The 52,568-nt window shown below is 36.8% G+C and overlaps 3 protein-coding genes across 3 annotated transcripts; 2 read left to right on the top strand and 1 right to left on the bottom strand.

Moving 5' to 3' along the window:
* The first annotated feature begins 3,683 nt into the window (after nt 1-3,683).
* Nucleotides 3,684-19,559, top strand: LOC110458528 (ran-specific GTPase-activating protein-like). The gene is made up of 6 exons (XM_021510259.1): nt 3,684-3,795; nt 5,212-5,321; nt 5,782-5,939; nt 12,481-12,609; nt 12,932-12,997; nt 15,490-19,559. Exons 1-6 carry the CDS (start codon nt 3,781-3,783, stop codon nt 15,726-15,728), a joined length of 717 nt encoding a protein of 238 aa, XP_021365934.1. The 5' UTR covers nt 3,684-3,780; the 3' UTR covers nt 15,729-19,559.
* Nucleotides 19,560-22,853: 3,294 nt separating this feature from the next.
* LOC110458535 lies at nt 22,854-26,489 on the bottom strand. Its single transcript, XM_021510266.1, has 2 exons — nt 26,318-26,489; nt 22,854-26,143 (listed from the first exon to the last, which is right to left on the bottom strand). Exons 1-2 carry the CDS (start codon nt 26,487-26,489, stop codon nt 22,854-22,856), a joined length of 3,462 nt encoding a protein of 1,153 aa, XP_021365941.1.
* A 3,757-nt stretch (nt 26,490-30,246) lies between these two features.
* Nucleotides 30,247-41,304, top strand: LOC110458589. The gene is made up of 2 exons (XM_021510358.1): nt 30,247-30,322; nt 35,234-41,304. Exon 2 carries the CDS (start codon nt 35,243-35,245, stop codon nt 37,877-37,879), a length of 2,637 nt encoding a protein of 878 aa, XP_021366033.1. The 5' UTR covers nt 30,247-30,322; nt 35,234-35,242; the 3' UTR covers nt 37,880-41,304.
* The last annotated feature ends 11,264 nt before the right edge of the window (nt 41,305-52,568 follow it).

Below are 52,568 nucleotides of genomic sequence, written 5' to 3'. Positions count from 1 at the left end.
TCACTTTTACAGGTAGTTACATATTATACACCTCACTTTTACACGTAGTTACATAATATACCCATCACCTTTACAGGTAGTTACATAATATACACATCTCCTTTACAGGTAGTTACATAATAAACACCTCACTTTTACAGGTAGTTACATAATATACACATCACCTTTGCAGGTAGTTACATAATATACACATCTCCTTTACAGGTAGTTACATAATAAACACCTCACTTTTACAGGTAGTTACATAATATACACCTCACTTTTACAGGTAGTTACATAATATACACATCACCTTTATAGGTAGTTACATAATATACACATCTCCTTTACAGGTAGTTACATAATAAACACCTCACTTTTACAGGTAGTTACATAATATACACCTCACATTTACATGTAGTTACATAATATATACATCACCTTTACAGGTAATTACTTAATATACACATTACCTTTACAGGAAGTTACATAATATACACATCACCTTTACAGGTAGTTACATAATATACACATCTCCTTTACAGGTAGTTACATAATATACACCTCACTTTTACAGGTAGTTACATAATATACATCTCACTTTTACAGGTAGTTACATAATATACACATCACCTTTACACGTAGTTACATATTATACACCTCACTTTTACACGTAGTTATATAGTATACACATCTCCTTTACAGGTAGTTACATAATATACACATTACCTTTACAGGAAGTTACATAATATACACCTCACTTTTACAGGTAGTTACATAATATACACATCATCTTTACAGGTAGTTACATAATATACACATTACCTTTACAGGAAGTTACATAATATACACATCACTTTTACAGGTAGTTACATAATATACACCTCACTTTTACAGATAGTTACATAATAAACACATCACTTTTACATGTAGTTACATATTATACACCTCACTTTTACAGGAAGTTACATAATATACACATCACCTTTACAGGTAATTACATATTTTACACCTCACTTTTACAGGTAGTTACATAATATACACATTACCTTTACATGTAGTTACATTATATACACCTCACTTTTACAGGTAGTTACATAATATACACCTCACCTTTACATGTAGTTACATATTATACACCTCACTTTTACAGGAAGTTACATAATATACACATCACCTTTACAGGTAATTACATATTTTACACATTACCTTTACAGGAAGTTACATAATATACACATCAATAACAGTTATTTAAGTAGGAGGACACCCGCACTCTTGTGTATCAATGGCCCCGATCGGGTCATTTTTTGCACAGGGACCTGATAATTTGTTACAGCTTTATTTGGACCTTAACTACGGTGTTCAGGGTAATTTTACATTTTTAGGAGTTTAGATCGATTTTCGTTAAAATTGCAACCCTCAATTATCATATATACGAGGATACAGAGATCATGTCCGCGGAAGGAGAATACATTTTACGCGCATATATAGTAGGTTTTTAAAAGAAATTTTTTCCATCTTTCCAACGGTATTAAGCATTTCCCCGTTGATCAACTAGAAATGTTGTTTTTGATGCAAGAAAGTTTGGTGGTGTCTATGATCATGGGGGTGTCATTTTTACCATAAATCCATTTACACCTCTAAAACATGTATAAATTACTCTGAACACCTTAGTTTAGGTCAACAAAATATCAGGTCCCGATGATTTTATGTATGTAGGACTTACACAATTATATTAACGAATCAGATTGTTTTAAAAAGATACATAAATTCATACAACCTTATTTTAGTGAACCTTTGTGGCTATCGCAAGTAAGAAAAATATCAAACATATTTCAATGATATTTTTCTCATCCGTGCTAATAAGGTAAAGCGGCATAACTCTACCTCGCTTATCCAAATTTTCTGTGTATTTAACGGTAGGCTTATTTTCTCTTTTGATTTTGGTTTTCAGAAAGTGAAATTTTACATGCCCATGGAATAATCTAGGCTTTAGAGGAATCTACCCTTTTTCAGATTGGGGGAAATCAAAACTTTGAAATAAGACTCTAGCGTCATGAAGGTAAAAGATAAACGTTTTGTCCGACATACACGTGTGCAGTATATTTCAATTGATAAACAATTATAAGCTTATTTTTTTTGTTAAAAGTATATGAAGAAAATGTATATATGCAGTATTATGTATTTTAACTGTTGATCTTTAAAGAAAACATATAGGGGAAATATTTTTTAAGAAAAAGTTAAACCACTATTTTCTTGTTGAAATGGGTGAATTTTGAAGCACATAGGGGGGNAAGTCTAGATTGACCACATCATGCCTAATTGTGTTTTATTTCTAAACTATTGAAAATGAATGCTGTTATGCTTGTTACAAGACTGGTAATATTGTTGAAATTTTACCGCGTATAAGTATAACAAGAAGTACATGTATATGTTTAAACCCACTAACAGAGCATGTGTATTTGGCTCCTATCACATATCAAGTGACTCGCTCTGTCACATGGCTCCTATCACATATCAAGTGACTCGCTCTGTCACATGGCTCCTATCATATATCACGTGACTCGCTCTGTCACATGGCTCCTATCACATATCAAGTGACTCGCTCTGTCACATGGCTCCTATCACATATCAAGTGACTCGCTCTGTCACATGGCTCCTATCACATATCACGTGACTCGCTCTGTCACAACGGGTAATACAAACAAAAACGGTACACGTGCTAAAAAGAATATCAAACATATATTCCCCCATACTAACTGTTATTAATATATTTGCAAAAAAAAACCAGCTTAATATTATCCCGAATTAGACATTATTCGCTTCCTGTGGTACTTATTGTGAACAGAGACGTAAATGCACTTAATGTGGTTTTATACGTCTCTGTTAATAATAAGCTAGTCGTCTCGAAGGAGCCTATTTACCACAGCACGCTATCTTGTTGCATAGTCGCGTTTAAAATACGTCTCTCAAAAGTGTAAGGTTGCCGAAATGTAGACATGCAGATTCCTGTGTATGACCCTACATCGGGTGTACTCTGACTCTATATACATTTTTGTTTAATTAAGATAGATTTGTGGGTTCTAAAAAAAAACTCTACTTATGTTAGTCACACTAGAAAAAAATGCATTACGTCCCAATTTATGCAAATTACCCCCATAAATTCATCCAACATGACGCATTTAATGTCACGAGACATTAACTTTTCATTGTACTCATCATAGTGTAGGGGTCCACTACACATCACTGTACTCATATATGATAAAACATTAAATTAAGACCCCAAAAATAGTAAAACATATTTTGTAAAGAGTTATCTCATTATTTAAACAATAACTGGTTGTCTGGATGTAATTATTGTTGATATAATTACAAGTGGCCTCTGGCAAATCCCATAAAACCCGCTTTCTAAAAACTAATCAAGCTTTGGACAACCGGACTAAGATGCTTCCTTTCAGAGAAACCGATCGGGTTATTCCGCTTAACCTGACGGAAATATCCGAGTGTTTTTCGGTCACTAAAGAATGAGGTAAACTAAAAGAAAGCGTATCGTGCTATGATTCCAGCAAATATCTACAAATCAGTTGATCTATTACCGTAGATTTGGTATATTGATTTGATAAATATGTATATTACGGCGTTTTTACTCCGTGTACAAATTCGAAGTATAACCAGAGTAATTTTGTGACCTGTCGGAAGTACATGTATGACTAAGGTAACTTGGAAGTAGAAAATCAGCGGGAACAGGCTGTAGGTGGATATTTTGTAAACAACAAATTCAATCCACAATCATCTTTTGTCATGGCAGATTCAAAGGTTCGTAATTAAAGACAATATGAAAATCATAAACACTTGAAAATGAAAATGTCTTTTTAATTTCCTGACATGCTGAGATAGGATCGTTATTTACATTGTTTTTTTCGCATGTCGTGCTTTGGGACAAATCGGACATTTAAATATAACATTTATACAGATCGTCCCACATATGATTGAATGAAGTTAACAAATTCAGACAAAAACGACCGTAACAACCGTAGTCTGAAAACTTAACGACTCGGGCAATACTGAGTTATAGAACTAAATGTAGAGGATTTGACACGAATTGACCAACATAAAAAGGCAAAAGGTCCTTCCCCGGCCGCATCTCGGTTCCCACAATCGCTCATATGTTGTTATTATGAATCTGAGATTCTAATATACTGTGGTGGCGGGGATTTAGAATCTGGGTTGTGGTTTTCGAGGGCGAACACATTTGAAAAGGGGGGGGGGGGTTAGTTTTAGTTGTGCATAGGTTTACACTCGTGTAAATGTTGTAAATGTTTTCCGGTCAGTGTGTACGCGGAGTGAAATATATATTGATACACTAACAATATCGTTTGTGGCAGGTTTTAGTTGTGCATTGGATTAAGCTCCCCTCGAGCTAGAGGGAATTTCCCTTTAGCTCAGTGGTAGAGCGTCTTGACTAGGAACCTGGAGATCGAAAGTTTGATCCCCGGTGGAAGCACACTATTCTCTTTCCTGTTACAAATGGTGTCCGTGCATGTGGCCCTCCGGGTCCCTGTGGTGACGGGGATTTAGAACCTTGGTTGTGGTGTTCGAGTGCGAACACATTTTAAAAGGGGGGAGTAGTGTGGCAGGTTTTAGTTGTGCATAGGATTAAGCTCGCTTCTAGCTAATGGGAATTTCCCTTCAGCTCAGTGGTAGAGCGTCCGACTAGGATCCTGGAGATAAGGGTTCGTTCCTCGGTGGAAGCACACTATTCTCTTTCCTGTTACACGTTCCAGTAAATGCTTTCTGGTCAGTGTGTACCGCGGGGTGAAATACACTCACAAGATCATTCAAGTAAATGCTTTCCGGTTGGTGTACCGAAGGGTGAATGGTTTCCGGTAGGTGTACAGCGGGGTGGTTTGTTTTCAGAATGCCATTCATTTGATTCTTAATTGCAAGATTTGCAGTCAGTGGCCATGGGCCAGGGATGATTTTTTTTTTTGGTTACTTGACATTTCTGTCAGTATTAATTTATTTTGAGTTATGAACGATTTTGATGCTTAAAAAGCCAACAGAAGACCTGCATGATCATCTGTCATAAAACTAACGGCAAGTTCTTCTTTCCATTAAAGTGTTTCATTCTTGGTTGAATTTTATCGCACTGTTTGCGCATATCGAGGTAAAAGGCATCAGCCCATATAAATTGAGTAATGTGAAGTAAGCATGTTTTATTGAATTCATCAGGAGGAGCATGATGAAGTGGAAAATCCAGAAATTCACTTTGAACCACTGGTACAGCTGGATAAAGTAGATATCAAGTCTATGGAAGAGGATGAAGATGAAGTATTTAAAATGTAAGGTGAAAGGTATCCTTGCACAGGTTTATACTTATTTATAAGGGTGTTTATTTTGAATTGAGTGTGGTATGTCGATATGTTACAATGAGAATATCATTAAATAATTTAATTTTGGCTATTCCCCCAAAAAATTATCCTGGTTATTCCTTAAAAAGATAAAGTTTGTTCAAATGTGAATTTGTGTCAAACAGCAAAACTAATATGACATCATACATTTTGTTAAGTGCGTTTAATGTCCGATTTACAGATACGGTTGTTTATTCATGACATCAGTGACATTAACTATTTTTCATGCTCATCATAAGGTAAGATTTTTGGAATTCCTTTGTGATCAAGTAAACTTGAAACTTCAGGATTGAAAAAAACCTTAATATTCAATATCAAATTTAGAACTCTCAGAAATATCTCTGAAGAAACGAATGTTTGAATACTATTGTAAAATTATTGTGTCTTTCAGTCGAGCCAAACTGTTCCGGTTTGATAATACAGTGGAACCTGCAGAGTGGAAAGAACGAGGAACGGGAGATGTCAAGTTACTCAAACATAAGCAAACTGGTCTTATACGAATATTAATGAGGCGAGACAAAACTTTGAAAATCTGTGCCAATCATTATTGTAAGTCTAACATTGATTCTTTGTGATCAGACCACAATAATTATAAAATGCCCATCATGAGAGATTTTAAGATGCATCTTTAAAGTATTGATTATATTTTTTTTCTGTAATACAACAAATCATTATGTACACACCGGCCAAACTAGTTCTATTTTTAGAACAGGGTTCGAATTTAACCAGATTTTATACTTGCATTTTTTCTTACTTGCTAAATGAGAAAACAACTTGCAATTTGCATTTTTCCGACTTTATTAGACATGTTAACTTAGAATTTAATTCTAAAACAACACAGTATTAACTGACATTTTAAATTATGGTCGTTGGGATGTATACATGATGCAAACCTTGCTGTGAAAGGATGCTGGCCTGCTCAGGCTATTCTAAGATATAGCATAGAAACTGCTACTCCAACAATGTTAGAGGTTTTACACGACGAAAAACTTTTGACAGGCGCCGCGTAACCTCTAACTGCCCATAGCTGATTTTCCCGATGCTGACTTTTTCACATCACATTTTCAAAGTTCGGATTAAGAAAAGAGTATATCGTGTTTACATACATTTAAATGATCAAAAGGGTCCAATAAATATTCCTTTCCATAAATCCATGATTATATGAGAAAAATTTCATGTCAAAGACATAAATAATGAGTTTTTTCTCATTCGAAGCGAAGCAGACAGCATTTGCCATGATTTTTCCGGTTAATACAAAAATGGATTACATGTAATGTTTCACAAGCGGAATACAAACAAACTCTGTATCATTTCGTTCCGTTTGAAACCCCCCCCTGATATTTTGTATTAATCCAGAAGCCATGTTTTAAATGTAGGTCAAATATGTGCTACAACGACATGGACATGTATTTTGAGTGTTCTATTCCGTAATATACTATATATTTGTGTCTGTGACATATATATGAGTTCTATATTATATAAACCGTGAGTAGACATTGTTGTCATGAACTGTTAACCACGTATGTGAGTTTTTCAAGACGATTTTGTTCCGCCCGGATTTCGGGCGGAAACTGCATCAAAGAATTAGTGCTTCGGAAATGAGAGGATTGAAAAAAGGCCGACTAGCGGCCTCTCATGTTATGGGAGTAAGAAACTGCATCTTAGTTTCTTGCTCCATATGGTAGAGTATTTGGTCTTTTCTGTCTTTGTCCCGACAACCACCATCTTGTCACAGCAGGTTTTGGGTCATACTCTCTAAGGGCAACATTAGCAACTTTGATTCGCATCAAAAATTTTGCGCTATAAATAGTAACTAAAAATAGATTACCGAAAAACATCATGCATGCGGTAAACGTCATCATTATTTGTGCAGGTACTTCCTAACGGACATGCGCACGGGACATGTATTGATTGTAAACTTCCGTTAATGACAAAAGCTGAATCATTCGTTCGGCGAATGACAAGAATGCGCTTAAATGACCGCGAGTTGTCAAAGAAAGAATTTGTAAAGACCGACCATTAGAAATGAGGATTATTCAGCCCAAAATGTTCACTCGCAAAAAAATGCTGGTGTCTGAAATCTACTCGCAGTTTGCAATTTGCACCCCCTTTCGCGAGTATGCGAGCTTAAATTCGAACCCTGTAGAAATATGAACATTCCCTTGATCATTGTATTCTATTGAAATTATTTGTAAGGGAGGCTATTTGTTTTTCAATGTCTCTGCTAGGTGCTCTACCAAATGAGCTAATGAGAAATTCTCTCTAGCCAAGTCAGTAGAAGGTGGCTTAAATTTTACCAGGATGACGTATTTCTGCTGATGTACATATGATGAAGTTTATGTGACGGGCGGACTGAATTTTCTGTTGAGTGTCACATTAAATTATCTGATGTATGCCTGAACTAGGGAATGTAGTTAATGATTTTTGTTCACATTTGATCCACATGGGACTGGTCTTATCAGTTGGAAAAATAGTGACATTTTCAAGAAATTTGACACCATATCCGTAGCAATGTTTGTTTTGACATTCCATATAAAACTATTTAGACGTGATGAAAAAAAATGCATTTTAATAATTATTAATGTTAAAAAAAAATCATAGCTTAGCCTTTTATTTCAGTTTTAAATTGAATATGATAGATTTAACAATGTTGTAGTTCTCATTCAGAAATATTGACAATTTCTGTTTTCTGGTTTTTAACCATGATGCAGATTTGAAATTATGTGACCGAATGAACTGTTGGATCAAATAAGGTGCTGTTGCATTTAACATTGGATTCATGACAAGGTTGTAATCATTTCTGAAAACATTCGCGGCTGGTTTCCTTACTTCTGATGTATTACTTCATTCTGAAGGATTATGTGATGAAAATAATGTGACGGGCGGACTGAATAACCAATGCTGAGTGTCACTTTATTTTTTCTGATAACTATAACCTTCGGATAGCAGATCTTTGTAAGAAAGCGTAAAGGTAATATTTTCAGGCAATTTTCAGCTGAATATTTTTCTGATACAGAAAACTACATTTCCATTTTAAAATTTAGAAACTGCTTTTCCATTATGATGTTTCAGGAAATTAAAAGAAATCAACTAAAACAGTGTTCAACACGTTAACCCCTGAAATTACATCATGAACTATTCCAACCTATGAATTGGAGTTCAAATGTGTCTGCAGGGGTGAATGAGTTAAGACTGAGGTTTTGGGCAGATTTTCATGAATAAAATTGCAAATAATTATAAGAAAGAGTTAAAAATTGTATGCAGGAATTTATGTGATGAAATTAATGTGACGACGGACTGAAAAACCAATGCTGAGTGTCACTTTATGTTTTATCTGATAATTATATAACTATAGCCTTCCGATATAGCAGATCTTTTTAAGAAAACGTATTTGATGAATGAAATGTTAAATTAATACTTTCAGGCAATTTTCAGCTGAATATTATTTTGATACAGGAAACTATATTTCAATATTAAGATTTAGAAATTACTTTTCCATTATAATGGTTTAGGAAATTAAAAAGAATTCAATTGGAACAGTGTTTTAGACTGGGGGTTTGGGCTGGTTTTTATGAACGAACTTGCAAATAATTTAAAGAAAGAGTTTCAAATCATTCAAAGTAATTTATATGATGAAAATAATGTGACGGGCGGACTGAAAAACCAATGCTGAGTGTCACTATATTTTTTCTGATAAACATGTAACTAGAGCCTTCAGATAAAGCAGATCTTTGTAAGAAAGCGTATTTGATGAATGAAATGTAAAAGTAATAATTTTCAGCAGAATATTTTTTCGATACAGGAAGCTACATTTCCATATTAAAATGTAGAAACTGCTTTTCCATTAGAATGGTAGATCTAGGAAATTAAAAAGAATTCAACTGGAACAGTGTTTTAGACTGGGGATGGGTCTGGTTTTCATTTAGGAAATTAAAAAGAATTCAACTGGAACAGGGTCTTAGACTGGGGATGGGTCTGGTTTTCATTTAGGAAATTAAAAAGAATTCAACTGGAACAGGGTTTTGGGCTGGTTTTCATGAACGAACTTGCAAATTGTTTAAAGACAGTGGCTCAAATAGTTCAAAGGAATGTATGTGATGAAAATAATGTGACGGGCGGACTGAAAAACCAATGCTGAGTGTCACTTCATTTTTTCTGATAAACATATTTAACTAGAGCCTTAGCAGATCTTTGTAAGAAAGCGTGTTTGGAACAGTGTTTTAGACTGGGGTTTGGGTCTGGTTTTCATAAATGGACCTGCAATTTTTTTAAAGACAGTGTTTAAAATAGTTCAAAGGAATTTATGTGATGAAAATAATGTGACGGGCGGACTGAAAAACCAATGCTGAGTGTCACTATATTAAGTCTGATAACTGTAGCCTTTGGATCACAGATCTTTTCAAAGGAGCTCGCCTGTATGTAGTTGATTGATCAATTCATTTATTTAAAGTGAATAATTTCTGGCAATGTTGATTTATATCTGGAAAATAAATCTATATTTCTTTTAATGTTAAAAGATCAATCCCCGTTAATGGTAAAGAAAAAACGAAAAATGTAAATGAAAGCTGTTTAAGATTTCGGTGCAGGGCTGGTTTTATAATGAATTTTTAGTAATAAATGTAATCGGCAGTTTAGTTTAAAAAGAGTTAACAGAATGTGTATCATGAAGTTTCTGAGAATGGCAGCCTGATGAAACCATGCTTATTGTTAACTTACTCCTTCCACTAACTTGATATAGAAAATTATTACTCTCTATATGATGAAAACTTGGAATTACCGTTTGATTGCAATGATACAAACTTTTGCGGCAAACTATTCTGAACAAGAGTTGATAATTTTCAAAACTGTAATTTAAGATAATCATATTAAATGCCGTAGTCCAAAGGCGATTGAGCTGTGTTGATGAACACAGCACCTTCTTGTGATTAACAGATTCTGAAAGTGTCCATTTAGATTTAAATTGCTGTTTAGAATTAAGATATGGAAGATAGATACTGCTACGCTTGATGAAGAAAAAATTTAACTTGCTCTTTCCACTGACAGAATACAGAAAATTATTACTCTTTATGATGAAAACTTGGAATTACCGTTTGATTGTGATGATACAAACTTTTGCGGCAAACTATTCTGAACAAGAGTTGATAATTTTCAAAAAACTGTAATTTAAGATAATCATATTGAATGCCGTAGTCCAAAGGAGATTGAGCCATATTGAATGACAGCACCTTCTTGTGATTAACAGATTATAAAAGTGTCAATTTGGATTCAAATTGCTGTTAAGAATTTAGATATAGAAGCTTAAGGTAGATACTGTTACGCTTGAGGTAGAAAAAATTTAACTTGCTCTTTTCACTGACAGAATACAGAAAATAATTACTCTCTATGATGAAAACTTGGAATTACCGTTTGATTGTGATGATACAAACTTTTGCGGCAAACTATTCTGAACAAGAGTTGATAATTTTCAAAACTGTAGTTTAAGATAATCATATTAAATGCCGTAGTCCAAAGGTGATTGAGCTGTGTTGATGAACACAGCACCTTCTTGTGATTAACAGATTCTGAAAGTGTCCATTTAGATTTAAATTTCTGTTTAGAATTAAGATATGGAAGGTAGATACTGTTGAGGTTGATGTAGAAAAAAAACCACTTTCTCTTTCCACTAACAGAATACAGAAAATTATTACTCTTTATGATGAAAACTTGGAATTACCGTTTGATTGCGATGATACAAACTTTTGCGGCAAACTATTCTGAACAAGAGTTGATAATTTTCAAAAAACTGTAATTTAAGATAATCATTATGCATTAGCTATATAGTCCAAAGGAGATTGAGCCATATTGATGGACAGCACCTTCTTGTGATTAACAGATTCTGAAAGTGTCAATTTAGATTCAAATTGCTGTTTAGAATTAAGATATGGAAGGTAGATACTGTTCTGGTTGATGTAGAAAAAAAAACACTTTCCCTTTCCACCAACAGAATACAGAAAATTATTACTCTTTATGATGAAAACTTGGAATTACCGTTTGATCGCGATGATACAAACTTTTGCGGCAAACTATTCTGAATAAGAGTTGATAATTTTCAAAAAACTGTAATTTAAGATAATCATTATGCATTAGCTATATAGTCCAAAGGAGATTGAGCCATATTGATGGACAGCACCTTCTTGTGATTAACAGATTCTGAAAGTGTCAATTTAGATTCAAATTGCTGTTTAGAATTAAGATATGGAAGGTAGATACTGTTGAGGTTGATGTAGAAAAAAAAACACTTTCTCTTTCCACCAACAGAATACAGAAAATTATTACTCATTATGATGAAAACTTGGAATTACCGTTTGATTGCGATGATACAAACTTTTGCGGCAAACTATTCTGAATAAGAGTTGATAATTTTCAAAAAACTGTAATTTAAGATAATCATTATGCAGTAGCTATATAGTCCAAAGGAGATTGAGCCATATTGATGGACAGCACCTTCTTGTGATTAACAGATTCTGAAAGTGTCCATTTAGATTTAAATTGCTGTTAAGAATTGAGATATGGAAGGTAGATACTGTAATGCTTGGTGTAGAAAAAAAATTAAGTTGCTCTTTCCACTGACAAAATACAGAAAATTATTACTCTTTATGATGAAAACTTGGAATTACCGTTTGATTGTGATGATACAAACTTTTGCGGCAAACTATTCTGAACAAGAGTTGATAATTTTCAAAACTTAAATTTAAGAAGTAGTCCAAAGCCATGTTGATGGAAATTAAAACACCTTCTTAAATCTTCAGAATTAAAATGCATGGATGCAAGTTTGTTTAGTTAATATTTCAAAATGTCTAATCTGCTTGGGAGGGAAAAACCCAGAATATCTTGTCCCAGCTTAATAAAGGTCTCCCTAGAGTGGGCACTGATGCTTCTACAGTATTATTGAAATTTTTAGAAAAATATTGAAAGACGCATTGTAAAACTAGCCAGTCTTATTAATAATGTTTCCTATATGTGATAAGACTGAAATATATGCCCCACCTCTCCAACAATGCCTTTTACTACGAACATGAAACTAAACTTGTATCAATTTTGATGTTTCCAGTGTCGCCACACATGCAGTTGAAGCCCAACTGTGGGAGTGACAGAGCATGGGTCTGGAGCACGCCATGCGACTATTCAGACGAGGAGCCAAGACCAGAATTACTAGCCATAAGACTAGCGAATGCTGAAAGTATGACTTAGCTAATTATATGCTCATCTACAATTCATATCACTATTGTCTGTGACAAAGGGTGTTTTTTGTACCAAATAATTTATCAATTTCATTCATTTAGTCTATTCCTGAATAAGTTCTTAGAAACAGAAATATGAAAATTTTCAAAAACAGGAAATCCAAGAGAATCTGGGAACTTTCCAGTACAAAAGAGAATTCTATTGCCCAGGTAATTAATTTATCAATAAATGGTAAAAAAGTTTGCCTAGATTGGTCCCTGACTATCTTCAGCTGTCCGAATTTGAATTTGTGTTGTATAATGCATCTTTGTTCTTTGTAGATGCTCAGAAGTTTAAAGCCAGTTTTGAGGAAAGTCAAGCTATAAATGAAAAATTAGGGAAATCAAGTAAGTACTGATAGTTGTGTATTTCCAACCTAGAGCATTCATTGGAAATGTTTTGGATTTCATTATGTTGTTTGGTTAATTTTGTTTCGTCTGAAGTCTTGCATGTAATATTTTCCACTAAGATCTTTGCCACAAAACAATGAATTAATGTTATCCGTCTTGGAAAGATTAAATGGCTAAAGTGTGTAGGCTCCCTTTGATCAGTGACCCCAGCGCTATCCACCCTCCATCTTTGATAAGCTGTATGGTATTCAGGTGGTTAAGGCGTCCCGACATTCTGCTACCACTATCCCTCCACCGCTGGGTCGCGGCTTCGAGACCTACGTGGAGCAGACCTTGTACTGGCCGTAGGTCGGTGGTTTTTCTCGGGGGACTTACTCCACCACCAAAACCTGACGCATCCTTAAATGACCATAGCTGTTAATTGAGGTAAAACACAAACAAACCAAACCAAATTCAGGTGATGCCCTATTTAGCTTCAAGGACACCACTGTGGCCAGGTTTCATAGTCACAGGCTAACTTGTGTCGGCAGTTTAGCATCCCACATGCAACTATGGGCAGTTAAATGGCGACAACACATGGCCACTTTGCTCCATAAGCCTTGCATTCACACATGCATTAGGGAGATAATGCATATTTGGTGGACTAATGGATTCTTCCCCTACTTGAGGGCATGCCAGAAATCTCACCAGAAGGGCAATATTCTCCATTGCCAGAAATATGGATTACTTCAAGAGGAATCCTGGATCGGTAAAAGGGAGACAATCCTCTGAATGATGGATCGTTGGCCATGGGAGTCCAAAAACACTGCCGATAGGGGCTTGAACTTCGTTAAGTGGAATTAACAAGTTCTTAAAAAGTTTTCAAAAATATTAGTTTCCACAAAGGGTTGACATGTCACTTCGACATGAAAAGCCTTTGCCCATTGTAAGGGCCTTTTGAAACCTTCGACATTATCTGATGTTTACGTGTATTGATGATGGATGTTAAAATTGATATTTAGAAAATGCCCAAATGGAACGTACTTTGATGTTGTCTTGAAAGATGTAAATGGAGTTAGGAAATCATTAATAGAAGAAAAAAGAAATCATTAATAGAAGAAAAAGATGTCTCTGTATGATGAAAACTTGGAATTACCGTTTGATAACAATGAAAACAAACTTTGCGGCAAATATTTCTGACAGAGACCGAGACTTCACCATTAAGTAGATTGATCTTGAGTGATCTTTCGATTATGTTTGGGTTGCTTTTAAAGAAACTTTGATCCTTGAAAAACACGATTATTACTCGTGTACAATTTGTTGAACTGTTTTGTCTCTTTGTGACAATAAATTGGAATTTGAAAACGATCGTAACACAAATCAGAGCAAAATATGCGTTTGACTCTCTCCACTCGAATTTGGAAATCGATGATAACCAAACTAAGAAAGTAAAAAAACTCTAGAAATAGGGATGGCAGGGATAACAAATATCTGGCCAGAGTTCTTGACATTTTTTCTTTGGCTTAACCATCAGTTTCTAACTGAAAAACTGCTCAGCATGTTTCCACATGGGTAACTTGAGATAAGACTTGCACAGATTTATTTTTGCAGACTTGAGTTTTATGCTTCACATCAGCATGCATAAGCCCGACACCCACCACAGTACAATAATTTAAAATACAATCAAATGACAAGATATTGCAATTCTTTAAACCGAAAAGAATAATGTCTCTGTATGATGAAAACTTGGAATTACCGTTTGATAAATAATGATAACAAACTTTGCGGCAATTATTTCTGACAGAGACATGACTATTTAATTACAATTGTAGGATAATGTAGTGAAAAATATAATAAAGATTGATCAAATTTTTGTTTCCAAAACAAAAATCCACAAGATAAAGACTACTATTTGATATTAAAGTTTTCCAATAGCAGACAAGCAGGGAATTAAGCTGTTTGAATCGTAAATCTTGGGGTTCCAATCCAAACAAAACGTGGGAACATGTCTGGACAAGAACAAAAGTTTAAGAACTACTGGCCGTTGGGCAAGTTGGTCTTGAAAAATTACTTTCCAATCAGTTAAATTATCATATATAGTTATATTTAGAAAATTTGATAGAAAATAACTTCAGTAACTATTTTTAATTAGTTTGATATTAAGTATAAAATGAATAAAGTAACCATGAAGTTGATTATTTTAAACAGCTTCATCCGGCAAATCATAGCATATCTATCTGCAACCAAATTACTGTTTCCCTGCATTAATATATTTGAAGACGGGAAGCTACAGGTAACCCATTATTGAAAAAAGTCTATGTTTTACTGCTGGATTAATATGCGACATTAGGTGGTACACTCTCTTGTCTAATATTGGGTAGATAACTAGATGCTGATGTGATTAAATTCTTAACCATTCAAGTTTAGCCTATTTAACTCTTTCTTGCAACATTCTTTTCAAATACACTGTGGATAGCAGATATGTTAATCTTTTTTTTAAATTGATTTAGCTGACGCTGCACCCGAGAGTGACCAGAAAAAATCAAGTCCCAGTGCCAAGCCTGAAAGTAAAGACAGTGAGACTGATACAGTGGCTGAAAAACTTGGAGAATTGAGTGTGAAAACGGACAAAACATCAGAGGATAATACAAAACCGGAGTGTGATCAAAGTGAAACATGTAGTAACAGTGCGGACAAGCCAACAGAAACTGTGACTAATGAAAATACTGAAACAAAGACAGAATCCTAGCCGTACAGGAATTCAACTTGACAAAAGCTTCTGCTTTTGAATTTCGTCTGAGCTTCTCGTGATGTGAAGAGTTGGCATCTTGAAAGTTTTGGCATAAGAGGGTGCTCATGATTAACGCGCATCTTCTGTTTCCTGAAACATCATTTGGCAAAGGAAATGACCTGGCGGAGGAAGAATGTCCAGTAAACTCAATTTCTACATGTATAATTAAATTAAATGTTTCAAGTTTTCTTAACATTAATTTATTATAGTGCCATGAGTGTTTCTGTATTGTCAATGCATCAGAATCGTGTCTGTTACACAAATATGCCGGAGTGACGTTAAGAATTGAACCAAATGCTATAACAGTCCTTTCCAGGTTTTACATGAATACCTCAAATTTGAAGCACTTTTCTAGTCTGCAATTTTTATATTTAGATAAACCACAATCCTTTAGATATCGACTGGATATGTTGTAATGTAATTTGTAACCTTCAGATAATGCAATCATTATTTGATGCAATCTTTAAAGTGTTTTCATCAGTGATTGTAACTAGTGTCCTTTTACTGCACTCAAAAATTCAAAAAAAATGTCAGGAATCCAAATGCTTCATGTGTACCTGGCAAATGGAAAAAGTATAAAGTTGTGAGACTGGGATTGATAATTGAGAATGAAAGCTTTTTTGGCATGTGATTGCATGGATCATGTGAATGTTTAAGATCAGAGGAAAGACTTCCGTAGCCTATGATGGCACCGGTCATGTGAAATGATGAGAGCAGAAATACTGAGGGAATTCTCAATTATTTGAGTTATCCACTTTTTAATGAAGTCTTTCAAGCCATTGTTGAATCATTATAAAAAAAATGTGCATAGCTAATTTTAAGATGCTGTGTTTTCTGTTGTCAAAAGTTCATTTCTATTATAACATATTTGCCATGACAAGGGAGCTTGCTTTTATTGGAAATGTAAATGCTGATTTCCATCCTTCCTCCCCATTCTACTTTTTTCAAGATGTCAACCATTTGGTTCTCTTAGTAAGATGATGTCTACCGCCAAAATGGCTCTATAATTGGTACAGACTAGCGTTGGGAATCACTTGTAAATTCATACTTCATCATCCCTTCCAACAAGTGACTGATGATCGACTAATGATCGATTAAATTAAACTTAAATTCAGTGATTTAAGGTTATATTCCCTTCCAAATCTACATTCACTTTAGTTTCTGGGGAAGCCCGACGTTGGAGAATTTCGCTTATAATGCACAACATTCATACAAAAACAATACGTTTGTTGACGGAACATTATGATTATTGAAAAATTTGCATTTGGAAATGAAATTTCTGATTGGTTGTTGGGTGGAGCAGCTAGCCAATTGGCGTCGTCGTTGTGTGGGACTTAAGGTCAAGTTGTTTTGCCGAAGAACGAACAACTTGCTGTCGGTGGTAATTAACTATCTGAGTTTATTTTTTGTTGATACTGAAATTAGTGTAACCATTATCGATTGTTGAAAACAAGGATCAATTAATCGATTTTCAGAAACTCGCAACCAGACGTCGACTAAATCGATTAATCGGAACAACACTAGTACAGACGAATGAAAACAAAGCTACAATGAAACATATGCTTGCTCAGTGAACAGCACTCTTTCAAAATGCTTGATATATATATAACCTCTTAATTATGGGGAATTTAACTTGATAGATGACCTTCATGCCTCTACTTTAATGAGAAAATTATCAAAACACCAGTGTTGTTTAGAGGGAAAATTTATGGAAATATAAGTGCCCCTCTGATAATTTACCAATGTCCTGCTCCCTTGTTGGGTTAATAATTGAGATATGTATGGTTTTGGTGATGTCGATGTAATTTTCATATTGTGTGCAGCATTAAAAAAAGACTTGCTATTGTAAACAACTCGTTTTTGTTGACCTATTAAACAGTTGATGTGGCTTCTGCTGCTGATTATTGTAAAAACAGGTGTTGCTAGTTGGTTCTTGCCTCATTTAACGGGGCCATGTAATATTTTGCAATTTTTTATTTGGTGTAAATGTTTAACTCCAAAAGGTTGATTAAAGGCAGCTATTTGCACAAAATAAATCCAGCGTATTTTGAAGCCAGATAAGTAAGATACGGTGTCGTTGTAAGCATAACAAGAATTTGAAGCCAAATTGATAACAATCTGTAATTATTTACACAATATAGGAATGTGTTTGAAGCCAAATAGTTAAATTTTATACCATTTAATGTGGTGTAATTAACTGCATGTTGGCAGGCCTGGTGTATTGGAAGAGGATGGGATGGGAAACTTTGGCTATATTGGTTGTTTTAAAACGTGTTTGTTGTGGACACATGATTTCATTACAAGGAATATTCTACAAAGTTTAAAATGGAAGCTACAAGTGTTTCTGTTTGAAAAAAAAGACTTGTTTAGGTAAACATTTTGATAAATAGTAACCCGGTGTGTTAAAAGTAGATTGTTATATTGATTTTCTGTATTAAAGCACTATTCTCATCATTGAGAGTGATAAGTGAATATTTCTTAAATATGGCCAATCTTAAAAAAGTGTGATTGATGCAGGGACACTTGATTTAAGGAGGCTTATAGCAAAGACTTCAAGGTATTTGGAGCTTCTGACTGAAATATTTCTGTCATTATGTTGGATTATATAAACTGAACAAATACAAGGATCATAATTTTCTTTGAAGGACATATTTTTTGTTGCTGTAAGTTTAGGATAGTTTGTCAAAAAAGGGCATTTAGCCATACTGTGGTACATAATTTCCCACATGTGTATGTATAAATATTACTTTCAGTTTCTTGCTGTCGGAAATCTATTGCATTTTTCCACACGATATTATCAACAGAAAATACAAGCTTAATGTCAACTGTTTTCCACAAATATTCAAATGAATGAAAACAATATTATGGATAATGATTCCTTTCTTTTTTGTTTTTGAGTGTGTTTTATATTACAATCATTTGGTGTGAATACAATAAATTGTAATATATATGCAATGTAGTCATTGACGTCTTTGGTTTTTAATACTCAAGTGTCATACACTCGGATGTAGCCCAATAGAGATTGTATACCTAAATTCGTCCTTTTTTTTAATACAAAAACATGTACTGTCCTGTAGGCTTCAATAACTATACAAGAGTTGCTTACTTCGCAACCTGAAACACTAGTATGCTGTATATGGCACTGTTGTATTGATTGTATTTTTGTCCCTTTCTTCAGACTTCATGTTTAATATATCTTCAACAGAAATTGATGTTCTTGCATTCATTATACAATATATGTCACAATTATTTGGTTTATATAGACGTCGTTTATCAGTCCAGATTGTTGTCCTGGTGTCACGTCTTCATGTTAACATGTTCACTATGATGTCATTGTACCTATACCAGGCAAGTCCAAGAGTAATATTTCTAAAGGGAGGTAATAGCCCCCACTGGTTCTACAACAGGGTAATTAAGGTTTGCCCTTCACCAGTCTGCATCACTTTGTCGGAGGTATATCCTTTACTACGACACATATACCAGGTAATTGCCAAATGTTGTTGGATAGTACCCATTGGGATGGAGCAGTGTTTGCATATGTATACTGTTGGGGTGTTGTGCCCCACTATATACAGAGAGGTATGCATTCCTTTTAATCATGTGTCACATTATCTGCATGTATTATGCAAAGTTTAATATGGTTTCTTCTACAACATAATTAAGAAAAGGATGCTTTAATTTTTTAAGATTTTTCGTGAAAAGTGTAATTTGCACCTTTTTGATAGGCAAAGGTGATGTTTTAGCATTACAATCGCTGTAAAACACAAAATAAAATGGAAACGTATATCATGCCAGTCTTTCTTTTCTTTCCGTAATTCATAGATAATTTTCATAATTGTAAGGACTAGAAATATATTAAAATTAGCGAAATTTAACAAATTGGATTCAACCAAATCCATTTTGTAAGATTCCTTTAGAATCGCTAAAAAACATTGCACAATGTTAACAAAGTAAAAAAAAAATATCAGAATAGAATTGTATTGGAACTTAATGTTGCTCCATGATATACCACTTATCTAAATGATTATTGACTACTCAATAACATACAAACTCCAGTCAAAATTCTAATGGAACAATAAACAATTTTGTTAAACTTTGTTGTTTTTTGCAAACCTGGAAGATGAGGCAACAAAAATACTATTGAAACAGTTTTAAGGATCGCATGAGTCAGAGTTAAATTTTCAGCAACTTTTACGTGATTCAACACTTGAAGATCGGTCAATACCAATTTAAATATTTATATGATTGGAATTGTTTTATGTAACGGCCTAAATAAACATTTAAGGATTGAATGGCTATTATTTTATTTTATTTTTCAAGGCTTGTATGTAGAATAATATGTCATTAAAGGAAAATAAGTGAAGGAAAGAAATGTTTCATTTTTATATTGAATTTAAAAGAAGTACAACAGTTTTCTTATATTATTTAACTCACCGGGTCCGAAGGACAATTGCGTCCGTACGTCCATACTTTCTTCAAACGAATTCTTCTTGACCACTGATAGAATTTTTTATAAATTTGACTCTTGAGATCCCTAGGTGGTAGGGATTCAGAATGGTACAAATGGAGGAGCATGTCCAAAAAGTATTATTAGGGCGTATTGGTTTAAGCGACTTCTCTTGAACTAAGCAATGGATATCGACCATATTTGACTAGTAGCATCAGTAGGTGGTGGGGTTCAAAATTAAACAAATGGTGAGGCCAAAAGGGATAGTTCGGCTAAATTGCTTAAAACAACTTCTCTGGAACTAAGCGATGGATATCAACCATACTTGACTGGTAGCATCCCTAGGTGGTGGGGATTCAAAATTGTACCAATAGGGGAGGGCGAGGCAAAAAAGTGTATTTTGGCTGTATTGCTTTTAAGGAAAGCATCCCTAGCTGGTGGGGGACTAACAATTGTACAAATGGCAGGCTAAGGGGTAAGACCAAAAATAGTGCTGCTTGGAAATGGTAGAGATCCCCAGCCTATAACCATATATACAATTGCTGAGTATAAAGAGATGAATGCACATATGATTCCAGTCTGGCCGGATCGGATCCATCTTCGGAGACCTAGTCCCTGTGTCATAACTTTGAAATGATTAGATCAAGAGACGACCCAATCATTATATTAGCATTGACCCTTAGGTCTGGCTAAGGGTCACAACTTGGAAACGGTTGAGATCCCCACCCTATAACCATATATACAGTTGTTGAGTATAAAGAGACGAGAATCGCATATGCTTCCAGGATTGCCCTGGGGTTTGACCTTAGATCTTATTTGGAGCATGTTTTGCCATGATTGCTTAGATATCCAGGTGAGGGATACAGGCCCACTGGGCCACTTGTTTGTGTCCACATTACCTGTTAGTGTATGATTGGGGCAACTGATTTGTAGTATGATCCATCAATTCCTTTATAGAATACAAACTACATGTATATAGTAATACGCATTGTCTTTTGTTTTGAGGATACACCTAACCATTGATAACTGGGCAGTGGCTTTAAAGCAGGTTATATTATATAATTCAGGCTTAGAAGTAATTTGATCTTGATGAATTGGTAGAAGTTGAAATAGTTTTACGATAAAAAATGCATTTGTTGGTAATCACAGCAAATAATCGATGACTATGCGTGAATCTATGTCTGTATTCTTATCAGCTATGTTTAGTCAAACAGAAATTAGAATTGTTTGAATTTTACGTTTAATTAACAGAATGCTAAAAATTATAGCTAATACTGAAAGTTTATTTCGTGCTACAGATGAGTCGTATAAACAAACCAATATTAGTTTGAAAAGCATACATAGGAGGAACGGATTGGTCCACTGGAGGAGGACTCTGAACTTGCGTCAGAGCATCAGAGGCATCACCCAAGGCTGGCCAGTCGTCTCCAACAGAACAATGTTTATGGGCACTTCCAGATAACACCCTGCCAATAAAACCGCCAGTTATATCCTTCCAACACCGGTCCTTTACTACGGAAGTACAGGGTTGTGGTTATTACAGAAAGTACCGTACACTTGTATTACCTTTTGGCAAATTAACGTTCCACTTTTCCAATGAGCAATGCCAATCCTGTGTACAAGTTAGTAAGATATTTTCTATGAATTTAATAAGATAACTTTCAATCGATTGTAAGAGAACGCCTTATTTTTAAGTACTTGTGGATAACTATATTTTAGCAAAACATCAACCTGATCCCTACAGCTACATGTACTTACATTTCAAGTAAACTTGATGACGAACGGCCTTTGATACGTTGTCTCACAACTTCATACACAATATTTCAAGGATATACTTTTTTGGCAGGTCGTCAACAGAAGACTACTGTATGAAGAGAAGATTCTGAGACGGGACATGCACGTTTCTTCCGGTATACCACAAGGACCAGTTTGGACCCCCTTCTCAACAGAGTGGTTCAGATAAGTATCTCTTATCTTCATAGGAATCACAACAAGGTGAGGAAGATTCGAAAATCCTTCAACAAAAGATCTTGAAATTAAATATATGTAAATTGAAGGTCCGACCTGAACGACCATGAAGCGCGTTATCCACTGCACCAAAGAGGACGAGCGTTAATGTACAACCATATCCATTATACCGTTCTCATGCTCAAGTATGGATTCTGTGCTCAAACCAGTTTTCTTGTAACTCGCTTAATTAAGTAAATTAAATCATGTCACACGATCAAAAAGTCAGTTACATAAATATTAAAAACAGCATTCAGCTGGTAGTCTCTTCGCACTTTCCCAAATCATTGCCAAAATAAGATTTTTTAAAATAATTTTCAAACGGAACAAGAAATTAGGCTAGAGCATAAAATCCATGCTCGAGCATGAGAACGGTTTCATGAATACGGACCCAGGTCATCGTGAACTATTGAATTGATCTTGAGATTATTTACTTGTAGATAAAAAGAAGCATGTTTACAACAGTTCTAACACATTTATATGAAACTGGGGTTATATAATATGTACCTATACAGTTGGTGAAATACTGCGAATCCATTGACATCATCAGCCGGGTCCATCAGTCTCTAGACGTTTCAACCCTTGTCCCGGAACGTCCTCGTGATGGTGGGTCGACAGTGGCGATCAACTCACTGCCCGTCAATGGATGGCTTCCAGTCTTTCTCCTCCCGTCTGTTCCACAACCAGCATGATGCGCGCTCGGCAGCCTCTGCTAGCCTGCGCACCGCCGTCTTGCGTGTCTTTCCAACTAATCCCACAGCCTGCAATGTCTTCCAGGCTGAGCGTGCCGGGAACCCTCTGCATCCGACCTCCACAGGAAACAGCCAAGTACGCCACCCTCGCTCCCTACATTGTTCCATGAGCTCCGTATACTTGGCTCTCTTTCTCTCATTGGCCTGGTCGCACCGCTCCTCCCAGGGCACAGTCAGCTCGATGACTATAATCTGCCTGGATTCGGCAGACCATATCACCACATCTGGACGTAGCGTTGTCTGTACGACGTCCGGAAACACCAATTTCTTCCCCAGGTCAACTCTCATCTCCCATGTCTCTGCCCCTTCCAGAATGCCAGTGTTGCCTGATGTTGCTTTCGTCTCCTTCTCCCCTGCTTTTACAAACCGGATGAAGGATGGTTTGTGCTTACGAGGTGGTCTCTTCTTCTTCCTTTCCACCTCGAGAACATCTGTCAATTCCCGAAGCACCTGGTCATGTCTCCACCGGTATCGTCCCTGTGTTAGCGCTGTCTTGCATGCCGAAAGGATATGGCCCATGGTCCCACGTTCTTGACATAGCTGACACTTTGGCTCTTCGACTAGTCCCCACAGATGAAGGTTCGCTGGCGATGGTAAAGTGTTATATACTGACCGCAACAGGAACTGGATCCTCAATGGTTCATAGCGCCACAGGTCTGTCCATGTAAGTTTTCGCTCCGGCAGCTTCCATTTCGTCCATGCTCCTTGAGAGCCCATTTCCACTGCCCTTGCTTTCCTGGTCCCTTCTTCTTCTCTGCGGATTTCTCCCTGTACCAGAGATCTTTTCTCCTTATCATCTGATCCTTCCCACGTCTGAAAATGGGTTGTCCCCAACCCTTGCCGGCCTGAGCAGGTTGCTCCGACGATGTCCCGGTGCTTGAGAGCGCCCTCGGCCTGCTCCACAGACTGGCTTGCAGACCATTTCCTTCCTGTCCTAGTCTGGATTCCTGCATTTCTTATCTTCACGTCCTTTGAATCTCGCAGCGTCATCACTAGTCTGGCCTTTGTTACCTTGAACTCCTCCACCAACGATGACAGTGGGAGTTGCAGTGATGATGTCCGGCTGTAGAGCCCAATGCTGGAGAAACTGGGCGGGACTCCAAGCCACCTCCGCAGGTAGCTGCTGATGGATCTTTCCAGTCCTTCCACTGTTGTCAAAGGGACCTCATATAGCATCAGGGGCCACATGAGTCTCGGCAGCAGTCCATGTTGGAAGATCCATGCCTTGAACTTTCCTGGCAGGCCTGACTTGTCAATCTTCCTCATCCACTCAATTGCCTGCTTCTGCATGCTGCTGATGTTGCTGGTATCTTTCAGTGATGCATCAAACCACTTTCCTAGGCACTTGATTGGGTTGTCCGCAATTGATGGGATCTCTTCTCCTTGTACTTTCAGCTTGAACTGTTGTGTCAGTCGTCCCTTCCTCATTATCATGCACCTTGATTTTCTTGCCTTGAATTTCATCCTCGCCCATGAGACTACCTCCTCCAATGCAGACAGAACCCATCTTGCTTGGACATGTGTGGTGGTAGTCACAGTCAGGTCATCCATAAAACCTCGATTCGATGGTTGGTAGATTCCTGATTCTGTCCTGGGCCCCCTGGTTTCCCGTCCTGCTGCCTTGATGATAAGATTCATCCCCATGACAAATAGAATGACTGATATGGTACATCCTGTCACTATTCCTTTCTCCATGTTTTGCCAGGATGTTGTATCCTCCCCGACAGTAAAGCGCACCTGGATTCCACTGAAGTAGCTTCGTACTATTCCCTGTATATGCTCCGGGATAAAGTAATGTTGTAGGGCTACTTCAATCAGCTCATGTGGTATTGATCCGTATGCGTTTGCCAGGTCTAGCCACACTACTGTCAGATTCCCTCGGCTGGACTTGGCCTCTCTGATTAGTTGGCTGAGCACACTGGTATGCTCCACACAACCTGAAAAGCCTGGGATACCTCCTTTCTGTACTGATGTGTCAATGTATCCATTGGTCATCATGTATGATGTCATCCTTCTTGCCAATACTGCAAAGAAAATCTTGCCTTCAACACTCAGCAAGGAAATTGTCCTGAACTGCCCGATGTGTTTTGAGTCCTTCTCCTTTGGAACAAAACATCCCTCTGCCTTCTGCCAACATGGTGGTATCTTCCCCTTCTTCCACACTTTCCTCAGTAACTGCCATAGTCTCCTCAAAAGCCGTGGGCACTTCTTATACACTTTATAAGGAATTCCACTTGGGCCTGGAGCTGAACCAGTTCTTGCCTTCTTAACAACATCTTGGATCTCCTTCCAAGTTGGTTCCTTGGTGTCAAGCGGAAACTCTGGCGGCTCCTCTGCTTCTATCCGTGGACAGTTCCCAAGTGGAATGCCCCTATCTTCATCTCCGTGCGTTTCCCTCAGGTGTTGCTCAATATCTGCTGTTGAACTATTCAAACGGCCTGATCTTTCCCCTCCCAGCAGAGTCTTTGTAAAAGAATAAGGGTCCTTGATAAAGGACTCCCTCTTCCTTGCTCTATCCTTCCTTGCCTTCTTAACCTGCTCTGCTTTCCTGAGTCTTGCCAAGTTCTCCCTGATGTCGTCCCGCAGCTGATGTAATCCTATCCTCTCTATATCACTTGCCCTCCTGTACTGTCGTGTGACTGCTTTCAGTTCTCGCCTGAGTCGTTGGATGTTATCCTGTCTTCTATTCGGGATAATTACGTTCTTAGGATTTCTCTGCTTTCCTCCTAATCCAAATCGTTCCTTGCAGAATGTGTAGATGAAAGTTCCCATTGCCTCAACCTTCCTTTCTACGCTTCCCATTAGAGCCGACTCTAGGATGGTATGTAAGTCAGCATCTAAACTTCTCCAAGCTTCATTGTTGTTCATCTTTGGCCACTCTATCCTCAACCTTCGTGCTGGCTGTGTTGGATGTGCTTGAACACCCTGGTCGTGGTTTGTATCACTCAAGTCTGAATGGCTGACCTGTGACGAAACCGAAGCAGAGAGGTCCCCAACACTATGGGGTGCCTCCTGGCTGGGGTCCTCCTGCGTCTCACCAGAAATTACTTCTGAGCGCTGCGTCTGTAACTCCACAAGTCTGCACTTCACCCTTGCTTGATGAATCCTCAATCCCCGGATGTTCTTACACACCTTTCCGCACTGGCACTTTACTTCTGCTGATGCTCCTGTCAGCGTTGTTTGTACCAAACGAGTTTGCGTCCGTGTTCGTGTCGTTTCCGTTATATCTGTCCGTATAAGCCTTTCATCCCCCCCCCCCCCCTTCTCGGAAGGCTTTGGGGGAGTGTTTTTTCTTGTTGTGTTGTAGCTGGATTAATGGTGTCCTCTCGCAAGGACTGCACCTTGGGCTGCCAACCCGTAGTGCCCAGATACCAGTCTGTTCCTGGATGTCATCTGTCTATCCAGCGTCACCAATCTTTCTTGGTTGCCATCCAGCCTTTCCTGGAAGTCACTGGTTTCCCAGAAGAAATATGTACCTATACAGTTGGTGAAATACTGCGAATCCATTGACATCATCAGCCGGGTCCATCAGTCTCTAGACGTAATAGACTATCTGTAAGTTAGAATTCAATCACTTATGTGATTATCGAGCGAGAAGAGGAAAAATAATATCAGGTCAATGGTCAATGGCGAAAACATGCATAGACGCAAGTGTCTAACATTGGAATTTTCTAATATTCCGTGATATATCTTAATGGTGTGATCATTTGACCTTTTATATATGTCGTACCATATGTACGCGTACTGTATAATTATATACGTCTCTGTGCCTATCATCAACCCTCGGGCAGATATAAAGACCAAATGTTGATACGGGGTAGGACCTAGAAATGGTCGAATCAGAGACGTATGAAGATATATCATGCCAGCTATGTCATTAAATTTTCTTCGTCAGATAATTTATATTAGAGTCTATATAATTATACAATAATCATATCTTTTATTTTATATGTTACGTATTAAATTTCTTCAAAAAAGTATCTTATAAAAATGCTAACTATTTTAACTTTAGACTATAAGCTATCGATCATAAATGATTTTATGAAAAACGGGATTGATCGATTTTGCTTCTTAATTGATAAAAAAAAATCGTTTGATCAAAACTATAATGGCGATTACAAAGTCATCGCGAATTATTTGAAGATGACGTTTTCACTTTAAAACCTTATGATGTCATACGACATTTTCATTGCAAAGTGCTCGACGAATCTGCGTGCATGACGTCCGAATCTGCCTGTCGTTACCCCATATGGTACTCCAGTTTGTCCTAGATTGTATATATACACTCCTGGTCACTTCTGTACAGGTTGGTAGTTTGGGTTCTTTAAGTGAAATTCTATTTTATTATATCTTTATTTTTTGACACATACGCGTTAGGTAACGCAGGTTCAAAAGTCAATCCTTTTTACATAAATTTCTATCTAAATTCTTTAAAATTATGACAACCTTTATTTTTTTGTGGCAGATTTTTTTTTTACTTAAAGGGGCATCACGGTGAAGTAACTTTATTTTTTGTCTTTTTTTCAAATACTACATAAACATATCAAGTGAGACTCCTTATGGAAAATAACGATCGGATTTGGCTGAAATAGGTTCATAAAAATGATCAAATTTAAGAAAATCATCGGTATTTCTACCTGTCTGACCAACGTTTTGTTCAGGGATTTCCCTCTACCAGCGCATGCGCATAGCACACCATTTCTTTGTAAACAAAATGACTGGCCGTGTGAAGTAAGCGAAAGAAAAGTGTTGTACCGTGTCAGCTACGAAATGAAAAGTTGTCAAATGGTCAAAAGATAGCGCAAGGAGTACGTTACGGAATCATTATTGCAGGTGGGCAGTATTCAAAGGAGAAAATAACTGCCGTAGCAGTTAGTACGGTGCATGTATTCTTCCGGATAGCCGGTTAAGCTGAAATGGAATCGACAGAAATGCTAGCGCTGTTTATGTTATGAATAAATATCTAAAACTATTAAGCTCGCTAGTATCTTTGTCTGAGTTTGAACACAGATGAACTTAGTTTAATATGTTAATGGGCATGTATTGGAGAGAGTTTACTTTGTGTTTCTATAATTATACAGTGGTTTATGCGAAAGGAAGGGATAAGTGACTGGTTAGTTTGATTTTTCTATGAGGTCCTCCATGGGATAACTGTTATGATGGCCCACGGCGTATTTTCTCGGTCACCGAGATACGTGTTATCGAAGTCCGTGGATTTACATAATTTATAATATCACCGGGTTCAATAAAATGGTCTGATTTAATTATATTGCTGAATTAAACGATTATTTTTGTTTTTACATGCAAGATTTTAATTAGTGCTAATATGAATACCCGGCCTCCTCTGCCCCGGCAACATATTAAAAAAATCAGAAAGATTTGTCCCTTGGTGTAGGGAAGGTGTTTAGACACGTACCATCTGTACCGGCCACATTCCGGTACTAAATTCAATATATATTTAAATATATCTACTTTATGTTTATGCCTATTATCATTGTTGACATTTAATTGTAAATGTATGACGGGAGAAGGCTGTAAAAACTTGTGCCCCATCCCTTGTTTAATTTTATTGGCAACACATTTATGTTTAAAGCTAAATAAATCTAAATTCTGAATATTGGCAAGTGTTCAATTAACTTCTAAAGATGAATAATTACTGTTCAATAAGTTTGAATACGGACTTAGAAATCATATAACTTGGTTTCATAGTGCGGTAAGAAGTTGCAGTTGCCTGACGGCCCCTCTCTGGGGGCCTCTTTGGAAACCGTNAAAAATCAGAAAGATTTGTCCCTTGGTGTAGGGAAGGTGTTTAGACACGTACCATCTGTACCGGCCACATTCCGGTACTAAATTCAATATATATTTAAATATATCTACTTTATGTTTATGCCTATTATCATTGTTGACATTTAATTGTAAATGTATGACGGGAGAAGGCTGTAAAAACTTGTGCCCCATCCCTTGTTTAATTTTATTGGCAACACATTTATGTTTAAAGCTAAATAAATNAAACGCCTTTTCACGTGATGTCCCTTTAAAAGCAATATAACTACAAAGTTTGAAGAAATTCTACTGGGAAATGGCGACACAATCCTATTACCTTAACGTGGAATTGCACAGTAGATACTTGCGCCATCTATGACCTTATATCGTCTCTCAGCCCTTATATGGTATCTGATATCTCCTTATATGGATGTCATTCATTTATATCTAAATGAGGACAGTTATGAAGGATGGGGGACTTTCCGATAAAAAAAATTCTGTGAGATGTATTTGCTGAGGAAATCCCTCACCCCTACCCTGGTCTTAACCGTCCAAGACCACTGGCATAACTGTTTGTGTATCAAATACTTGTATAAATACACATACATGCAATACGCCAGTGTGTAGTCCCATGAACATACTTGTGTAACTTACAGAGCAGTATTAAGCCGCATGTGGCTTGAAAATCTGTATATAATATAATAACACAGCATGTAACTGTCCATGGAAGTTTACATGGCAAGTCTAGTGCAATTCACATGATGTGAAATTAGCAAGCAATGGGCTTAATTGACCCTAAACTTGGAAAAATTTTGGGACTGTGATTAACTGTTGCCTCAGCACATTTCACGATAGCACACAATACACTTGACTAACTTATTGTAGAATGGATTCCATGCTATACCCCTAGTTTACGTAAGTAAGAAAATGATATTTTTAATGTCAGAAAAATATGAACTCAAGACAACTTTCACGGTCCCCGGATGAGGGATATAGAAATTGATTTAAGTTTCATGCTGTTACCATTAACATAATCATACGAAGAGGTGTACACTGACATATGACCCAAGGCAAAATCCTAGTTGACCGTTTGTCACATTTGTGACACACGTGCACTGTTGCTGGTCTGTAGGAAATATATGTTTCACCCTCTACCAATAGGCACTAAGGAGATATTGCAACAATCATATAATCATTCATTCGGAAGTCAACTCTTTATTTATGGCAAAAGCAGAGCCCAAAGCTTCTTGAAGCAGTACTTGTTGTTGGTCCTCGGAAGGAAAATACATTTCAGACTATTGCCAACACAGACAACAATATTTAAAGTAAATATTCGTTCACGTCATTTTCATCAAATTTAAATGGTGTTTATCCTGCATCTCAACTGACTATTGTGTTTGTTTTTCCTAAAATGTTATAATCAAGAAAGCATGTGTCTGGAGTACTTTCAGTACTTTGATTCTATACTTGCCGGAAATACGTCACACGTCGTAGGGAAACTCCCTTTCGCTTCCAAGTTTATTTATAGAAAGAGGCCATGGCGAACGGCTAGGAACAGAAAGACACTGGGAAAAGTTTAACGGGTAATTATACCATTTGATAACGGATTACATATTGGATTCACAATTTAATAGTTAAATGCATGCACACTGAAGTTAACGTATGCATTTGAAAGCATTCAATATAGACTCTGAAACACCTGCATTCAGTTAGCTCAGGTTGTTCGGAACTTAGGGCCCAATGAAATTGTTTTCTTTAGTAAAAATACTAAATCGAGTACGACATCGTTTATCATTTTTGTGAAAAATACTGTCAGGAATGCAAGATAGTATGACAAAGGTACTGATAAGATTGTCATTTCTTGGTAACCTGGTTAATTGTACATAACAAAGAAGCGGTCTTGTCTATGCATGTTTCCAACATTATCAACATGATAGTGTGTTTGCTTTTCCCAATTATTGACCATAGTCTTGAGTTAAAGGTATAGTTAGGTACATACGTAAGTTGTAACCTCATACAAATTCGACCAGAGTTTTGCAGCAGTACATGTTTGATCTATTTTCATCTTTTTGCAATTAACACAATAATAAAAATGGTAAAAATAGACAAGAATACCTTTCCTAAAAGGTGAATGGCAGAGTTTTTATGATAGTGATATTAAAGCAGTGTAATTATTACATTGCTGATGTAGTGGAACTGGACTTGGTCGATCGTCGACGAACAGGTAGCTCAATTAATTGGTAGAGCGTCCGTTGGGGAGTTTGGAGGGTCCTCAGCAGGGTTCAAACCTCTGTCTGGCCGTTAAAATTGGTGAGCTTGTCAACCCTTGTTTCAAGCACTTAGTGAACGCTTAATAAGGCGACATCCGAACCTGACTTGTTAATAGTTTTGTCTTCGGGGGTGAATACTTTGGGGGGGGGGGGGGGGGTAATTAATGTAGCGAAACTAGTCTGGGTTGATTGCTTATGACCATGTAGCTCAATTGGTAGAGTGTCCGTCTAGAATTCGGAGGGTCCTAGTTTCGGACCCCAGTCTGGCCCTTGCATTCCAGTATACACTGATAACAACAAGAAGGGATTCACTAAACTATGAATTACCTACCAGTGGCATATACTTTGTTCTTGTACACATGGTATTTAAGCTAAAATGTACCACTGCATAATCATAGTTAGATGAGTTAAACTCTGAGCTGATTTTGTACTCCTCCTTATGTATACAGTAGACGATGAAAGGACCAAAGGGATATTTTCTGGCTTACAGTGACTTCCCCTGTCAAGGTTAACTCAATCATGTTAAACATGCTGCTTTAATGCAACTTATAAGTAAGGACTCTCATCTTGATGCTGTGTATTTACAACTCCTGGTTAACAACATTGGTTAAGTATTTTCAGCTCACCTGGCCTAATGGGCCATGTGTGCTTATGCCGTACTGCGGCGTCCATTGTCCGTCCGTCCGTCCGTCTGTTGTCCGTCCGTTAACTTTTTCTTTTGAGCGACTTCTTCTGAATTACTGTAGGACCTAGGGTCATGATATTTGGCCAGTAGGTAAAAAAGTTTCCTCATTAAAATGACCTTGACCTACTCAAACAACAATATCCTAAGAACCATTTGGACTAGAGTCATGATACTTGGGTATGTTATATGTAGACCAGCAGTGCAAATCTTTTCCTCAATTACAGTAATGAGGTCAAAGGTCGACTTAAAGTGCTAGTCGGGGGTCAAATTTCGACATGGGTTAACAACTTTAACAATCTTCTTCTCATGTTCCATAAGGCCCAGGGTCATGATATTTTGCAAGTAGAGATCTTGGATGGAGTGCTATAAAGTTTCCTCATTATAATGACCTTGACCTAGTTTCAAAGTCACAGGGGTCAAATATGTTAAAAACTTAAAACAACGATATCCTAAGGAGCATTTGGTCTAGAGTCATGATACTTGGATATGATATATAGACCAGCTGTGAATCGTTTTCTTTATTACAGTAATGAGGTCAAATGTCAACTTTAAGTGCTAGCCGGAGTCAAACGTCAACATGGGTTAAAAGCTTTAAAATAAAAATTTGAAATTTCAAACAACAATATCTTAAAAAGCATTTAAGAGATGTTAAAATGTCTTGTGTTCTAGTTACCAAATTTGGTCTGAAGTTCCCTATATGTCAGTTTTATGTAACAAAAGAAACAGGTGAGCAATACAGGCCCTCTGGACCTCTTGTTAATAGGATTTAATGGAATGAAATGTCAGAAGCCATGTGTTGGACCAGTCCTGTAAATTATCCAGGTCTTGTTGTATCACTTTTCTATCCTCATCGCTCCTAAATTTTCTCTATAGACTTTTGTATAATCGGCAAACAAGAAGACATTCGACAAGGTACATTCTGGTAGATCATTTTTAGCTTATGTCGTGGTGCGGTGTCCGTCATCTGTCCGTCCGTCCTTGTCCGCCAACTTTTCCTTTAAACAACTTCACCTGAAGAACGGACAGGCCTAGAGTCATGATATTTGACTGAAAGCTTTGTTGGTAGGAGCCCTACAAAGTTTGAGACCGAAAATGACCTTGACCTACTTTAAAGGTCACTGGGGTCAAATATGTCAAAAACTTCAAACGTCTTCTTCTGAAGAACTAAAAGGTATAGAATCTTCATATTTGGCTGATGGCTTCCTGGGATGGAGCTTAACAGATTTTGAGAATGAAAACCTACTTTCAAGGTCACATGAGACAGATATGTCAAACACTTCAAATGACTTCTGAAGAACTGGAAGTTATAGAACCATAATATTTGGCTGGTTATTTCCTGGGAAAGAGCCCAACAAAGTTTGCAAATGAAAGTGACCTTGACCTACTTTCAAGGTCACCGGAGTCAGATATGACTAACGCTTAGAACAACTTCTTCTGAACAACTGAAAGTTATAAAATCTTAATATTTGGCTGGTGACTTCCTGGGATAGAGCTCACCGAAGTTTGCAAATGAAAATGACCTCAACCTACTTTAGAGGTCACAGAGGTCAACAACATTTTAATGGATTTGTTCTTAAGAACTAAAAGAAATGGATTCATAAGATTTGGCTGGAAGCTTTTTGAATAGAGCTAACCAATTTGAGAAGGAAAATGACATTGACCTTCTTACAAGGTCACAGGGAAAAATATGTCAAGCAACTTCTGAAGAATCAAAAAGCATAGAATTTTATAAGAATATTTTGCTGGTAGTTTCAACAGATGGAGCCAACAAAGTTAGCGAGGGAAACGTTTTTAGTGCAATATAATATTTAATGAGAATATTTTGCTATGACTGCTTAAATATTCAGGTGAGCGATACAGGCCCTCTTGGGCCTCTTGTTGTAGATTTCAAATAGTGCTGGACCTAGGACACTTCCTTGAGGGATTCCACTTAATATGGGATGGTCTTTGGATGAATTTCAATTTACCATTACCCTTTGTTTCCTTAGTGTAAGAAAGTTTTCTACCCAATTAGTGACTTGGTCATTTATTGCATAATTCCTAAGTTTTCCAATTAGTCTGCGGTGTAGAACCTTGTCAAATGCCTTTATGAAATCCATGTAAATGACATCAAACTCCCCCTCCATGATCTAAAAACCCTGTCCAATCCTCAAGCACCATTAAAAGCTGGAGTATAGTTGATCTTTTCGAGAGTCATTTAATGATCCTGAGTTAGCAATTTTCTATTTTGTTTTGCAAATTTTTATTTTCAAATATGAAAATATGTAAAATTTCAACTACATAATTCTGTGAAAATGCATTGGAACATTTGTTTTATATGGAATATTTCTGTAGAAAAAGATTTCAACAGATAGTTAATGATAGTAACAATATAATATCACTTTTGGTACTCTTAATTACGTACCTAGAGTGTGCAAAGTGCAAGTCAATGCCATAATATCATAGCTGTCAAACATCTTTCATTAGGAGGGAGACTCCCTTATTTTGATCAAAATTTACCAATCACCCTCGAAACTCCCTTGGCATTCAAGTCCAAACTCACACCAACTCAGAATATATTCTATGGTCAAATGATCTCCTAGTTACTTACTGCAGTGTGTGTGTAATGATTATAACAGGTGTGTCTGAATCAAATGAATGCTTTCTGGAGTTATTTTGATACATAAAAAGGGAAAGATCAATTGAGTAAAGCAGTTTCAGTAACGTTCCACACACTTTCTCCCTCAATGGAAACGTGGAATGAGGGGGATCTTCCATGTTGATGGTTTCAGAGGTTGACACTTATGTAATGTATTGAAAATTGATGGTATCAAAGAAACATTTGTGATGTCGTGAAATATGTTTGAAAATGACATACACAACATCAAGTTATAAAGTTGGTTAGTTGTAATGGATCTACTTTTAGTTGTATTATGTATTTAGTTAAATTAACTTTTGATAACAGGAAAATATAGTCGACTAGGTATTAAATTGATTTTCATTACAAATCTTAAACTGGAGGTAGACTTGTAAGTTTTGAAGAAAAAAAATCTTGGACAGCTATATTGTGTATTATTTTCTTTACATTCTAATTTAAATAGGGGAGGCCAATTAATGAGGTGGGATGTTAGTTAACTCATATAATTATGTAAACTTCAGTTTCATGTTTTGTACTGTCAGTTATGTATCTCCATAATTCTATAAATTGGTAACAATCCATATTTTCTTGTATTCAGCTTGTTACATAGTTACAATAACATATTGATGACCAATGTTTAGGCTTAGAAAGGATACATGAAGCATGTCGATCCTTTGTGATTGAAGTTCGGTGGCCAGGGGGTGTTGGCATTTTAGCTATGATATGTATTTCACAAATGAATTTCTTTAAAATAGTTTAATAAAAAAATTAACATTTTTTTTATTAATTTTAATTTTCATAAAAAAATCACAGTAATTAAAGCATTTCATTCTGGCAAAAATTACTTGTACTTGATTTCTTCTGACTGTACTTTGGATTCGAATATGATTTTCAACAAATCTAATTATTTAAATTTTTACAGGATCCAAAAATGACTTCCAAGATGCAGGGTTCCATCTGTAAATACCCGCTTGATGACAGGGAGGCTAGAACGCGGCATGCCATGATGAAGAAATACTCAACAAAGACTGTGCTTGAAGTTGAAGAGCAGATTAAAAACCTTCACGCTAATGCAAATCATGTGAGGTCTGTTGATGTGCCGCACTTTACAATGGAGGGTGTGGACATGGAGTCATATGGTTATGTCCCCGCTGAGCAAGATCGTGTTCAGGATGCCAATATGGAGGCGATGTATACGGGCTACCACATCTCAAAACCTCCGAGGGATGGAAGGATGTGTGTGAATGTTCTACAAATCAAAGTACTCAAACCGAAAGTACAATTTGGCATAACAGAGTGGGCGTTTGGATCAGTGAGGAAGAAGGTAGCACATCTGATATCTAGTGACTCTTTAATTGAACAGAAGGAAGAGACCATTAATGCTACAGGGGTTCTCATCTCTGATACGTTAGATGTATTGGACACAGTTGGATCATTGGATCTCGTAAAATCACGACGAACGATGGACGATATGTTCTATGCAGTGCAGAATTATCGTTCTCACTTCTCGCTTGCATATATCGGAAGTAACGCAGAGGGATTTAGGCTCCCCAACTCTGAGATAGACATGCTGATTGTACCAACGGGAATGAAAGTTTTTAACAGCCTGAAAAGTCTACGGGAATACAAAAGAGCTAAGAAGGAAAAGCCGTATCATAAATACAGGCGGGGTTATGAAGACAATGAACTATTATATGCAATGGATTCCAGGAACTATGAACCTGGCTACACCAAGGTGTACGGAGCCAGTCTGGTCCAGGCAGTGACTGAGGAATTCAACCAAGAGTCGTGGAATATACATGAATATTTTCCTACTAAACATTTTATACAGATTTGCGAGTCATTGTGCCGCAGTGATTTGCCAGAATATGGCCAGCAGTCTGAGGGTAAACATGCGGTTCAGAAGTACAATTACACTTTCTGTCTCCACTGTGAAACATGGCCACAGGAAGCTGAAGAATGGTCCAAAACTCGCCTTAAGAAAAGATGGCCACATCCTGATCTTGTAACACAAATTTTGGCAACTGGTTGCCACCTGGTTCCAACAGCATCTGGCAAGCACAAGGAGGATCCAATTCAATGGCGAATTTCATTTTCAACAGCAGAAAAACTTCTGATTCGATCCCTTTCAGATATTCAGTTCAAAGTTTATGCTCTCCTTCGGATCATGGTGGGCAAGATCGTAGACCACAGAAAAGAATTTATGGAGATTCTGTATCCGTATGTTATCACTACGACCATTCTTTACTTAATGGACAAAATCCCACCTCACCAATGGGTGGCTGAGAAGTGCGTCATCCACTTTTTCAAGGCCATTCAGTGTTTAATCAACTGGATTAAAAAAAGACGCATTCCTCATTATTTTATACCTAAAACAAATCTGTTTCCTACCAACATTGCAGAAAATATCGTGAAACCTTTGCTCAATACTTTGACATTTTTGAAAGCTACAGGGATAGAATTCATGCTAGAAAGTTCATCAAAGTTCATGTTTGGTGGTCGGATTCGGCCCTGCCCTGAAATTGACCGGCTGATTGTAAGGGGTTACATTCCTTACGACGGTGCAGGTGTAGAACTTCTTCAAGAAATAGGAGAATACAAGAACATGCACTACATCAACCAGAGAAGCACATCCGAAATTTACCTAATATTTGAACGGGCTGTACAGATATTCCTTTCAGAGGATCTGTCTGAGAATGAAAAAGATTATGTGAAGTATCTGGTTGACAACATTCAACGCTCTAGGGCTACTCTGCTGTTCAAGGAGTACCTGGAGGTCAAGTACTTGCTGAACACACTACAACAAGGGGAGCTCTGTCTGGATATTGAGCGTGAGATGTTGCAGATCAGTGCAATGGATGTGACAAGTGGGAGACTGTCTGTATCCACCTACTACTACCTCCAACACAAGTTTGTGGAGAGCCTGGGCATGGCGCAGCAGGCCATGGAGCTTTGTGATTGGTTCTGCATGTTTGTGGACAATGATGGGATCACTAATTACTTTGACAATGAAAACTGCCTTGAGTATGACCGCATGGTAAATGGGAAAGAAATCCGACTCGCGGAGAGAATTATTGGGGTTTTTGCCATGAAGGTGCCATTGTGGAAAAATCCCAAGGTCTTGGTTCCTCCCGAGTTGGAGTTTGACCTCCTTTTTTGTACACACCCTCTTGGCTTGTTCCTCTCACCGATTGTCTATGGGCGATTCATGATTTTCAACTCGTTTTTCTCTCTTGGACATCTGAAGAAGGCAAGAAAAAGTTTGGAAAAGTTGGAGGCAACCTTGGAGGTAGAAGTGCAAACTCACAAGGCCCATGTCACACTCAACATGATCGCTTGTTGTCGGAGGAAGCTAGGGGAATACAATAAGGCATTCCAACGTTACAAGGAGTCATACCTTCGTAAGCCAGAAAATGATGCGTCTGTGTGGCATGCATGTGTGGCCTTATATATATACCTTGTGTCACAACCCACCACAGTCGTCATCTACACAGGTCCCCCTCCTCGCCGTCTGCTTGACTTATACACAGGGCCGCTACATCTGGAAGACTGGGAAACAGTCGCATAAACTCTTATACACAAGTGAGTGCATTTCATAGACTGAAACATCAGAGGAGCTCTCTGTTGTATTGACTTATACACGAGGCTGCTACACGTCACAGACTGAGAAGTATGGCAGTATACACAGAAATAGTACATCTGTTTGACTGGAGGAAATCATCACAAGAATTCTGAAATACATGAGACCACTTCATCATTTGATGTTCTGAAAATATCCAAGAATCTCTCTGCTGTTCACATAGAATAAAACCTTCAACTGTTCTGCAGCCTTTCATTGACATCTAATACTTATAACAGGGTATTTTTTTAGAGCAGTTTCTTTGCTTTTTATTCCACATGTGTTTACAGGTGTTTTTGCACTTGAATCACTGACCAAATTATAAAAAGCATCAAAATAAGAAAAATACATAGACAGCTTTTTAGGCATGTTTAAAATTTAGTGACTACTAGAGACACTAGTTTACTGCATTTTGGATTTGGGAGGAGGTATACGTAGAGGATGCTGTTTAATAAAATCTTCCATAAAACTAGAAAATTATATTTCCTGTGTGTAATAATTAATAAATGTAAAACCAGATAAAATTAATATCTCTATCGTCTAGGTGGAGTACTAGGTGCAGTACTAGGAGTCACTAAGGCTGTCACACAAGAATAATGAATGGCTATTGGTTTATACAGGATATGTGTATAAAGTAAAAACAATCAAATTATATCTATTTTGAAATATTCAATTACTTGCATTGTTAAATATATATCCAGATGATTACATAAATTTGTTGATGAACCTGGTACTCATTGCATAAAATAGTTTTTGTGTAGCAGATATCCTGCAGGATATATACTGGAGCGGGAAATCTGTAGACTTACACATGATATTTTGAGGTATGAAGGCAATATAACAAAGCGAGCAACACACAAGAAATTAAAGTACCATAGGCATGTCAGTATGTATACAATTTGGATCCTGAAGGTATTACAATTTATTTGTAGTGCCTTAGGCTATATATACAATGGAATGTTATTTAAGGCTGTATGTTACCTTGTTGTTATTTAAGGCTGTATGTAACCTTGTTGTTATTTAAGGCTGTATATATACAATGGAATGTTATTTAAGGCTGTATGTTACCTTGTTGTTATTTAAGGCTGTATGTTACCTTGTTATTAAATGCATCTCCTTTCCAAAGAGTTCCAATTTAACAAACTCTGTAAAACATGTTCAATGAGTGGGAATCTAGACTTTGTTTAATAGCTTGACTCAATTGCAACAAACTACATTTGTTTCTTGACACATTTCTGCAAATTTAACATTTAAAATTCTGATATTTTTACAAATATTAAAATTTAAAACAAGAAAGGTATATCTTGGAATAAAAGTTATCACCATCAGAGAGTAAAATTAGCATAACTCAAAAATACAATGAAGTTAGAAATCTGACACAAATCACAGATATAATAGTATAAAGGTTTCGTAAAGTTTTAAAGGTTAAATGAAGTCCTAAATAATAGATATTTTATCATGAATTTTTTATATGTAGGTCTGAGTATAAACAAGTTTGACCAATTCGGAGATTCATGTCTGTCGATAGTTTAAACGTTTTTACTTGTCGCTACTTTATGAATTATTAAATGATTGAGAATGACAGGAATATGTTAAATGAAAGAGAGAGAAGGGGGGAGGGGCCAGAGGAGTAAGTACGAAAACCATCCAGTCCCCTTTTCAGAAACCTGGATCTACTGCCACCGGATCTCTTGTCTCTTTGGACTATGAGTCTGCATAATAATAGGCAGGTGGAGTTAAGGATTGGGTCCAATAATTATTGCGTCAATCCTGTGTTACTGATGATCCTATTTTTCAAAATTTTGAATCCTTATCGTGTTCAAACTTTATTATTATTCCGAAAATGTTCAGATAAGTATTATTTAAATTTGTATAACTGCACCTAGTAATTGCACTCTCCATTGGACGTTATCAAATTGTTAAGTTTAACTAATGTGATTAGTACAACACAATACACAATACAATTTATTTTATTTTAGTGTCACATGGTAAAACATACAATGACATTTTAAAATGCAAATTTAAAATACCTTAATGTCTAATTATTATTAGTATGATGAGGTGTTATTATTGTTATTGATTACTGTGATATGGATGTTATCTTTAAATTGTTGTTTTATTACAGTAAACTTACGTTATATATTGTTAAACATTTTTTTTACTTTGCTGGGACCTTATACAACCATATTGTTTTTACTTGGATCGAACACCTTTCCTTTAAATATTCCTTGAACATGTCTTTTTTATCGAGATTTTCCCAGGGCAAATTTCAGATTAGGTGGCCTGTCATGTGAACTTCTGATTAATTCAGTTATTCATGTAAAGAATAACCTTTGATGTTAATCAGTTATATGTAACTATGAAACATAACAGGAGAAAGCCATTTCTAAACCGAGATGAGGGGGCTCATAGATTCTCGCATATCAAAGTGTTGGCCAAATGGAATTGTCAATTTGATTTGTCATTTCATACATCTGTATATGCATAACAACCAAGTGTACATGTATTATAGCGTACCCGAATCGACGTTCGACTTTATATTGCCAACTCGAACATATCTTTCACTTTTGTGTTGATATTCTCTAAATCTTCTCTGATATAACAAACAACAGGTAAGGGATTCTCTAAATCTTCTCTGATATGTTTACTCACTGTTGTCGACGTCATACCATTAGTCTTCGACTACTACTGATGGACAACAGGGAAGGGATTCTCTAAATCTTGTCCGATATATCAGACAACATGGAAGGGATTCTCTAAACCTTCTCCGATATATCAGACAATAGGGAAGGTATTCTCTAAATCTTCTCCGATATATCAAACAACAGGGAAGGGATTCTCTAAATCTTCTCTGATATGTTTACTCACCGTTGTCGACGTCATACCATTAGTCTTCGACTACTACTGATGGACAACAGGGAAGGGATTCTCTAAATCTTGTCCGATATATCAGACAACAGGGAAGGGATTCTCTAAATCTTCTCCGATATATCAGACAATAGGGAAGGGATTCTCTAAATCTTCTCCGATATATCAGACAATAGGGAAGGGATTCTCTAAATCTTCTCCGATATCAGATAACAGGGAAGGGATTCTCTAAATCTTCTCCGATATATCAGACAACAGGGAAGGGATTCTCTAAATCTTCTCCTATATATCAGACTTCAGGGAAGGGATTCTCTTAATCCTCTCTGATATATCAGACAACAGGGAAGGAATTCTCTAAATCCTCTCCGATATATCAGACAACAGGGAAGGGATTCTCTTAATCTTCTCTGATATATCAGACAACAGGGAAGGAATTCTCTAAATCCTCTCCGATATATCAGACAACAGGGAAGGGATTCTCTAAACCTTCTCCGATATATCAGACAACAGGGAAGGGATTCTCTTAATCTTCTCTGATATATCAGACAACAGGGAAGGGATTATCAAATCCTCTCTGATATATCAGACAACAGGGAAGGGATTCTCTAAATCCTCTCTGATATATCGGACAACAGGGAAGGGATTCTGTAAATCTTTGATATATCAGACAACAGGGAAGGGATTCTATAAATCTTATCCGATATATCACACTACAGGGAAGGGATTCTCTAAATCCTCTCTGATATATAGGACAACAGGGAAGGGATTCTGTAAATCTTTGATATATCAGACAACAGGGAAGGGATTCTCTTAATCCTCTCTGATATATCAGACAACAGGGAAGGAATTCTCTAAATCTTCTCTGATATATCAGACAACAGGGAAAGTATTCTCTAAATCTTCTCTGATATATCAGACAACAGGGAAAGTATTCTCTAAATCCTCTCTGATATATCAGACAACAGGGAAGGGATTCTCTTAATCTTCTCTGATATATCAGACAACAGGGAAGGAATTCTCTAAATCTTCTCTGATATATCAGACAACAGGGAAGGGATTCTCTAAATCCTCTCTGAAATATCGGACAACAGGGAAGGGATTCTCTAAATCTTTGATATATCAGACAACAGGGAAGGGATTCTCTTAATCCTCTCTGATATAACAGACAACAGGGAAGGGATTATCTAAATCCTCTCTGATGTATCAGACAACAGGGAAGGGATTCTCTAAATCCTCTCTAATATATCGGACAACAGGGAAGGGATTCTGTAAATCTTTGATATATCAGACAACAGGGAAGAGATTCTATAAATCTTATCCGATATATCAGACAACAGGGAAGGGATTCTATTAATCCTCTCTGATATATCAGACAACAGGGAAGGGATTCTGTAAATCTTTGATATATCAGACAACAGGGAAGGGATTCTCTTAATCTTCTCTGATCTTAATCTTCTCTGATATATCAGACAACAGGGAAGGAATTCTCTAAATCTTCTCTGATATATCAGACAACAGGGAAGGGATTCTCTAAATCCTCTCTGATATATCGGACAACAGGGAAGGGATTCTCTAAATCTTTGATATATCGGACAACAGGGAAGGGATTCTCTAAATTTTCTCTGATATATCAGACAACAGGGAAGGGATTCTATAAATCTTATCCGATATATCACACTACAGGGAAGGGATTCTCTAAATCTTCTCTGATATATCAGACAACAGGGAAAGTATTCTCTAAATCCTCTCTGATATATCAGACAACAGGGAAGGGATTCTCTAAATCTTCTCTGATATATCAGACAACAGGGAAGGGATTCTCTAAATCTTCTCTGATATATCAGACAACAGGGAAGGGATTCTCTAAATCTTCTCTGATATATCAGACAACAGGGAAGGGATTCTCTAAATCTTCTCTGATATATCAGACAACAGGGAAGGGATTCTCTAAATCTTCTCTGATATATCAGACAACAGGGAAGGGATTCTCTAAATCTTCTCTGATATATCAGACAACAGGGAAGGGATTCTCTAAATCTTCTCTGATATATCAGACAACAGGGAAGGGATTCTCTAAATCTTCTCTGATATATCAGACAACAGGGAAGGGATTCTCTAAATCTTCTCTGATATATCAGACAACAGGGAAGGGATTCTCTAAATCTTCTCTGATATATCAGACAACAGGGAAGGGATTCTCTAAATCTTCTCTGATATATCAGACAACAGGGAAGGGATTCTCTAAATCTTCTCTGATATATCAGACAACAGGGAAGGGATTCTCTAAATCCTCTCTGATATATCAGACAACAGGGAAGGAATTCTCTAAATCCTCTCTGATATATCAGACAACAGGGAAGGAATTCTCTAAATCTTCTCCGATATATCAGACAACAGGGAAGGGATTCTCTAAATCTTCTCCGATATATCAGACAACAGGGAAGGGATTCTCTAAATCTTCTCTGATATATCAGACAACAGGGAAGGGATTCTCTAAATCTTCTCTGATATATCAGACAACAGGGAAGGGATTCTCTAAATCTTCTCCGATATATCAGACAACAGGGAAGGGATTCTCTAAATCTTCTCTGATATATCAGACAACAGGGAAGGGATTCTCTAAATCTTCTCTGATATATCAGACAACAGGGAAGGGATTCTCTAAATCTTCTCCGATATATCAGACAACAGGGAAGGGATTCTCTAAATCTTCTCTGATATATCAGACAACAGGGAAGGGATTCTCTAAATCTTCTCTGATATATCAGACAACAGGGAAGGGATTCTCTAAATCCTCTCTGATATATCAGACAACAGGGAAGGGATTCTCTAAATCTTCTCTGATATATCAGACAACAGGGAAGGGATTCTCTAAATCTTCTCTGATATATCAGACAACAGGGAAGGGATTCTCTAAATCTTCTCTGATATATCAGACAACAGGGAAGGGATTCTCTAAATCTTCTCTGATATATCAGACAACAGGGAAGGGATTCTCTAAATCTTCTCTGATATATCAGACAACAGGGAAGGGATTCTCTAAATCTTCTCTGATATATCAGACAACAGGGAAGGGATTCTCTAAATCTTCTCTGATATATCAGACAACAGGGAAGGGATTCTCTAAATCTTCTCTGATATATCAGACAACAGGGAAGGGATTCTCTAAATCTTCTCTGATATATCAGACAACAGGGAAGGGATTCTCTAAATCTTCTCTGATATATCAGACAACAGGGAAGGGATTCTCTAAATCTTCTCTGATATATCAGACAACAGGGAAGGGATTCTCTAAATCTTCTCTGATATATCAGACAACAGGGAAGGGATTCTCTAAATCTTCTCTGATATATCAGACAACAGGGAAGGGATTCTCTAAATCTTCTCTGATATATCAGACAACAGGGAAGGGATTCTCTAAATCTTCTCTGATATATCAGACAACAGGGAAGGGATTCTCTAAATCTTCTCTGATATATCAGACAACAGGGAAGGGATTCTCTAAATCTTCTCTGATATATCAGACAACAGGGAAGGGATTCTCTAAATCTTCTCTGATATATCAGACAACAGGGAAGGGATTCTCTAAATCTTCTCTGATATATCAGACAACAGGGAAGGGATTCTCTAAATTTTCTCTGATATATCAGACAACAGGGAAGGGATTCTATAAATCTTATCCGATATATCAGACAACAGGGAAGGGATTCTCTAAATCTTCTCCGATATATCAGACACCAGGGAAGGGAATCTCTAAATCTTCTCTGATATATCAGACAATGGCGAAGGGATTCTCTAAATCTTCTCTGATATATCAGACAACAGGGAAGGGATTCTCGAAATCTTCTCCAAAATATCAGACACCAGGGAAGGGATTCTCTAAATCTTCTCTGATATATCAGACAATGGGGAAGGGATTCTCTAAATCCTCTCTGATGTATCAGACAACAGGGAAGGGATTCTCTAAATCCTCTCTGATATATCAGACAACAGGGAAGGGATTCTATAAATCTTATCCGATATATCAGACTGCAGGGAAGGGCTTCTCTAAATCTTGCCTGATATGTTGGACAACAGGGAAGGGATTCTCTAAATCTTGCCTGATATGTTGGACAACAGGGAAGGGATTCTCTAAATCTTGCCTGATATGTGGGACAACAGGGAAGGGATTCTCTAAATCTCTCTGATATATCAGACAATGGGGAAGGGATTCTCTAAATCCTCTCTGATATATCGGACAACAGGGAAGGGATTCTCTTAATCTTCACTGATATATCAGACAACAGGGAGGAAACATCGTCTCTAAATCCTTTTGATACAATACTATATCAGAACGGGAATGTAGTCTCTAAATCTTGCCTGATATACACACATGACAAAGAGGCAGAAAGTCCCTAAATCGCGTCTTATCATACATCGGACAACGAAGATATAATGCAGACTAAGAGGAGAAACAATTCGTAATTATGTGGAGACAACTGGCTGTGGTATTATTTTTTCTCTTAATATATCAGACAAAATGGAAGAAGGGAATATTGAGGTATCTTATTGCTTTCAATGTCACACCATTCTGTTTTACTCATTCACCCCTGAAGACACATTTGAACTCTTCCAACTCAAAGGTTGGAATAATTAGGGCCCCGTATCGGAGATACGGGTGCCCTATAGTAATCACTCTGTCTGTCTGTCTGTCGATCTGTCTGTCGGTCCACACATTTTGTTCCTGGCTGATAACTTTGATATTTATTGACCGATGTACATGAAACTTGGTCAAGATGTTCAGTTCACAAAAATACACATTGAGGTAAAAAGTCAAGGTCAAAGGTCAAGGTCATTAGGTTCAAAAGTCAAGGCCAAATTTTACATCTTTTCACTGATGAACATTTTGTTATGACATTATGAAGCAAAGTTGATCAGAATTAAACAAGTAGTAAACTGACCAAAGGTCAAGGTCATCGGGTCAGGGGTCAAGGTCAAATTTTGTAGCTTTTCACTGGTGAACATTTCGCTATGACATTATGGAGCAAAGTTGTGAAGAAATAAAAAAGACACACTGAGGTAAAAAGTTGAGGTCAAAGGTCAAGGTCATTAGATTCAAAGTTCAAGGTCAAATTTTGCATCTTTTCACTGATGAACGTTTTGTTATGACATGATGGAGCAAAGTTGATCAGAATTAAACAAGGTTTCAACTGACCAAAGGTCAAGGTCATTGGGTCAGGGGTCAAGGTCAAATTTTGTAGCTTTTCACTGCTGAACATTTCGCTATGACATAATGGAGCAAATGTGTTCGGAATTAATCAAGGAGTCAACTGACCAAAGGTCAAGGTCAGGGGTCAAGGTCAAATTTTGTAGCTTTTCACTGGTGAACATTTCGCTATGACATTATGGAGCAAAGTTGTTCGGAATAAATCAAAGAGACACACCGAGGTAAAAAGTTGAGGTCAAAGGTCAAGGTCATTAGATTCAAAGGTCAAGGTCACATTTTGCATCTTTTCACTGATGAACATTTTGTTATGACATGATGAAGCAAAGTTGATCAGAATTAAATAAGGAGTAAACTGACCAAAGGTCAAGGTCATTGGGTCAAAGGTCAAGGTTAAATTTTGTATCTTTTCACTGGTGAACATTTAGCTATGACACTTTGAAGCAATGTAACTCAGAATTAAACAAGGGGTCAATTGACCAAAGGCCAAGGTCACTGGGTCAAAGGTGAAGGTTAAATTTTGTACCTTTTCCCTGATGAACATTTTGTTATGACATTATGAAGCAATGTTGTACAGAACTTAACACAGAGTCAACTGACCTTAGGTCCAGGTTACGGGGTCAAAAGGGTCCAGGTCAAGTTTTGTATTTTTCACTGATGAACATTTTGTTATCATATTAAGAAGCAAAGTTGGTCGAAATTAAAGAATAAGTCAACTGACCAAAGATCAGGGTCACTGGGTTAATGGTCAAGGTCATTTGGGTCCAAAGGTCAAAGACAAAGTGGATCTCTGACTTTGACCCTGGCTCTTGATGGAGTAAGTAAATAAGGTGAAATAAAACAAATCAAAATTAACAAATGAGTATTGCACCGGTATTTACATTTCTGTTAGCCCAGCAAATATGGAGGGGGAAGGAAACATGACTCGCATCATAGTACATGTAAAATGTATATTTTGCTTCCTTGCGATTCTTTTTGAAGTCCAAATATCAAACGTCAAGCTCAGCTATATGGGCAGCTTGCTTCTAGATGATTATGGGGGATATATTGCCACAAGACGGGGCCCTTACTGACCTGTCAGTGTTCTAGTTCATTATGAAATTTCAGGGGTGAATGAGTTTAACAAGTGTAATTGAAAACACGTCACGAAAAATTGTTTTGTTCCTGCACTGTATGAATAATAACGTGGCATTAAATGCATTTTATACTCATAATGGTAACACGTATTCTACCACAGCCTGAATTATCTGTCTCTATGAGCATATCTCTCAGCACCAACATACCTTATTGTTATTCTCTTATAAACGTTGGTATGTATTTGTGTTGCCAAACGTTATGATAAAGCCAAAGTTGATATTCTATCTGTTTAATATGGCTTTGTTTTGAATTCAGCCTGATTGAAACCCTTTTCTAATTAATTTGAAACTACGACATTCTTTGTGTAAATAAGTTATGAATTGGATTGCTAAATATATTAGTATGCCCCCTCCGCAAACGCAGTTTGGGGGTTAAATAGGAATCACCCTGTCCGTCCGTCTGTTCATGATCCTCCTTAACCGTGAATTGGCAATTTATGTAACTTGATACAGTGAAAGTACATCTTAGGTAGATGTGCATGAGGAAATAAATTTGCGAGTCGTGTATTTGTCCTATTGTTATGGCCTTTTATACTTTGTGCTCCAGAAACCTTGTAAGCGCAACTCCTCCTTCAAGTTGTCAGTTTGTTTTTGTAACTTGGCACAGTGAAAGTAAATCTTGTGTGGATGCGCATGAAGAAATGATTTTACAATTCGACTACTTTTCTCTGGAGTAATGGCCATCGGAGTTTTAATTTCCGCTCCAGGAACTTTGTAAGCGCAACCCCTCCTCAACTGTTTGTTGGATTTTTGTTGTTGCTTGAAAGAACTTTGTAATTCCACCATTTTCCCTAGAGTTAAGGCATTTCAAATTTGTGCTCGAAAAACGTTGTAAGCCCAAAGTACAATGTATATCTTTGTGAGCTCGCTTATAGTTTCTCTACTTTAAAACGGGAATTTTAAACACATTCACCAACATTTATGAAATGGACTCCTTATGGTATCGATTAAGATGTGTAAATCTTACTACTGGCCATTTACCGGTGGTATGAACTTGGTACAATGCATTACGTAAAACAATATTCAAGCCTTACTATTAAGGTTCACCAACCCTCGACAGAGGCTATAGTTACTCTAAAATCCAACCACATGATCAGTCATATTCAAAGTCCCCAATTAAAAATAGGAAATTATACATGTTATTTGAATATATTGAACTTGCACATTGGCCATTAAAATGTTCCATAGCGAGATTAACATAGTCAACAAGGCATTATAGCTGATGTTTTCATAAGAAATAGTTCATCGAACCTTAAATCTGTATATGCCCAGAATTCTCCATCCCAACCCTATACGAATTTCACGTAAATCTGGGGTCGTCAGTGCCATTTATATTAACGATGTGTTAATTACGTTTAAAGTATGGAAATATAATTTGATTTTAATTATACATGTATAAACTGTTGTTACAGAAGACCATTGTGTATTTGTTTCATAAAAGCTAAATAAAACAAGTCCTTTGTTAACATTGGTCAGTGTTTTTTTAGGTCACCTGAGACAAAGTCTCAAGTGACCTATTGCGATCGCCTTTTGTCCGTCGTCGTCCGTCGTCCGTCGTGCGTCCGTAAACAATTTACATTTTCGACTTCTTCTCCAAAACCCCTGAACCAATTTCAATGAAATTTTGCAGAAATCTTCCATGGCAAAAGGTCAACATAAACAGTTGCCGGTTTGGTCCCCGGCCCCCAGGGGCCTGAGGGACGGGGCCAAAAAGGATCAAATTGACTAAAATTTCAAAAATCTTCTTCTCAAGACCCAGATATGGTAGAATCAAATACTCTTCATAGATGAAAGGGTCTTAAGGTGCTTTACNCTATAGTTTATATAGGGAAATCACATTTTGGACCAACATTTGTTTAATTGCCATTGGAGGTAATTCAATTTAGGTTAGCATTATCAGTATTGGGTAGCAGTTTGATGGTATGCACATATGAGCCCTGACTGACCCCCCGGGGCTGATGGGAGGGGCCAAAAAGGGTCGAATTGAGTGAAATCTCAAAAATCTTCTTCTCAAGACCCAGATATGGTAGAATCAAATACTCTTCATAGATGAAAGGGTCTTAATGTTTATGACCCTAGGGTATCACGTTTACCCCCTGGGGAAGGAGGGGGGGGAGGAGTTATTATGGTTTATAATGGAAAATGATACTTTGAATATTACATGTTAATAACTTGATTGGAATTATAACCCTGAGTTGTCAGTTTGATACTTTGAAAATTATGAGCCAGCCCTACCCCCAAGGGCTGTAGGGTGGGGCCCAAAGGAGTCAGTGTGCTAAAATTTCTTCATTTTCCTTGTTTAGAATCAGAGGTGCTAGTTTCAAATACTTTTTAGTCTTAAATCTGTATGCTAGATATTGAATAAGGTGGTTTTATTGTTTTTTGTCACTGAATAATATTTCTGTTCGTATTAAAAACAAAATCAACTCTCTGTATAAACATATCAAGTGACCGTTAAGGCCCATAGGCCTCTTGTTTTAGTAAACCTGCACAAAAACATAACATTCATCTGCACAAATTGAGACCAAAAAGGGCAACTGTACACCGACATGAACAATGTGTTAGTTAGATCTGAGTTCCTGTTTATCTTGTTCTGTCTCCTTTTGAGATCTGAATGTCGATGTGTCGTTGTATATTAAGGCAATAGTAACTTATATATAAAAATAAAACATATTATATTTTCATAATTTTTATCTGTTGCTGAATTCACAGACGTTGTCAGCTATGACAAACTCCTACTGGCCGTACGTTTCGAGTCCTATCTTGTAACTTTTTAAGTCGACAAAGACCAGCCTAAATGCAAATTATGACCCCTGTTCATAGCTAATACTGCCGTCTTATTTCCATTACAGCCTGTTGGATGCCTTTTGCTGTTATTGAGTTGCCTTTATCTCCCCCCACTTGATGTCCATTGCAGCAAACTGTCTTTTCCACTGAACAGGCGTACACACACTTGTCCAGATGTGAGAAATCATTGTCTAGTATCAGGCTGAGACGAAGAGATTCCGAAGTCATTACAATTGCATGGAGTCACTTCAACAATGCATAGTTACATAGTAACGTCAATATTGTTTTATATGACAACCTCTACAGAGTAAGAGAAAACGAATATTCACTCACTTGGAGTGAGATGGGACGACCTTTACCTCAGGGAAATACATTGTAAAACACCCGACAAACGTCATGATTGGAGACTAAAGAATATTTTCCCTGGGGCTGATATTCCCGTATCTTCCTCCTAAGGAGTGAACAATTTTATTACTCCACCGTGTCGACTGTGAGACATCTCCATAGATATGACCTACTCGCTTTATTCTCGCATTTCGTTTTCAAGGTCACCATACTTTCCTTCTGATACACTTCTTCGCACCTTTTCTTCCACGGAAATATTCAGCTGTTAATCCATCTTGCTAATTTTCTTCCCAGGATAGGACATGAGGAATACATAAGATTTATCTACATGACGTCAGGAATAATAAACATTCTGTCAATACCCGTACGTGTTGTGGTTTGTACCCTATATTTCAGTGCATTGCCTAAGTGTCACTATTGAAACTTGACATTGTACTTGTCCTGAAGAGCTATCAATGGTTCAGTTACTGCGAGCAATATAAGTAGAAACTGTGTTCATTTATTTTTGTTATTTGTAAAAAAATTAAAAAAAATTTGCTTGTCTTATATATCTAAAACGGAATTTTTTAAAAAGAAAAAATAGCTTGATTGAAGTGCAAATGTGCTTATCACATGGTGTCCGTCCAGGTTTTCCTTGATAACATTATTCTTAAGAGCTGAAAAAAACAACGACCATTGGTATTTATACAGTAGGGCCATTGGATTGAGCGTTAGATCGGTTTCTCAAATAAAATAATCTTTACCCACTTGAATATGTTTAAAAGTTCAAATAAATAAATAAACAAACAACATTTTTTTCTATCTTGTTAACGGAAGGTCTTGAGCTATGATACGTGATTATGCTATTTTGATTAGAAGTACATTTCTCCTTGTATGTGTTAGGTCAAAAGTCGACATGGACTTTAATGGATAATTCTCTTTAAAAAATCCTTTTTAATTCTATAAGGAACAGGTTCATTATATTTGGTCAAGAGATACATGTGATAGAGTACTATAAAGTTTCTTCTTATAATCACAGAGATCAAATTTGTTAAAAAGCAGCCATTTTTATAGTACCATAAGGTTTTGAGTCATGGTGACCAATACTGATAATCTTTTCTAATATATTGTGTTGAGATTAAATGGTAACTTCAAGAGCAAGTCGGAGTCAGATTTCCAAAATATCATAAATCTGCTTTTGTTTATATGTGTACAAATAACAACATGCATTTTAAGTTATTGTGATTTTTTATTATCGATATCATCAATATTTGACGTAAATAAAGGAATGCAAGGAATAATGAATCACAAAGTAATGGAAGACCGTCTCACATGTAACATTGTTAGGATATATACCAAGTTCCTTTCTCACACATTCACGTTTTCATTCTGGAAAATATGTAATTTTAAACATGTCTAACATCCCTGGTGCTATGTCGTTCTACAGAGGTGATCAAGACATGAACACTGGATCTGATAGAATAAATCAAATGAAATTAAACAGACACATCAGACATATTAGATGTCACTGACAAGGTAGGAACATGTTATTGGATGTCTTTGTGCATGACTGGATGCGATATAACTGAACATAGGAAAATACAAATATTGAATAAAACATACAATTAAGATATTTGTCATTAGATTCGTTTTTAAACAAATTTGTATGATATAAAACTATTTCGAACGTGTAAAATCCAGGACATATGATTGTTGAAAATGTATTGCACGGGGACCATTTAAACCTATTCTACAATATTTTGAAAATACACACGAAGAAACACATGTGTACGATTAAAGAAATAAGAGCATTGCAGATTCTAATGTTGTCCTGTGTAATTCTAAAATCAGTGCGTTAAACAATTTGTTAGCCATGATACGAACATGATTTTTTATAAATGGAGAAGTCCTTCTGCATAGCAAAATTACTTAGCAACATGTATATATAAGGTAACTAGTCTAATAAACCTGTAAATATAAATGTATATATACACTTGTGTGTACTTATCTAATTACAGTCCCTAATTAGCAGATGTGGTGGTTTCTTGAAAATAGGAGAATTTATCTTTTTTTTTCAATCATCTTAATAACATATTTAACGAGAGAAAAGAATAATCAAGACTTCAGTATTGCAGTGCTCAATGTCTAGGAATGATGTACCGCATCAGTAGAGTCAGTTGTCAGAAAATGTATGCTTACACACACATCATAGACTAGAACAACTGGAAAGAATTGACAGAAAAATATATCCATCTGGGTTAGGAGAGAAGGGGAATCAATTAACAGAGACGATGTGTGAGTGTGTGTGTGTGTGTGGGGG

This window comes from Mizuhopecten yessoensis, unplaced genomic scaffold (assembly GCF_002113885.1).
Source record: "Mizuhopecten yessoensis strain PY_sf001 unplaced genomic scaffold, ASM211388v2 scaffold9651, whole genome shotgun sequence".
NCBI classification, from domain to species: domain Eukaryota; kingdom Metazoa; phylum Mollusca; class Bivalvia; order Pectinida; family Pectinidae; genus Mizuhopecten; species Mizuhopecten yessoensis.
This window is presented reverse-complemented; position numbering and strand designations above follow the sequence as displayed.

Coding starts and splice junctions, on each gene's coding strand:
- LOC110458589 (XM_021510358.1), top strand. CDS start 35,243: ATGACTTCCAAGATGCAGGGTTCCATCTGTAAATACCCGCTTGATGAC.
- LOC110458528 (XM_021510259.1), top strand. Junction 5,322..5,781: donor GAAGATGAAGTATTTAAAAT/GTAAGGTGAAAG, acceptor TGTGTCTTTCAG/TCGAGCCAAACTGTTCCGGT. Junction 12,998..15,489: donor TGAAAAATTAGGGAAATCAA/GTAAGTACTGAT, acceptor AAATTGATTTAG/CTGACGCTGCACCCGAGAGT.
- LOC110458535 (XM_021510266.1), bottom strand. CDS start 26,489: ATGTCAATGGATTCGCAGTATTTCACCAACTGTATAGGTACATATTTC. Junction 26,144..26,317: donor CTACGGGTTGGCAGCCCAAG/GTGCAGTCCTTG, acceptor CAACGCTGACAG/GAGCATCAGCAGAAGTAAAG.